The following is a 72089-nucleotide window of genomic DNA, read 5'->3' as shown; positions in this document are numbered from 1 at the left end:
AAAACATCAATTCTTAGACAGTTTGTTTAAGTTCCAATCCTGAAAATGATGGGCACCGGTTGTTGTAGTAATAGTGGTGTTGACAAACAATGGTGGTGGCGGTGTTTTGGTGGTAGGATGGTATGTGGTGGCGGCGGTGATGGTGGTGGTTGCATGGTGGTAAGGCAGTATAGGTGGTGGATAAGTAGTGGTGGTAGTGTTTGGATAGTGTGGTGGCAGTGATAATTGCAACGGTGGTAGTGGTGATAATGATAGTGGCATTTGCAAGGCTCTAAGTCTGTCTCATTAGATAGAAAAACTTTCTTTAAAAAGTGGAAAATATTTCTTCTCAACTCAAAATCATTTTTTGTTGACCACAAATAAGGAAATAAGGAAGTTAGAACAATCGTTTGACTTTGGCACATGAGGTGATGAGTTTTGGTTAGGTAAGACTTTTTCCAATGACTTATATGGGTTCCTATTGCTAAAAAGTTACCATGATGTTCAACTTTTCCCTATCTAATGACTATCTATTAACCAACAAGGCCAACTCATTTTGTAGCTCTCTAGCAGGTCAATATTTTGAATCTCCATATGGTGTGTGGGTATTATTCTCCGTATATTAATTGGGGTTTGTTTATCTCGCTTTTGGAGTTTCTGTGTACTAATTATGTGTTGTATTTGATTTTCATTATTATAATTATAATTCATTGGATTTTATTGTAATATCATGTATGAATAAATAAAATAAAGACTACCTATATGAATTGTTTATTTTACCATTGTTATACCTTGTGACAAATTTGACACAAAATTTAGAGAAAATATCATTTCGCCTGCCAAACTTTTACGCATTATTCACTTTGAACCCCGGGCTTCGATTAATATCAATTTTACACCCAAACTTTTGAAATTTTGATCAATTTAACCCCTGCCGTCACATTCCGTCTATAATTTGACGGAATGTGCTAACGTGGGGGGCAAATTGATTTTTAAGGTATAGTTTGGGAGGCCAATTGATTTTAATTTGGGGAACAAATTGATTTTTAAGGTATAGTTTAGGGGGTAAAATAAAATTTCAAATAAAATTTGGTGTCATGTCAGCACATTCCGTCCAATTGTAGAGAGAATTTGACAGTAGGGGCCAAATTGATCAAAATTTTGAAACTTTGAGTATAAAATTGATATTAATCGAAATTTTGGAGTCAGATTGAAAAACGCGTAAAAGTTTAGAGGGCAAAATGATATTTTCTCCAATCTAAACGTCTATACATCTCTCATGGTTGGACTTACATATAGTATTTCGATTTGGCATTTTATGAAAAAAATAAAAGAAAAATTTAGAGATGCTATAATAGAAATGTATTGAAGAAAATGTTTTCATTAACTTTTATTTTTGTTATACCAAATGCTAAAAAATGCAAACAATGTTTTATGAAAAGGAAAATATTTGAGGGCCACAATTTTTGTAGCCACAATGGCTCAAAACTGCCAAAACGACGTCGTTTTGTGTGCAAAACATGCCAAAACGACGTCGTTTTGATAGTTTTGAGCCATTGTGGCCACAAAAATTGTGACCCTCTAGCATTTTTGTTATGAAAAACGTTTTTTGCTTAAACAAAATAAGAAAGATGCAAACATATGGTTAGATTGCTTTTGACATCATCAACTAATGGAAACAAAAATTAGCCTTTTCTTTTATTAATAGTTAGTTTTACATGTCAAATAGTTGCATAATTGGTCCCTCATTGTTGATTTTAGAGGTTTAGGTCTTCTTTTTATTTTTCAAACATAAAATAGCATTAAAAAAAGGCATTTTACCATTAGAAATATGGCAAATGTATAATTGGGGAAGAGTTATCCCATTCTATAGTTTATCATGACTTCTTTTTTAGAGAATTTTTTTTTTTTGTGTGTGTGGGGGGGGGGGGGGGGTGTTGAAGAAATTAGAGGACAAGGTTGAATGATTAATTAATCTCAACAATTGAGCTTGATTAATTCTATGTTGGATAAGCAATTACGATGAAGCTTAAAGATTATATTGTTTGCTTCAACATAGTGCACGTCTTGAAAGAAGCACATTGATTCTGTTTTCTGTTTGTTTCAAGAATTTGTTATTTCCTACAGAAGTGACATCTTTTAGGAAGTGGATAAAAATGTGAATTATGACTATAATTTTTAATTTTTGAAACTTAAATTTCCAACAAAAGTAATACAATTTCTCATTCATTTTTTTTTTTTCTCACCATAAATCAAAGATACAAAATGGAGCATAACAAAAATTCACACATCAAACATAATGATAGAAAAATAAATAAAGATAAAAAATTAGAATGGCTCACTTTAATTAAATTTAATCATCCTTTTATATGCTCCTGATGTGGTTTGAGCGATTTGAGTTTCTTAATCCTCTTGGCTACCAGATGTCTACTCTGTTCCTGCTTAATCACTTGTCCCATTAAGCAAGCCGTGTGCCGCAAGAGAAGAACTACCATTAGACTGCACCACACAATGACTGCAACTACAATAGTATGGCCGAGTGATTTCCTGTAAATTTTTGCTGTGATCACAACAATAGAAATTGCATAAGCTATTGCCATTGATGTAATGGTCAACCACATGACCGCAACTAGAATCCACATAAAAGCCTTTCTCTTATAAGGCAATCCACTTATGAGTAACAAGATTGTGCTTAGAGATGTAACAAATCCTATCGTGCTAACACGGAGGAAATATGGGAACGAATCTAGATAATTACAAGCCATTATAGCTTCTCCAACTCTTTGTCTGTTTGAATTGTCTTGCCACCGTTTGGAGGGCTCACCCCAGCTTGAAAAGCTATTATTGCAATGAGCAATGCCGGTACCATTAATGTTTGCTTTTTCTTTGCCAGCCATTGACTCTGCGAGATCCTTGCTTCTAATAGCTCCAACGTTTCAGAGTTGATCTTCGATATTACCTAAATTTTTCATATCCTTTCTAATTTCTCTCAGAATGTCCAATGTCGTGTGTCAGCTAGCATTAGTTATGTTTGCATCTATGTTTTCATTGGCACTAAGCAAGTAACTCAAGACCTGCAAAGTAAAATAAACTAATGAACTTACTGAATTGACTCGCAGGTGAGGAAAGTGATTGTATGATATATCCTCAAGGGGCCATTTTTGCATGAGGGACAAACTGTACCAATTTCAACAATATATATATCTATATGACCATTGGTTCAATGGTTAAGACTTGGCCTAATAATCTTAAGGTTACGGATTTAAGTCTTAAGGCCACCACTTTGTGCATTCTGCCAAAGGTTAGGTGTGTACTTAAGCTTTCCCCTTCCAAACACACATTAATATGTGTACTAATTGGGCTTCTTTTTTCTTTTTCTTTTTTAACGTGTGCCTTTAGAACATATGTTAAGAAGTTTAAAAATTTGTAAATTCTGCATGAAAGTTCATACAATAAAGAATGCACAAATTTTTTTTTCAAGCCGGCTAACATGTGCGCCCTTGGGGCACATGTTAATAAGATCTATATATATAACCTATTTCCACCATTTTTCTGTGGAATGCGATGCCTCATTTTTTCGGATGATGTATGGGTTTTGTGCTGGTCAATCACAATAGCATAAGCCTATGAGACCAAATACCTTAAGACTTTATCTTTAGGAATGGCAACGGGGTAATGGGGTGGATATTAATTCCCCATCCCCATTCCCCTATAATAAATTTTCCCCATTCCTCATTCCCCATTCTCCATGGGTACCACCCTTCCCATTATTTAATGGGTATGGATTTTTCCCTACCCACTTTAATCCCCATTTTTATTTTTTATATTTAATGTTAACAACCATTTTTTTTTTTTTTTAAAGGTTCACAACAAAAACTAAATATACCTTCAATCTTTTTTCTTTCTTTTTTAATATATTTAATGTTAACAATTTTTTTATTTTTTTTTATTATTTATTTATTTATTTATTTATTTTTAAGGTTCACAACAAAAGTTAAATATACCTTCAATCTTTTTTTCTTTCTTTTTTAATATATTTAATGTTAACAACTTTCTTTTTTTTCTTTTTTTTTTATAAAGGTTTTAGCTAAATATACCTTCAATCTTTTTTCTTTCTTTTTTAATATATTTAATGTTAACAACTTATTTTTTTATTTATTTTTTATTTTTTTAAGGTTCACAACAAAAGCTAAATATACATTCAATCTTATTTTATTTTATTTGGTTCAACAACAAAATCAAATACACATTAATTAATTAATTAAAAAGTTTGTTTTATAATAATCAAATATATAATTTTGAGACAATCAAATAAGTTTTAGTAATTGAAAAAAAAAATGTGGAAGAACGTGGAAGATTAAAAAAAAATTACAACCATCTCTCTCTCTCTCACTCTCACTCTCACTCTCTCCCCTACATGTTATAAGAACCTGATTACAATGTTATAAGAGCTTGTTTGAAGAAATAAAACGTGAAAGAACCTGTTTGAAGAAAGTGTTATAAGACTCATATTAAATTGCATCAGGGCATAAACAAGGAATTGTTTGTTGATCTGTTAGCCACGAACATTTTAGACATTAAACCATCTTAGCAAATTTGAACCATTCATTTTAATTTTTCCAAAATCTAATTATATCTTTAACAAATCTGAACCACTCATTTTAAGATATCTATGCATTACCACACCCAATCCATCCTCCATCTTCTTCCTTTAGTCCCCCATGAATTTTGTTGTTTGTTACTTTTAAAAAACAAAAAATGATTTTTCAATTAAATTTTTACTAATTTCACAACACCATCACCACTATTCTCACTTTCACTGTCACACTACCATCACCATAGCCACTACCATCATCACTGCCGCCATCACCCCACCACTATGAAACAATCTCTACTTTCACCTTCGTTCCATCACCACCACCACCAAATAAAAAAAATATATATTTTTAATTTTTTTTATAAAAAATATTTTTTATTAAAAAATATTTTCTATCTAAATAAATGAAGCATAACATTGAGAAACAAGCTGATTTCAGTTAAATCTGTTCATAACTAAGAAAAATTCTTTTAATTTAAAAAAAAATTATTTAGTAAGACTTTGTATTTTCTTTTTGTTTTTCTAACAAATAAATCGTTGTACCCATCATTTCTAACCAATCACGACTCATGCTTGTTTTGATTCTCTACAATTTCCTTATTTTCAAATACATTCATATATATATATATATATGTGTGTGTGTGTGTGTGTGTTGTATAAATTATGTGATAACATAAAACAAATAGATTCATACTCGTTAATTAAAATTTCAGAACAAGCAATCATTCTGAAAATTACAATACACGACTAAATAAAATAACATAGAAAAGTAAACCAAAACCTACACTAGATAGTGTCCTTAATTTTTTTAAATAAATTTTAAAAATTCTAGATATGCATAAAATTTGACAAGAATAATGTGACAATGTTAATTAATGTGTATTTGATTTTATTGTTGAGTCAAATAAAATAAAATAAGATTGAATGTATATTTAGTTTTGGTTGTGAATCTTAAAAATTAAAAAAAAATGATTGTGAACCTTAAAAAAAAAAAAAAGATTGGAGGTATATTTAGCTTTGGTTGTGGATCTTAAAAAAAAAAATGATTGTGAACCTGAAAAAATAAATAAAAAAAAAAAGAAAAGAAAAAAGATTGAATGTATATTTAGTTTTGGTTGTGAATCTTAAAAAAAAAAAAAAAAAAAAAAAAAAAAAAAAAAAAAAACATATGGAGAAATTAGTGGGTACCCATCTCCAACCCATCCCCTGTGGATATTCAAAGAATATCACTTACCCTACCCAATGGATAAGAGAAAGAGGGAAAAACCCATGTATTTGGGTTGGGTCTCAATGGATACCCACAGGGTAGGTTATCCATTGTCATCCCTATTTATCTTTCACTTGTGCAGTCATGCTGCCGCTAAATGAAAGATGATTAAAAAAAAAAAAAAAAACACGTTAATTACTATTCAGAATATATTAAACAGTTTCAACTTTGGCCAGATGGTATTTTGTTTTAAATATAAATGATAATAATAATAATAATAACTTGTGTACAATCGTACCTCAACTTGATTATTTGCCACAGCTAGATGTAATATGGTGTTGCCTCTACCATCTTTAGCATTCACAAACTCCTTATTTTTTAAAGGTTTTCATCAGATCCTTAGGAGAATCTTACTGGTCGCACATCACACAAAAATGTACAATGGTCTCACCCTGGTCCATCATGACTTGAGCTGCATGGGGGCTGTAAGAGGAGCTAATTTAAGCCCACTAAATTATTTAGGCCCAATAGCCCAAGATTAGTGGGCCCGAATTCATCGCAAGTCCAAGGTTGGTAGGCTTGGATTTATCGCCGTCAAACGAGCTGAATGGCTCTAAGCCTCGAAAGGGTTCGAATCCACGAACCTAGAGACTTACTCAAGCCCAGACTCGAAAGGGTTCAGATCCACGAACCTAGAGACTTACTCGGGCCCGGACTCGAAAGGGTATTAAGCAAGCCTAGAGATCCGAGGCACTCGGACTCGAAAGGGTTCGGATCCACGAACCTAGAGGTCCGAAACATTTGGCTTCGAACGGATTCAGACACAATCTAGAAGTCGCTCCGTTAATGAGTCCCAGAACACTTGCGGGCTCGGAGCTTTCCGGGATCTACGTACCAGAACTATGGGCGTAATGGAGTCCGAACAAAGGACCCGATCCTGAGGACGGTGAGTGGAGAAAAATTCACTCTTCGGTTAAACTAGCCTATACCCGGGTCGAGGTGGCACGACCCCGGGGGGTCCATGAGACTCTGCAATATTTTGCGGCAGGACGTCCTCTGGGACTACCCCTGACCCTTTGGGATGATTGGGGATCATTGGTTAGGTGTGGCTAAGAAGAAAGGTTCGCCGAGGGATTGATCTCCTCTTCGGGGTTTTCTCATCCTCGGAGAAGTCACCTCCTCGGAGAGGTCACCTCCTCGGACAAAGTGGTTAGAGAGAATATCCCCCATGTGCCTTGCACATGGGCTCCATCCTACATCATGAGGTGCCTATAAATAGCACCCACCCATAGCTTTACAAGGGATGGATTTTGGAGATTTTTAACTCTTGGGAAAGAACTAATTTCCCTTCTCCATTATCGACCTTGAGAGTGAAAGTGGGAGATCAATGGGAGAGCCTTGCCATTATTCTATTCTCTAGCCATTTTGCCTTCTTCTTCACCCAATCTCTTATCTCCATCATCTCCTTTGTTGTTGTGTTCCTAAATTGAGATTATTGAAGAATCTAAGCCTCTCATCATATTCTAGAGAATTCGAAGTTGTTCTTCAAGGATCTTCGAAGATCTTCGAATTTTCCAACTCCTTTCTTGAACCCTCTCCTACATTTTGGCGACTCTGCTGGGGAGGCGGATTGGTTAATGGTCTCAACGAGATCTGGAATCCACACAACTCCAACAAGGATGGCGGGAGAAGATGAAGTTCACCAACAAGGATCCTCTAATGGTGGTGATGACAGAACCATTGTTCCAGATCAACCACTTTTGCTTGAAGCCATTCAAGGACTTCAGAATACTCAGCAAGAGATTCTTACCACTCTTCAGAATCTCACTCACACCATGTTGGTGATGAGTTCCAACTTTGCACCGGCACCAAACGGAAATCAAACTGGTGGTGGAGTTATTCCTGCCGGAGCGCAAAATCAAATCCAAGGAGAAGTAGGCCCCAATCAGCCTATGGCTCACGGCAACACGGCCACAGTAACACATGCTCAAACCACAGTAGGCGGCGGCAGTTTGCCCACGCCCGGGCTCCATGGCGTGCCAAGCCAAGATCCAATGGTGACTAGGGGAGTTTCTGGTATAATGAATGGCGCTCCAGCGACTGTTGGTGTCCAGGAGAACATAAGGAGCATGATGGCGCAAAAGGGAGCTCTGCCCGTACCTAACCTTGTTACGCCACCAGTAAATGTTACCCAAGCACCAAGCAGGCCTCCTTTGGTGCCAACAACAAATCTGCAAGCACAACCCGGTATAGCGGCGCCGTGCGGTGGACTCTACGGGCCTCAATTCAATATCCCATCACCAACTGGCTTGTCTATAGGCGCTGACGGCCAGTATCGTCAAATGTCCTCACCAATAATGAATTCGCAGCACCAGAATGGCCAAGTCGCCCCTAGCCCAGTCTTCGGGTCCACAGGCCAAGTCCCGGGAATACCACCATCAAACTCTCTCCCTCAACAGTTTCTCACTCTCGCCGATGTGCAGGCCATGTTCGATCTCGAACGGGGCAAGAGGACCTTACCCTCTTTGCCTGATCCAGACGTCAAGCCGCCTTACCCCATTGAGATGCTGAGCTATCCATACCCTGAGGGGTATACAGTGCCAAAGTTCATCAAGTTCGACGGCAAACAAGGAAATGCCCGAGAACATGTTGTGCGATTCATCGAGACTCTGGGTATTCACGGTTCAAACCACGTCCTCCGACTGAGAGAATTCTCTAAGTCCCTCACCGACCGAGCATATAGTTGGTATGTTAATTTGGCCCCAAACTCTGTCCGAAGTTGGGAGGAAATGGTTAACAAATTCCACTCCAAGTTCTTTCAAGTGGCGGAGAGGGTGACCACACTTACATTGTGTAAAGAGAAGCAACAAGAAAGTGAAGACATCCTTGACTACGTCAAAAGGTTTCAGGACAAGGCCGTAGATTGTCATGAAGCAGTCGAGGAGAGTTATCTGGTTCAAATCTGTCTAGAAGGGGCATTGAGCAGATACAAAATGTTTCTAGTTAATCACAAGCTACCCACCTTCTCGGCATTAATAGAAGCAGCTCGGAACATTAGCATTCCTCATGCTCAGGAGTCCGGATTTAAGGCCAGTTACAAGACTAGTTTCAAATCGTCTCGTGGACCTATTGTTGCTGCTGCCTCTGCCCCAGATACCTGAAATTCACAAGGAGGAGGTCATAGAGGCCAGAAGAGAAAGCAATATAATAGTGAAAAGGGAAATGTTTCTTATCCATGTGGAATCGAGGAAGTAAAAGCTCTAGTTAAGGAATGGGTGGCTGACGGAGAGCTAAAATTGCCTTATGTTGAAGAAATGCCATCAAAGAAGGACCGTGAGAGCCCTGAATTCTGTGTCTACCATCGTACATTGAAACATTCGACAGAGAAGTGTTGGACTCTCAGAAAAATCTTCAGAGATAAAGTCAAGGCAGACGAATTGAGGTTCAAAAAGCAAGGGACTCAAGACATCCGAGAACAACCATATCCTCAACACCGAGACAAGGGCAAGAGTGTTGCTATGATAGCTTATGAAGGCCCGATGATTGAGGCTATCGCCAACCTCGATGACGATGATTGTTATTTGGACGACATCCTCGAGCCAGAGGGTGAGCAAGTTTACTATGGAAGTGCTCTCGATCCAGAGGGCAGAACATTTATGACTCATGGCGAAGATCCCTTTGATCCAGAAGGAGGAGAAGAGTACTACGGAAGAGGAGGACACCATGTTTTTGTGGCATCTTATTTTGAAGAGACCGAGGAGATGGTTAACTACGAGCCTCCAAGAGTGGAAAAAGATCCGGATCACTATGCCAAAACCTTGCAAGACTGTGTAAAGTTCAAGCAGTTCTTTGACCAGCTTGGACTTTCCAGGGAGGCAAGAACAGAAATCACCAAGTCTATCATTAATATAGCCGAGGCACACCTTGAGGAATGCATGTCGACTGAGGGATCTATCCCGAGGAAGGCAAAAGAGCAATCTAGTGCCATTACTTTCTCCGAGGTTGATCGGAAGTATCATTTTTCTCACAATCGCCCGCTTTATGTGACTGCTTTTATTAACGGGGTTGAGTTCAAAAGGGCCTTTCTAGATAGTGGAGCCTCTATCAACATTATGACTCGCGCTACTCTAGAAAAGGCCGGAATCTCTGAAGAACGCATTGTGAAGCAGCCGATAGTCATCACTGGCTTCGGTGGAGAAATGAGAGTTACTATCGGATGCGTAACAGTTGATTTAGCTGTTGGAGAGATTCGCTCGGCCACCAAGTTCCATATTATCGATTCTGAGGCAAATTATCACATCATTCTAGGGAGGACCTGGATGCATAGATATGGGGCTGTACCATCGAGTTATCATCAGTGTGTTAAGGCTAAATGGGGAAAGAAGACGGTGACAATTCAGGCTACAGAAAGGCCTTTCGAGATCCATGAAGCTCATTATTCTGATGCCATCTACTTCACCGAACTGGCTGTCGAAGAAGTTCCCACCACCTCTAAGCCTCGAGGGGTCAAAATTCCTCGTTGGGAGGACATCAAAGATGACAAGGAGCTGATGGCAGAGTCGAGTAAGCGGGCAATGTCTAGACCAGAAAGTCCGCCTATTCCTCGGAAGGTGATGAAAGTTCGAGAAGGAGGCAAGATGGTGTACTATTTATGAAGGTGCGGGGAGTCGGTTTCTTCAGTCACCGACTCCGAGTCAAAAGAAGAGCCTCCTGACAATGATATAGTAATAAAGCCTGAAGTGGCTCCAGAATGTATGCAAGATGGGCCGAAGCCTCAGCCCGAACAACTTATTGAAATAGATCTGAGTGATGGACAAGATGCACCGAGGCCGGTATTCGTAAGTTCGAGCCTTAGCCCAGAGAAGCGGGAACAGTTGTTAAAGTTGATAAGCCGATACTCAGATGTGTTTGCTTGGTCATACAAGGAAATGCCCGGACTAGATCCTGACCTAGTCTCCCACTATCTTGATGTGTTCCCAAACTCCAAGCCAATTAAGCAAGCTGCTCGAAAATATCATCCAGATCTCGAAGAGAAGATTAAGGAAGAGATTGAAAAACTTCAACAGGCTGGTTTCATCCGGCCAATACAGTACCCCACGTGGTTAGCAAACATCGTGCCAGTAAAGAAGAAGAATGGCCAAATCAGAGTATGTGTAGACTTTCGAGATTTGAACAAATCTTGCCCGAAGGATGAATTCCCTCTTCCTCACATCGACACCCTCGTGGATACTACCTCGGGACACCAGATGTTCTCATTCATGGATGGATTCAGTGGATACAATCAGATTAAGATGGCTGAAGAGGACGCAGAAAAGACTGCTTTTAGAACACCTCTCGGAAACTTCTTCTATACAGTCATGCCTTTCGGACTCAAGAATGCCGGTGCAACTTACCAAAGGGCTATGACTGCAATCTTTCATGACATGATCCATCATGAGGTGGAAGATTATGTTGATGATCTAGTGGTGAAATCCAAGAAAGAGGAAGACCATCTTCGAGACCTTGAGAAGGTATTCAAGAGGTGCCAGAAATTCAAAATGAGGATGAATCCTCTCAAATGTGCTTTCGGGGTGACGGCCGAGAAGTTCCTCGGGTTTCTTGTACATAGGCATGGTATCGAGGCAGATGAAGACAAGGTCAAATCTATCAGAGCAATGCCTCCCCCGCATTCTCAGAAGGAGTTAAAGAAGTTCCTCGGGAAGGTGTCTTATATTCGGAGGTTTATCCCAGCACTGGCAGAGATCTCTGCGCCTTTTGGCTCTTTGTTAAAAGGAGATGCCAAGTTCGAGTGGAACCAAGAGCACCAAAAGGCCTTTGAGAGAATCAAGGCGGCCTTGACCTCGCCTCAGACCATGATAGCCCCGCAGCCCGGGGTGCCTCTAATGTTGTACCTAACTTCAACCCCCAAGTCCATAGGGGCATTATTGGTCCAAGATGTAGATGGAGTAGAACGCCCGGTGTATTACATCAGTCGGAAGATTCGAGGAGCAGAAGTCCGATATACTCCAGTAGAGAGACATTGTTTAGCTTTGGTATTCACTGCCCAAAAGCTCAGACATTACTTCCTAGCACATCAGATTCAGATTGTTACTAGAAGTGATCCAATCCGATACCTCCTCAGCAAGCCTGCTCTAACCGGGAAGGTGGCAAGATGGTTGTTAGCACTGGGTGAATTCGAGATCACATGTGTAGCCCCCAAGGCGATCAAAAGCCAAGCCTTAGCTGATCTCCTTGCCCAATTTCCAAGTGGTGACTATGAACCAGTGAATGAAGAATTAAGAGGAAAGGTGCACGCAGCTATGGCTTCCGAGGAAAGCTTCTGGACATTGAGCTTTGACGGAGCAGCAGCCGGAGGGAAGGGAGGAACCGGGATAGTCCTTACAAGCAAAAGTGGGGAAAAGTTATATTTGTCTTATAAACTGGATTTTCATTGTTCGAATAACGAAGCCGAGTATGAGGCTCTTATTTTAGGCTTGATAGCAGCTGAGAAGCACAGTATCAAGAAGATTCGGATCCGGGGGGACTCAAAGCTGATAGTGAAGCAAGTTTCAGGACAGTTCGTCTTAAAGGAGCCTGCTTTGGCCACATATCGAACAACAGTCCAAAGGCTTCTTGACAAATTTCAGAAGGTCGAAATAGAGCATGTGCCTCGCTCCGACAACAAGTTTTCAGATGCCCTCGCAACATTAGGGGCAGGAGTTGACATTCCAGAGGAAGAGGCAACGATTGTTATCAAGAAGAGAACAGAACCTTTAATAATACCCGAAGACAAAGACCTTCCGGAGGACTGGAGAGGAGAAGTCCTCGAGCAACTCAGAAGCAAAGTTGGAAAACTGACTATGGCCAAGCTTGCCCAATTCACAATGATTCAAGGTGAACTTTACTTCCGAGGAGGTACCGGATTCCTAGCCCGGTGTATTGGCCAACAAGAAGCAAGCTTCCGACTACAACAGATCCATGAAAAGTCTTGCGGGGATGGGGATATCAGTCTGTATAGAAGAATCCAAAGACAAGGTTATTATTGGCCCGAGATGGAGAAGGACTCAAATCAATTACAGAGGGAATGCCCCAAGTGTCAGTCATACATCCGGGAGGATGAGAGTTGCTTTGAAATTGATACCCCTGACTGGAGGCAAGTCTACATTGACTATCTCAAAGAGGGAACACTACCTGAGAGCCCGAGGGACATTGCACACCTCAAGAGGAGAGCGAGGCGATACTTTCTTGATCAGGACAAGCTGTATAGAAGAAGTATTGAGGGCACTCCCCTGAGATGTCTCTCCAAGGAGGAGTCAGATCTAGTCCTCGGAAGAGCCCACGAGATTGAACATCAATGAGGGGCTCGGCTGTTCGAGCAACTTATACACCTTGGGTATTACTGGCCGACCATGGAGTCAGATGCATCCCATCACGTGAAGAGGTGCCAGACTTGTCAGAAACACGGAAATTTGATCCATGCTCCAGCTGTAGACCTGCATAGTATCCGAACGCCATGGCCGTTCCATACCTGGGCTTTTGATCTGATAGGGCCCATCTCCACATCTTCTAAGGGGTACAAGTGGATTCTCGCAGCCACAGAATTGAGTACAAAGTGGGTCGAAGCAATTCCTCTGAAGAACGCTACGGGGCCTGCAGTTGCGAACTTCATCAAGGAGAATATCATTTGCCGATTTGGAGTACCAAACACCATCCTCTCGGATAACGGCACTCCCTTCATAAACAAATATGTGAAGAGCCTCCTAGAGACTTACCAAGTGAAGCATCACAAATCCACACCCTACTATCCAAAAGGGAACGGGCAGGCGGAAGCCACAAACAAGACACTGATAAGGATTCTGAGCAAGATGATGGATGAGTTTGGGGGGACTTGGTCCGAACAGTTGATAGTAGCCCTATGGGCGTATCGCACTTCAAAGAGAAAGCCAACTCAAGCAACTCCTTACTCCCTTGTGTATGGGTCCGAGGCAGTGTTACCTATAGAGTTGGAAACGCCATCTGCTCGAATGGCTCTCGCCTCGGGGATGGTATTGGAGCCTCGAACCACCAGATTGGAAGCGTTAGAGGAAAAGCATGACAGAGCTGCGAAAGTCATGGAAAGGTATCATGAGTCTATCGCCCGAGCCTATAACCAGACTGTGGTACCAAGGAAGTTTGAAGAAGGTGATCTAGTATGGAAGATTGTAGACCCAATCATGCGAGGACAATCTTTGCCCAAGTTTTCTCCAAAATGGGAAGGGCCCTACAAGGTGGTTCAGGCCAGCTCAAGTGGGTACTACAAGCTTGTAAGGGTTGAAGATGGCTTCCGAACTGGACCGCTCAATGCAAAGTTTATCAAGCATTACTACCCATAGTTGGACTCATCTATGTTGAAATTCATTTTCATTTTCTTACTTTGTCTAAAAGTCGTATTCCCCTTACGCTATGAAGAAGCTGGTTTTCTCTATGGTGTATGTTTTATCCCATCACTTGCAGTGAATCTATTATACTTTTGCCAAGAAAGTTGAAGAACTAATGAGAATATTTCAGCTTTTATAAACATGTGCATATGATTGTTCTTTCCATTGTATCATTCGAAATAAATATTTTATCAAGTAGAATGAGAAAACAATGCGAAAATATCCAAACAACAAAAATTTTGTCATTTCATTGCATTGTCCTAGATAAAACATTTTTATCGAAAGGGGCAAGAAAGTAATGATAAAAAAAAAAAAACTCAATCTTTCCTAAAGATACCCTCGAAAAAGCTGCCCGTCACGTCTACATCTGGAGGACAAACAGTAGAGTGTGCCTCTAAAGTCTCCAAGGCCCGAGCATAACCCGACTCAAGTTCACGAAGAGTTGCCTTTATCTCATCTATAGAGGTGCGATAAGAGGCAAGCACAGACATAAGTTCCAGCTGATGACTGGCGTTCGAAGCTATATCCAGGCGCTTCCGAAGCCATGATAAGTCCACTTGGTGACGCTCCATGTCAGAGATCCCCTGATACGCCGTCTCGACTACTTTCCCATTAAGGTCACACAACCGTTGCCTGTCCAAGCTAAATAAGATAGTGGCAAAAGACTCGAGAAGAGCAGTCTGAATGAGTGGACACTGGCAAGCAAATGAAGCAAAGGTCTCCGGGTAACTTGAATGCACAAGCTGTAGAACTGAAGCAAACTCAGGAGCTACCCAATAATGGAGAAATGATACTTTACCAGAAGCCGAAGGAGGAATTGGGGCCGGAAAGCTGCTAGTCTCAGGAATCTCCCCAATGTCTATCGGGTTAGATGAACCACCCGGAGGGGTAACTCCCGGCAGAGGTCCCGAGCCTGAGAATGCCGAACGATAAGGGGAAAGACCAAAAGCATCACTATCAATGTGGAAATCACTAAGATTCAGATCCAAAATATTCGAAGGCACTGGCGATGAAGAACCTCTAGCAGTCGTCTCAAAGACAGGTGTCCCCCCTTGAGAAGGAGAACCGTGAGGAGTTACAAAGAGAGTCGGAGAAGAGCCCGAGGCAGGTGAAGGCAGGACCCCGGTAGCAGCTAACACTGGAGCAGAGTCCGAGGCAGGTGAAGGCAGGACCCCGGTAGCAGCTAACACTGGAGCAGAGTCTGAGGTAGGTGAAGGCAAGACCCCGTTAGCAGCTAACACTGAAGAAAAGATAAGAAGGCCTTATTAGAGGTAGGGAACAGGAAAGTCATTTAAGTAAAGATTTCTCACAGATATAAGTAAATGACAAACTTCAGAAAGAAAGATTACCAGAGGGAGGATCAATATGCAAAGCAGGGGCAACTGAAGGACTCCTAGCATCAACAAAGTCACTTGGTCGTGTAGAGACCACCTGATCGATCTCAATGTCTGATGAAGCCTGAACAGTAGCAGTCATCCCTGAAGAAGGAAGGAGGGCCGGAGGATGAGAATCACCATAAGTGCCAGAGCGAGTCTCAGAGATCTCTAGCACATCCACCTCCACACCATTCCCAGAGGCGCACCTCATCTCTACATCGCTTCTAGAAGCATGGCCCGCGACATCAATTTCTGTGGCATCAGTCCCTCCAGCAATCTCAACATCAGAACGGTGAGCCCCAATAAACTCGTCACCAAGGTAGTGCTCCTCCTCAGCTACGGTAGGGCGATGACGACGCGTGCGTGGAATAAGGTCACAAAAATGATCGGAGGACTCAGCCTCATCATCATCGTCATCTATAACTGCTATACGAGGGGTGCACATCTTCACAAGTCTTGCAGACAAAGGGAGGGTGTCGTCCAAGTCTGAGTTCGGCCTGGGGGAGGCAGCATGGCCAGGAGCCACGGTACTGAGAACGTCAACAACCGCAGGATCCTGCACAACATGGGCAAATAAAAGTTTTCATTTTAGAAGGTATAGTCGCAAAAAGGAAAGTAGCTTCAAATCAAAAATTTCGGGTACCTCATGAAGCCTTTTGGAAAGGCGAGGAGCGGAAGGACTGGCATCAGAAGTCCTCTTGTGAGCCATCTTCTTAAGGCGGGTCGTCCGAGGACCAGAGGCCTTATTCAAAGGGACTGGCTCCGGAGAAGTAATTGCCAAGCTAGAAGCAGATGCCCGAGCAGAAGGGTCAGTTGGAGCAGATGAGGTGAAGAAACTCTCATACATGTGGTCAGATTTTCGGCTCTCGGGTAGCCGAAGAGAAGAATCCTTCTTATAAATCGGCGGAGGCAAACATACGGTCGGTCTGCTCTGGACAAATGCAATAAACGCATCGATATTCTTCTGCCAATACCGCCTGAAAGAGGGGGTGAAACCCCCTACTCGGCTCAAGCCTGGCATCGTCAAAGAGCCAGATATGGGAAGCACGGTGTGTACAAGCCCGCGACTGAAGCGCCCGTAGCTCGCTGAAAATGATAATAAAGGAGGTGCTGGCCCCGGGGCACATTGATCAAACCCGAATTGACATGCTACGCGGTCGGGCCTATAAACGGCACTATCAACGCCTTCCTCATGTCACACCGGTAATGAACTCGGACGGATCATAATTAGCATATCAACAAAGGGTGCAGGGATGTTCTTCGGCAAAGGAAAGGACACCGAGCGGGAGGAGCCATGATAGATAAGCGGTGTGGCCACACCCACAGGCGGGCATACATACGGCTGTGCCACAAAGCGTCGGGGATCATCCACCAGAGTATTCAAGGATAAGGTGGAAATGGTACGTGACCACCGTGTAATCAACGGCTGGCAAGACTTCGCTTTCTCAAATGTCCGAGACCCATCAGTATCGAGCACGGGGATGCCATCTTTATCCACTATCTCTCGAAGAACTTCCGCCTCAAATACAGTCGGAGCAGGGGCAAATTTTGGGAACCTCTCGAAGAAGAAACATAGCAGGAACTGGCTGTGAATAAAGGAGACAGGCTCATATCGACCCACGGAGCGAACCATATCTCGATGTAGTAGATCCAGCCGATAGTAGAGATTCCCAAGAAATAGTGGAGCCAAAGGGATCCGATCTCCTCTGAAAAGCCTGACTGCCAAGGGGAAGACGAAAGAATTGAGGGAATTCGGAGGTGTGCTCGGAAGAATGAAGAATGAAAGGAAGCAAGCCAGAAATCCCAAGAAATAGAGCCTAGAGCCATACATCGGACCGGCCTCATACTCCCGAGAGTCAGGGTCAGCATCTCTGGCCAAGGGCTGAAGATCTTTGAAGAAGTGGCGGATCCATGCAGTATAGGAGGCACGGTCCGTCCTTACTCGACTAGTCCTCCTCGCTGAACCATCAAAAACGGAACTCCACCGACCACAAGTTTGAAGATTTAGCTTCAGAGATTGGATCAAAGAATCATCTTCGGGGGGTGTCTGCTCAAGGTCGAAGGCATCAGGGCCGGTCACTTCCAGACGCAGCAACATGAACACATCCTCAAGGGTGGGCCCCATCTCGTGCTGGCCAAGTATAAAGGTGTGTGTCTCGGTGCTCCACCGAAGAGCCATGGCTTCCAGGCTAGCATTGTTGCGACGGATGGATAGGGATCGAGATATTTTCACTGGGATCAATAGGCGGGCCTCTTGAAGCCGCTGACAGAAGCTCTTGTCCGAGAGAACATCATCGACCCACTCCTGCCAACCAAAAGGAGGGTTTGAGAAGGCCTTGAACTGAGGATAACAGTATGGAAAGTCCCCCCGCTCAATCCGAAAGCGTAGCACCGAGGAAGGAGAAATGAGGGCCTCATGTCCAGAGTCAGTGTCCTCAGTGAGACATAATGGAGCCCCCTTCGGAGATAGAAGAGAAGTGGTGGAGGTAGCCGCCCGCCAGAAGGGGTCTTTCCGACCAAAATAAGGAGATTTCCTCCACTCAGATGCCGGAGGTACATCCCTCTCTTTCATGAGAGCCGGTTCTGATGACCCCGGAGCTACGGGTTTCTTTTGAGAAGACATATGGCTGAAATAAACAGGTATAAATAGTAAGAAGTTGACCGTATTAAAATTCAGAATATTGGAATTAAAGCAACACATTCGAATGAAATTTCGGCATCAACTATTCGTTTCTCTGAAAGTCCATATTCATAAGCCCAGGATTTTCTCTCTCCATGTCAAAAATGGAGCTCAAATACTAGTCAACAAGTTATATTCGGCCTTTCCTCGATGATAAAGTTCAACAAATTATGTTCAAGCCAAGCACCTCAATAAGGTTTCAAGTGCTAGTGCATGTTTCCATATGGCCAAAATCACGGTGTTTGAGCTAAAAAAAATATATCATTGGGATTGCCACAAAAATTGAGTCCATATTCAGATTCAGTTTTTTATTTATTTATTTTATTTTTATTTTCATCAGATTGCTTGAGCCCTCTACATTGCCACAAAAATATATTTATATATATTTAAATATATTGACATTCGGAAGAGGGGGCCGAATTTCATACTTACAAATTTGGGCAGTTAGAGAGGTGAAGTCTGAAGCCGATACTGGAAATTTAAGCTGAAATCAGAGAGGCTTTACAGACTGTAATCAACAAGACTGGGCTAGGCTTGGCAGGACCACACACGTTGCGTTGAGAGGGCGAACGTGTGTGGTGTGCGTTGGAACCGTCGAAGTCAACAGTGATCGGAACTGGAACCAGTGAGTATGCAAAAACCGAGATTCAAACTCCGAAAAAATAGCGCCGGGCTGTGAGACTAACGAGCTGGATGGTGTTAGGCAAAAAAACCACATATCGCGTTGAGTGGGCGACGTGTGGTTCGCGTTGAACAGCCGAAGACGAAGGCAAAGCATCGGGCATCCACTATTTATCTTCCGAGCATCTACAAGATCGACAAGACAATAATTAATTATTCAACATCAAACCTGTATGTATGTCAAAATTATTGTCAAAATTATCGGCACAGGTTCAAAATTCAATAGCATGGATTCAAGACAACAAAGCCAGATTTCTTCAATAAAATTAGCCTCTGGGATTTTGTTTCAGAGTATCAAATATTAGCCATTAATTAAGATGGCCATTTTCCATGGAATTCTGTTGCTCACAGTCCTATTATTCGTACCGATTGCTGTAGCAGCTACAGTTGGGCTCGGAGGAGGAGCAGAAGAACAAGATCTTGAGTGCTTACCAACAAGGTGCAGAGAGCATCACGGCCCTGAAATCCGATTCCCTTTCAGGCTCATAGGGAAACAGCCCGAGCACTGTGGGTATCATCTTGGCTTTGATCTTTCTTGCATTCGTCATTCCAAATACCCACTCCTCCAGCTTCCATTTTCTGTTAATGTTTTTGTTAACAATATTGACTACAAATCTCAGACCATGGATATATCTGACCCCAATCGCTGCCTCCCGCGACAGCTTCAAAACTTCAACTTATCTGCCTCTCCCTTCCCAGAATATCACGGCTGGTACTACGACCTTAGCTTCGTCAATTGTTCCCGGACACAGGATCTAATTTTCGATGGTGTGATTCGGATTGCTTGCCTTAGTGACCAGAGTCACCAAGTTTATGCCATTCAATCTCAGATGAAGCCGGCTTTATCTTGCACAAAGATGTATAGCATCACACAGCGCAGGCCGTAAATCAAGACAGGGCAGAGACGGCGCAAGCCGCATGCACGAGCAGTGGACGAGCGAGGCCGGAACCAGCAGTGATGTCGCAGCGTAAGTTGGTGACCACACACGACGCGTTGAAAGGGCGACGTGTGTGGTTGGCACCGGAGCAAGCAGCGGCGTCGGCGTCGGTGCTGGTCAGTTGAGGAAGGCAACGGCAGTAGGGCCACAGAAGAGGCTGGTGTTGGCTTGACGACGTTGTCACGACACCAATGATAGCCGAGGGTGTAGCCGCCGATGGTGTGCAAAATGACGATGAACAGATGAAGCCTTCTTGGAGAGGAAGAAAGGAGCTGGGTCTGTGCCTGTTGAAGAAGACGAGTTGGGTCTGTGCTTGTGGCGGCTGTGCAAAAGTTGGTGAGGCTTAGGGTTTTGGCACTTTCCTTAAATAAAAAAAAAAGAGCATTATCCGTGTGTGCCAAACAACAAAGGCACATGTGAGCCTAAAAAAAAAAAAAAAAAAAAAGTACAAAAAAATTAAATTTTTGCTTGTCAATTTTTTTTTATAAATTGAAGTGCGTCATCAACTTTATCCATAGGCTCTGTCGTGACAAAACATTTTTTTTTTTTTTTTTTTTTTTTTGGGGAACGTGATGCGAAACAGGGTCGAAGAAATGACAGTATGCATGTCTGAGAAATTTAAAATTTCTCATACACGCAAGGGGCAAATGTAAGAGGGGCTAATTTGAGCCCACTAAATTATTTAGGCCCAATAGCCCAAGATTAGTGGGCCCGAATTTATCGCGAGTCCAAGAATTGGTGGGCCTAGATTTATCGCCATCAAACGGATTGAATCGCTGTAAGCCTCGAAAGGGTTCGGATCCACAAACCTAGAGACTTACTCAGGCCCGGACTCGAAAGGGTATTAAGCAAGTCTAGAGATCCGAGGCACTCGGACTGGAAAGGGTTCGGATCCACGAACCTAGAGGTCCGAAACACTTGGCTTCGAACGGATTCAGACGCAATCTAGAAGTCGCTCCGTTAATGAGTCCCAGAACACTTGCGGGCTCGGAGCTTTCCGGGATCTACGCACCAGAACCATGGGCGTAATGGAGTTCGAACAAAGGACCCGATTCCGAGGACGGTGAGTGGAGATAAATTCACTCTTCGGTTAAACTAGCCTATACCCGGGTCGAGGTGGCACGACCACGGGGGGTCCATGAGACTCGGCAATATTTTGCGGCAGGACGTCCTCTGGGACTACCCCTGACCCTTTGGGATGATTGGGGATCATTGGTTAGGTGTGGCTAAGAAGAAGGGTTCGCCGAGGGATTGATCTCCTCTTCGGGGTTTTCTCATCCTCGGAGAAGTCACCTCCTCGGAGAGGTCACCTCCTCGGACAAGGTGGTTAGAGAGAATATCCCCCATGTGCCTTGCACATGGGCTCCATCCTACATCATGAGGTGCCTATAAATAGCACCCACCCATAGCTTTACAAGGGATGGATTTTGGAGATTTTTAACTCTTGGGAAAGAACTAATTTCCCTTCTCCATTATCAACCTTGAGAGTGAAAGTGGGAGATCCATGGGAGAGCCTTGCCATTATTCTATTCTCTAGCCATTTTGCCTTCTTCTTCACCCAATCTCTTATCTCCATCATATCCTTTGTTGCCGTGTTCCTAAGTTGAGATTATTGAAGAATCTAAGCCTCTCATCATATTCTAGAGAATTCGAAATTGTTCTTCAAGGATCTTCGAAGATCTTCGAATTTTCCAACTCCTTTCTTGAACCCTCTCCTACAGGGGCTGACTTCAACTAACAGTTTCAACACATCGACCTTGCCCTTCATGACTGCAAAATGGAGTGGGTTTCTACCATCTTTGTCACGAGTTAGGCACATGTCAAAATCTACTGGTATCAACTCTTGTACAACCTCGATGTGCCCCTTTGCTGATGCTAAGTGCAGGGTGAGCGTTGTGAAGCATCCAAAACTTCAGCAAGATCTGGATTTAGATGTAGAACTTCTATCACAAATTCTTCATACCCATGCAATGCAGCCACATGCAAAGGACTCCCACCGAAGCAGCCAAAGGTAACTCTATCAAGAACTATTGGATCTTCTCCAAGTAGTTTATGTAATAATGTGACACTACCTTGTATTGCTTGCTTTGCGGAGCCTCTGTTCCATTTTTTGTCTAGATTTAAGAATAGTTGTGACTAGAAATGTGTAGTAAACTAGTGTTCATAGAATGCACAAACACAAGAATATGTGAAACCACATATTTTTGTTGACTTACTATCTTCAAGTCTTTTTTTTTTTTTTTAATTTTATTTTGTGGTGGAATTGGCTCTCATGTTCAAAGAGTCGACTTGATATAAATATATTTCACTCATTTTTTATACTTTTGTGGAGTTAGATAACATGTGAAAAGTATGTGCTTTGATATAATATATGAATAGAACTATATAAATACAAATGGATAGCTGTCCCTTTACAGGACTACGGGTGTGGGGGTTTCAAGTCTCACTGGCGTTCGATTCCCCCAGTCCCCCCCTCCCCTTTGTGTAGAAATATTATTGTATTTGTTCATACCTTGTACCAATATATATATATATATATAAATTGTATAGGATAATTATATCACTTAGTTTAAAAGCATAACATCCATTATTATGATTATAATTTTAAGTGTACCATTTCTACATGATGTGAGCAAATTCTGTATAATTTTTGTTTGGTTGATTTAGCATTTTCCATCATATATTTGAGTTAATTTCTATAGAGCAAAGCTAGGGACCCAAAAAGACTTCTAAAAATTTTACGCTAGTTTTTTCCTTTCCATTCACTCGGATCTCTTCTATTTCATCGATTTTGTGGGGATCTTCCTTTTCTTCAGAAAAAAAGGGAAGGAGAAGGATCTTCTTCAGTGGATACTTATTTTTGGTAGTTTTTTTATTTTTATTTTTTTTTTTTTTGACACCTACATTTTGTTTCTATATTTTAGTTAGATACCACGTGGAAGGAGTTGGAACCTTGGTTTATGGCCAAATACTATTAAGAAATTTGAAAGGGTAGATACACTTTTTATTTATGAACATTACTATAATACTAGAATGTGTATTGAAATACATGAAAAAACTGTATAGATTTATATAAAGATGTATATATTTATGTGAAATATGTTTTTTATTTTTTATTTTTTATCTTTAACAAACGCCTATTGAGCAGTGGTTAACAAGATTTTTTTATAAATTTTGGTCATGATGGACCTTTTGTTTTAAAATGAATGGATCATAATAGTTTGACCAAAATTCCATATTCATATTCATTGTTAACAGCTCTTTTTCTTTTGCATTGCTCATATATTCATATTCATTGTCATAGAGAGCTAGAGAGAATGGAACAGAAGCTTCAAGAAGCAGCAATAAAAGGCAATGTTACATTATTACATCAAATACTCAGAGAAGATCCACTAGTGTTGATAGAGTGAACTTTGGTAGGTTTGGTTGGAGTCCTTTGCATGTGGCTGCATTGCGGTGGGCATGCAGACTTTGTGAGGGAAGTTTTGCATCGACATCCAGATCTTGCCGACGTTCTGGACTCTTCACAATGTTTGCCCCTTCACCTAGCATCAGTAAAGGGGCATGTTGAGGTTGTAAAAGCATTGATATCAGTAGATCTTGACATGTGCCTTGCTTGTGGCAATGATGGTAAAAGTGCATTACATCTTGCAGTCATGTAGGGCAAGGTCGATGTGTTGAAAGTGTGTTCAAGCCAATTCTGAAGCAACTGAAGTTGTGATGGACTGAGGTGAGATCATCTTATACTCATGAATGATGTGCAACTAGTTAGAGTGTTTAAAAGAATTGATGAATACCATTAAAAATAAAGGTAAATTACAAATACAGCTACTGAGATTTGCTTAAAATACAAATTGTGCTTTGTGGTTTGGAAAATTACAAATACCTTTCTGTCAGAATTTTTTATTTAACAGAATTAATTAAAAAAGTGAAATTTATAACTGTTCACCTATGCAATAATAAAATTATCTAAATTATTAATTGAAATAAAATTTTAACATTATTAAAAATTGTTAATTAACTTGATGATTTATTAATAAAAAGACCTATTTGTTATGAAATTAGAAATCTTATGGGCATAATGTAATTACTAGAACCACATAGGGGTAATTTGTAATTTAAGTAAATTTCAAGGGGGGTGTGTGTAATTTATCCTAAAAATAAAGAGTTTGTGAATGTTAAAGATGGAAGAGGCAACACCATATTACATCTAGTTTTGGCGATTAAACAAGTTGAGAAATGACTATAATCAAGTGTGGTTTTTTTTTTTTTTTAAACAAAAAATGATTTTCTCAAAGTTGCAACTAGTTAACATATTAGACCATCTCCAACGCTTCAGCAAACCTGATATCAAATTCAAAATTTGATGAAAAAGTCACTTTTTTGAGCTCCAACGGTTTCACCAAATCGATATCAAATCCAGAATTCAGCAAATCTTGTACCAAAATGAGAACAGGCGAAGCATTTTACCAAATCACTGTTCCTAACCGTTGGGAGAGACCAACCGGTCAACCAGCCGGTTGCCCGGCCGGTTGACCAACCGGTTGACCGCCTAAAGGTTCAAACGGTTCGAAGAAAAAGGTTCAAACAGTAAAAAAAAAAAAAAAAAATTTTGGCCTAACCGGTCGACCACTAAAAGGTTCAAAAAGTTCAAAAAAAAAAAAAATTTCGCTTAACCGGTCGACCAACCGGTTGCCCCTGGTACAAATTTGAAAAAAGTACACCGTTGGAGCGAGTGGTATCAAATTGGTAAAATGAGCCATTTTTTACTCAAATTTGGTGAAAAATCTGAGTAACCGTTGGAGATGCTCTTACGGGAAGTAATTAAAGTTTTTTTTTTTTTTTTTGGCAGGCGTAAAACTACTTGCTTACTAATGCTTAGTGCCGTTTTGGCAACGCAACAAAAAGCTGTGTTTTGTGCAACTTCCCAAAAACGCCAACCCATGCAAAAACGCCACTGATACCATTTGGGAAGACCCAAAAAAGCCACTTACAAATTTACCAAACTACTCTCTGGAACATTATAATTAATTAATTCAAAAAATTGTTGAGATGCAAAAAGTAAGGATATTTTGGTCACTTTAGAGTGATGTGACACTTTTAAAAAATATTAAATCAAAAAGTAAAAAAGTTAGTTTTTTATCAACTTCTCAAATCACTTCCAAAAAAGCCAAAAAACTTGATAAAAAGTTAAAAGTCAACTTTTTACCAACTTCTCAAAACACCTTAGTAATGCGACGCTAGATGTACACATAAAAAATGCTAGCAAGTACAAAACATTGGACATTCTAGCACAAATTAGAAAGGATGTGGAAAATCCAAATGATATTAAAACTCTGAAAAACCGGAGCCATGAGTGGCAAGGATGTTGGACAGTCTGAGTGGTTGGCAAAGAAAAAGTAGACAATAATATTGGTGGCAACACTCATTGCAACGATAGCTTTCCAAGTTGGGATGAGCCCTCCAAGTGGTGTTTGGCACAACTCAGAGGGACACAGAGCTGGAGAAGCTGTAATGGCTTATAATTATCCAGATTCATATCCATATTTCATTCGTGCTGGCACAGTAGGATTTGTTGCATCTCTAAGCACAATCCTGTTGCTCATAAGTGGATTGTCATTCAAGAGAAGGATTTTCATGTGGATTCTAGCCGCGATCATGTGGTTGACCATTACATCAATGGCAGTAACATATGCAATTTCTATTGTTGTGATCACACCAAAAATTGACAGAGAACCACTTAGTCATACAATTACAGTTGCAATAATTTTGTGGTGCGGTGTAATGGCAATTCTACTCTTACTACATACAGCTCATTTAGTGAAAAAGACAGTTGGCGAATGGAGTGGACATTGGTCACCAAGAGAATTCAAAAAATCAATTCACTTGAACTACACTAGGGTGGCTGAAAAAAATATTTAAGTTAGTTTAACTGATTCGTGTTAATATTTGATACTTATGTTGTTTTTATCTTTATATTTGATCTTTATGTATAATGTGTGCAAGTCTGTTATCTTTTGGATAATAAATTTATCTTCAGATGTAAAATTGAAAATTTTCTTAAATTTATCTCTGCTAATATCAAAAGTGCGGGGTTGACTATTTTTTTTTAAACCTCAAGGGGTGAGTGTAATTCACCCCTTAATATATAAAATTACATTCACTTCCTTGAAATTTGGAGAAAATATAGTTTGCCCACACTTTTGATATAATTTTATTGACTTCCTTTTTAATATGGCTAAAACGATTGAAATTAATGCTGATGATGGGTACACACTGAAATAAACAAAAATAAATATACATTTTAATTAAAAATAGATGACAAATTACTAACCAAATAAAATAGAGTTAGTTTGGCAAAAAGTTCCCAGAAAACTGTTTTCTGGAAGAAAAAAATTTGAATACAATGCTCTTTTTAAGAAGCACCAAACACTTGTTCTCTAATTTTTAAAAAAATTATTTTCACATAAATTTAAAATTTTCACCGATTAATATAGACTTCAAAAAAATGATACCAAACTGGACAAGACATTTTTAGCCCTTAGGTGTTTGGTTTTGTTTTTGGAAATTGTATTTGAGTTTTTTGTTCATATTTTTTTTGTCTTAGTGAAATTTTTAATATTTTCATAATTTTTTTAAAAACTTTTTCGATAAACGTATCTAAATACACTTAAATTTAGTGAAAATTGTATTTGTGAAGAAATTTTTAAACACAAATATTTTATGTTTTAAGTGGATCTAAATTAAGTAAATTTAAAGGGTAAAGAAAATAAATATGAAAAAATTTACTCAATACAAAGGGCAAAAAACTAAAACAATTCTTGAATTTCAAAACTAAAAATTAATTTTGGACACTTGTGGTTTTGTAAGTGGACTACTCTTCCCTCTTACCATGTTGCACTGAAATTCATCAGGTCAAAGATGCAGTTTGAGACTTGAGGAACTTTGGGGTTTATTTTGGCCCAAATTGTAATACATGTTTTTCATTGGGGCCTATTTTTGCGTGTACCACACTTATAAGGAAAGTAATGAGTTCAAGCCTTAAAAATGTGAATCAAATAATATTTGGGTAAACTACTTATTGTTTCTAACGGTTGGTACTATGGGTAATAAACTACCAATAGCTCCTAATATGGGAATAATATTTCAAGCCTTAACTAGATTTATTTACTAATAAGTCTTCTTTATTTTTTCATCTATTAATATTCCCATGGCACGTTATCACCGACAACTACTGGCTATCATCTTTGGCTGTCGGAGACCATCTTTGGCCACTGACTACCACTTTTAACCGTTGGCAACCACCTCTAGTCATCATTTAGAGCTGTCGGCAACCACCATCGACCTCCAACAATTACCTTTGACTATTTTTTTGGTCATTTTCCATCTCTAACGCGACACTACCACCACCACCTCCTCAAATCTGGTGGCAATGAGAAAAAAGAGAAGAACAAGGATGAAGAGAATGAAGTAGAGGAATAAGGAACCTTTCCCAGAAGTTCTCATTATTCTTCACATTCACAAATCAACACAAAGAATCAAAGACAGATTCAGTGATAAATTTATCGTTGAATATATCATCACCGTCACAAATCAATACAAGAATTAATGATGATTCGGTGATAAATTTATGACTGATATATTAAACCATGATTTGCAGCTAATTTGGTTTAAGAAAAATAATAAGGAATGGAGGAAGATAGAGATAAATGTTAACAGTGATAAATTTATCAATGATAAATAACTAGATCATTTAATTAATACTCTTTTATACTCTTACACTCATATACATATACATTCACTTGCATATATTTTCACAAATACATTAACACATTTACACACACAAAAAATGTAAGACTGATAAATTTGGTTTAACTAGAGAGAGAGACTTGATCTCACTAGAAAGAGCCTCGGTGACCATGTAATGGCTACATCTTGACAATGAAGATGGCTACAATACTATATCGACATTGTAAATGGCCAGATCTGATCAATGATGGTGTAGATTGGTGATGGTAGTGGTGGTTGGTGAATGGTAGTAGTGGATCAGTAACGGTGGTATGTAGATCGAAGGTTATATAATATAAATCAACAATGGCAAAGTGTAGATCAGTGGTGGTGGAGATAAAAAAATGATAGAAATTGTTGGTGAATGATGGCGGTGATCAAATAATGAGGTGATGGTGGTAGTAGTTTGTAGCAGGTGGACGGCCATGGCGACGGTGATGGTATAACGACGTTGGCGATAGACAGTGGTGGTTTGAAGCTCTTTAGAGAAATGGTGTAAAGAGAGAGAGAGAGAGAGAGAGAGAGAGAGAGAGAGGAGAAAAAGAAAAACTTCATGGAGAATTGATAGAAAGAAAGAGACTATTACAGAAAAAAGATAATAAATGAGAAGTAATAAATTAATGAGGGTAATATAGGTAAGAGAAAAGTTAAGGATCATGAAAAAAATTTCATGAAAATGATCATGACAGATTTATGATCCTTGGATTACCTTGATTAGTGTGTGGTGCTTTATTCTAAGTGTAATTCAAGGATCACAAAACTTTCATGATTAGTTTCATGAAAGGTTTTTTATGATACCTAGCATTGTTGTATAGGTAATAGAGGATTTATTGGTATATTTAAAAGGTCAATAGGACTAAATGATATTTAAGTCAACTTAATAGGACCGGCCCGTAATTATCCCTAAATATTTAGAGACTTATGGTCGGGTGATATGGATTGTATTAATATCCTACAAACCCTACTCCAAATTAATAGGCCATATTTTCGATTTTATCCTTACAACGCAACTCACTAACCCATCATTCTCAACCAACATTAATTCTCACAAAAAACTCACTCATTTGATGGAATTGAATTCTGTAGAGATGCAAATCTTTATAAAAATGAAAAAAAAATAATAATATTAAAATTGACAATGTAAATGATGGAATTTATCCAAAATTTCCATGACAAAGCGATGGATCATGATCAAAACAATATTTTTCATCAGTCCACCAAAATTCATGCTTTTCCGAGCACGGGCTGTTTCATTCAAATTAGTGTTTTTGCCTTGTTTGGACACATGAGAAATCTGACAATGATAAAACTAAATTAAAATTAAATGCACAATGAAAAATAAATATTTCTCAAATAAAGTGTATATAAAATTGGTTATTATAATTGAACTTTATATGTGAATAGAAAATGCATGCTGATGTGTCTTTTTTAGAAGAAGAAGAAAAAAAAAAAAAAAAAAAAAAAAAAAAAAAAAAAAAAAAAAAAAAAAAAAACCCGCTACTTATATATATATATATATGATATGGTTTTGGTTTCCACCAACACTCTTTCTCCTTCTCATAAATTACCAAGCAATTTCCTTTAAACGAAATCCACCATTGCCACAGCCACCTCCTATGAGAAACAAACATTTATTCAATCCAACAATCATTCATCAATATATTGAGAATACCATATACTGTTAGGTTTAGACACACCTAGAAATCAATCACGCATAGAAAAGACACAAGATATTTACGTGATTCGGCAATTGTCTACGTCTACGAAAAGATTTCACTATAGAATTTCCCGGAGGGAGATTACAAAACTCACACTCACTTTCTATAGATTTATACACACTCTCTCTAATTCTCTCTTGCTCTGTCTGTGTTGTGTTTCTTCCCTTCCTCATCACCTCAATTTATACACAAATGAGAGGGAACAAAGTCAATGAAGAGGAGTAATTGGGAGGGCTACCACCTGCCATCTCCCATTATACTTCTTGACTTGAAGCCAACCTCCAACTACTCCTCTATGTGGGCTGGAGCCAACAATTCTCCCCCTTCATGCCCATATGGATAACTGACTTCTTACTTGAAGTCCATCCCAATCAGATTCTTGCAAACTTCCAGTTTGAGTCTGGTGACAACCTTGGTCATCATTTCAGAAGGATTCTTGTCTGTGTGAATCTTCACCAGTTTCATCAGCTGCTTTTTCATCATTTCTCATATCTAATGATACCAGACATCAATGTGTTTTGTACGTGAATGGTACATGGAATTCTTGCTCAGATTAATTGCACTCTGACTATCACAATGTACCTTATACTCTTCCTACTGTAGACCCAATTCTTGGAGAAACCGCTTTAACCATAACATTTCCTTTCCAGCATCTGCGGCAACAATGTACTATGCCTCTGTTGTAGAAAAAGTTACACACTTTTGTAGCTTGGACTTCCATGAAACAGCTCCCCTTACAAAGGTGAATAAAAATCCTAATGTAGACTTTCTACCATCAAGATCACCCGTCATATCGGCATTTGTAAAACCCTCCAAAATTGGTTCAGCTCCCCCAAAACATAGACATATCTTTGAAGTTCCCTTCAAGTACCGAAGAATCCATTTGATTGCCTCCTAACGCTCCTTTCCTGGATTGGCGAGGAATCTGCTCACAACGCCAACTGCGTGACCTATATCTGGCCGAGTACACACCATTGCATACATCAAACTTCTTACTGCAGATGAGTAGGGAATTGCCTCCATCTCTTCTCTTTTATTGGTAGATGAGGGACGAGAACTCTTGCTCAGCTTGAAATGGTTAACCAGCGGAGTATTGACTAGCTTGGCATCTTTCATGTTGAACCTTTCAATCACTCGTTCAACATATTTTTCCTGTGACAGCCATATCTTCTTGGCTTTCCTATCACAAACAATCTTCATGCCCAAAATCTGCTATGCTAGGCCTAAATTCTTCATGCCAAAATACTGCGACAAGTCTTTTTTCAACTTGTTGATCATAGCAATATCCTGTCTGATGATCAGCATATCATCGACATATAACAGTAGGATGATGAAGTTTCCATTCGAAAACCTTCGAAAATATACACGCTAGTCTGCTACCGTTCTTGTGTACTCGTGATCCACCATGAATGAATCAAACTTCTTGTACCATTGTCTCGGCACCTACTTCAGGCCATAGAGACTCTTCTTCAGTTTGTAGACTAGATTTTCTTTTCTTTTAACTCCAAATCCTTCTAACTGCTCCATATAGATCTCTTCTTCTAAGTCACCATGGAGAAAGGCAATCTTGACATCCATTTGTTTTATCTCCAGATTCAAGCGAGCTGCTAATCCCAGAGCTACTCGAATGGAAGTCATCTTCACAACTGGAGAGAAGATCTCATCAAAATCAATTCCCTTCTTCTACCTAAAATCTTTGACCACTAAGCGAGCTTTATGCTACAATATTTTACCTTTGTCATCTTTCTTCAATTTGTACACCCATTTGTTTTTCAATGCCTTTCTGCCCTCTTGGAAATGGAACAAGCTCATAAGTGTGGTTCTTCTGCAAATAACTTATCTCTTCCTTCATGGCTTGTATCCAACAGTCTTTCTCTGTATGACTCTTTGTTTCCGAAAGACTCTCGGGCTCCCCCTCATCAGTAATGAGAATATACTTTGAAGCGGGATATTTGGTTAATGGTACGATAGCTCTTCCAAATCTCCGCAACTGAGGCCTAGTTGCCTTTGGTTAAGGGGGTTGCTTCCCCTACTCAACACCTTCTTCATCTAGGTCTTCATCTCTTTCATCCTGATCCTCAATTTCTGGCATAGGATCCTGCAACTCTGGCACTTCTTGTTGCACATCATCACATCTAGCATTTTGTGATAGCTCGGGAGATGGGAACAAGTTTGGAGTGATGACATCTTTAGACTTTGCAGACTTCTCAAAATCTGTTACTGTCTGGTCTTCTTGAAACATAACATCTCTGCTCCTGAACATTTTCTTATTCACTGGGTCCCACAACTTGTATCCAAATGTTGTATCTGAATAGCCCACAAATATACATGGAGTAGACTTGTCATCAAGCTTCTGTCTATTTTCCTTGGAGATGTGTACGAACGCCTTACACCTGAAGACTCTCAAGTGAGAATATGATATCTTTCTTGTGGACTAGACTTCCTCAGGTATCACAAAATTCAACGGGACTGAAGGCGACCTGTTGATGAGATAACAGGCTGTACGGGCGGCTTCAACCCAGAATGACTTTGGTAACTTTTCCATTCTAAGCATGCATCTGACTCTTTCAACAATAGTGTGGTTCATCCTTTCTGCTACACCATTGTGTTGTGGGGTACCGGGAACTGTTGTCTCGTGCCGGATACCTCTGTTAACACAATATGCTTCAAAAACGTTAGAAGTGTACTCGCCACCATCGTCTGTGCGAAGACACTTCAACTTCTTCCCAGTTTCTCTTTCTACCATTACATAGAACTCCTGAAAGTGCTGGAATACCTCATCCTTCGTTTTCAGGAAATACACCCACAACTTTCTTGATGCATCATCAATGAAGATCAAAAAATATTTGCGGCTGCCAAGTGACTCCACTTCGATTAGGCCATAAACATCCCAGTATACCATACTAAGCACTTCTATTTTCCTCTTGCTTGTTGAACTGAATGATACTCAATGTTGCTTGCCATAAAGGCAATAATCACACGGCTTCAAGGCACTCCCTTTGGATAAAGGTATCTTGGATTGCTTTGCTAACAGATGCAATTCTGGAACATACCTTACATGCCTAACATTTTTGAAAACCAGCTTGTGTCCGACATTAGTCTGAATACTAATGTCCCCAATGCCCACAAACTTCGAATAGCTAGAATTTTCCATTTGAACAATACCAAAATCTCCAACGTTGTACGAGCTGAAGAGTTCTTTGTGGGAAGTGGCGTGATAGGATGCAGCTGTGTCTATCACCCACTCTGTATAGCTGTGGTCAGCCACGTGAATGCAATCCTCCTCTTCACCAATTGCAAGAAATATTTCATCAGTTGTTGTGGCTGTCGTGTTCTCATCTCCCTTTGACTTACTGTTTTGGCCTTTATCTTTCCGACTTGGATAGTTCCTCTTTATGTGACCCTCCTGGCCACAGTGAAAACAAGTAAAGCTAGAGTTACCTTGACTTTTGTTGTCTCTAGATTTACTCATGTTGTTCTATCTTCCTCTACTCTTGCTTCTTCCTCTGCCTCTTCCTCTACCTCTGTCTCTACCTCTATCTTCTGTGACAAAAGCATGGGACTGATGACCTCTCATGTCTTTCCTCCTTGTCTTTTCATTGTACATGGCATCTGTGACCATGCTCATGGTCAGCTTCCCTTCTGGTGCAAAGTTATTGAGAGAAACCACCAACGTTTCCTAGCTATCTGGTAAAAAACTGAGCAGTAGAACAGCTTGCATTTCATCATCCAAGGGCATCTTGACGGTTGCAAGTTGATTCACCTGATTCTTGAATTCACTGGTGTGCTCGGCGACAGACACACTATTCTTCAACTTCAGATTTACAAGTCTTCTCATCACCAAGGCTTTGTTTTGGGTGGTCTTTGACTAGTACATTCCTTCTAACATTGTCCAAAGGACATATGCATCTGTCTCCTAGGCGACATGGTGAGACAAACTGTGGTCTATCCATTGTCTGATATAACTGACAGTCTTCCGGTTCATCTTTATCTAGTCTTCATCCTTCACTTCTTCTAGTTTAACCCCTTTTGAAGCAATAAGGTCAAACAGGTCTTTATAATATAGGATGTCTTCTATCCGCAGCTTCCAAATTGCATAATTAGAAGGATTCAACTTGATCATGGATCTTGAAGTTAATATGAATTCCTTCATTGTCTTCTTTACTTTTTACAGAAACTCTGATTCAAAAATTTGATCATGCGGATCGCTTTGGAACACTCTAAATAGTTGGAAATAGCTATTGGATCGTCAAAAATGTACTTCAAATGGCTCAGATCTAGCCAAAATAAGTTCGATAGTTTAGATCTGCGGATGTACCTTAGCCGCGTAGCACCGAATAGCCCTCTTCCTCTGGATTGGGTCGGGTCAACCCGACCGGTCAACAATCAACTGAGGCTAACGTGTCGTTGACGTGGCAATGATACGGCGCTGACGTGGCGATGAGGTGACTCTGACACGTGGCAGTGACGTCACTATCACGCACAAAACACTCTCTTTTTTCCTTCCGCCGCGCATCTGGCGCGTATCCGCGACTAAGGTAACGTGTCGGTACAGGTAATGGCGCGTGAAGCGTATGCCTGCAACTAGGCTTCACTCGCCTTTTTTAGATAGCGCGTGGAGCCTCGTCGGGAGCTTTGCTTTGCAATTCTAGACTTCTCTCATCAAAAGCTGTCTCCCAGTATGCTCAAAAGTGAATTTCGAGCAACTTGATTTTTGGCAATTTCGAAAAACACACCCGGTTTTTTTGAAAAATCGACAAATGAGGCTTTGATACCACTTGTTAGGTTTAGGCATACCCAGAAATCAATCACACAAAGAAAAGACATAAGATATTTACGTGGTTCGGCGATTGCCTACGTCCACGGAGAGATTTTACTATAGAATTTCCTGGAGGGAGATTTCACTATAGATTTATACGCACTCTCTCTGATTCTCTTTTGCTCTGTCTGTGTTGTGTTTCATCCCTTCCTCATCACCTCAATTTATACACAAACGAGAGGGAACAAAGTCAAGGAAGAGGAGTAATTGGGAGGACTGTCACCTACCATCTCCCCTCCTACTTCTTGACTTGGAGCCAACCTCCAACTACTCCTCCATGTTGGCTGGAGCCAACATATACAACCAAAACATATCAGTTTGATTTACTCCAAGTATGGGTGTTTGGTAACCACTTAAAAAAACCAAACTTTTTTTTTCTGAATTTTTTTCGTCTTTAGTGATATTTTTATATCAAAACTTTTTAACTTTTCAATCCGTCTTGTATAGGTGAGTCTAAAAAATTTAAATAAATAAATAATCTAAAAATGTCAACTATTTTTGGAATTTTTTTTTTATAGAAATAAACTAAATTCATTAGGGACGTTTTTGTGTTTCTTAAAAATTTATAGAAAAATTAAAAGAAATTACGATTATTCTGATAAGAAATTTGGTATCATATAGAAATATATTTATTTGTTATTAACAAAGTAAGGAAGATCAGTATAATTTCATAAACCTCATGAGAAATTCTTGTAATTGTCGATTGTGCAAAGGAAGTGTGTATAACTAGTTGAAAGGAAATTAATACATTACTTAAAATTTTCATGTCACATCATTTTTTGTATAATTTTTTCAAGTTGTATGACATTACTTTAGTTCATCAGACCCTTAACTTTACATTGCGAAACTTGCATAGGATTTTTCAAGTACAAAATGCTATTTTTCTTCAATGTTATGTTCAGTACGATGCTATGATTCAATATGTTAATATTTTAATGGGTCTTACTACTCTTATTTGTTGCTAATATCGTGTTAACACATAATATAAAATAAAAATAATATGATAGAAAAATGTTAACTTTTTGAGGTTTTGACCATTATTGACAACCCTACTTAGTTTGGAGTTTTGTGCTGGCAAATAAATAAATGTCTACCAAACAAATATGCTTTGGTCAATAACCAATGAATTTACAACTCCAGTTAAACAGAATAAAATAAAAGTTTGTCTACTTTGGCGACTATTTATTTTTATTTTTATTTATTTGTTTGTTTGTTTGATAAAGCATAAAGAAAAACAATATATAAACATAAGGGGAGGACTAAGTGAGGGAATGGAAATCCAGTGAGAGATGGAATCCCAATTTCTGGTAAAGAGACAAGGAGATGAAACTATCCCTTTTTCTTTGTATATCAACTATTTTAGTCATATGTTCTGTGAAGTTTCTTTGCAAATATAAATATATATATATATATATATATATATAAAGAAAAGCAAAGAAAGAGAGAAACTAAAAGATAGTACTAATATTCCTCAGGTCAACAAAAATTATAGTATGTGCTTCCCTATATTTTCTAGTGTTTGTGTGACCATAAACACCAGACTTGCTAGTCACAGCTCTTATTCTTGTGCATTGTGCATAATTATCATTATCACAAGAGAGCTAGAGAGAATGGATCAGAGGCTCCACGATGCAGCAATCCAAGGCGATGTCATAATATTACATCAAATAGTCAAAGAAGATCCACTAGTTCTTCATAGAGTTAACTCTGGTTGGTTCGGTGGGAGTCCTTTGCATGTGGCTGCATTGCACGGACATGCAGACTTCGTGACCGAGGTTCTGCATCTGAATCCAGAACTTACTGAAGTTCTAGACTCTTCACAACGCTCAGCCCTTCACTTAGCATCAGCTAAAGGACACGTTAAGATTGCACAAACGTTGATATCTGCAAATCCAGACACATGCTTAGCTCGTGACAAAGATGGTAGAAACTCTCTTCATCTTGCCGTCATGAAGGGTAAGGTTGATGTATTGAAAGTGTTGGTACAAGCCTGCCCACATGCCGCTCAAGTTACCATGGACCGAGGTGAAACCATCTTACATCTATGTGTGATGCACGATCAATTAGATTCTCTCAAGCAATTAGTGAATACTATTAAAAGTAAAGAATTTGCGGAAGCTAAAGATGGTAGAGGCAATACCATATTACATCTAGCTGTGGCGAATAAACAAATTGAGGTATGACCATTATTAAGATATTTTTTCATTGAGTGTTGCTAAATGCCCCAACCATAGTCTTTGGACCCTCCACCTTTTTGGACCTATACTACCAAAATCGACTCCCATAATTATTTCTTTAAACACCCACCATAATTCCAATCCTTCTTTGGATCCTACCCCTGTCATCCCCTACCTCTGGCTACACTTTGCCACCTACCCACCCCTTCCCTCTACTCCACCCCTGACCTCCCGCAACCTATTTTCCAGCCATCCATACCTCTCCTATCAACCCCCACCTCCGAAGCTGGGGGATAAAGAGTGGGGGTGGGGTTAGGGTTACGATTAAGGTTTGGGATGGAAATAAAATTGATATTTTATGAATGGATAAAATTGTAATCATAAAAAATATGAAGAGGTGAGGGTCCAAAGAAAAATGACAAGCGCATATAACAACATTCTTATTTTTGTTTTCTTTTGTACATAATACCAAAATGGCCCCGCAAGGATACATAGTGATAGTGATACTATAATTTTGCCAACCGGATAATCAATTAAGTTATAAGTTTCTTTCATTTTTCAGGTCTTAAAATACTTGCTTACTAATGCGACGGTAGATGTAAATTTAGCCAATGCTAGCGGGTACACAGCATTGGACATTTTTGCACAAATTAGAAAGGATATGAAAATTTCTGATAATATCATAGATAGTATTGAAGATGAACTCCAAAAAGCTGGAGCCATAAGAGGCAAGGATCTCACATGGGTTCAGTGGCTGCCAAAGAAAAAGGAAACATTAATGGTGGTGGCATCACTCATTGCAACAATAGCTTTTCAAGCGGGGGTAACCCCTCCGGGCGGTGTTTGGCAAGATAATTCAAATGGACATATAGCTGGGGAAGCTGTAATGGCTTATAATTTTCCAGAATTATTCCCGCATTTCCTCCGTGCTAACACGATGGGATTTGTTACATCTCTGAGCACAATCATGCTGCTCACAAGTGGATTGCCATTTAAGAGAAAGATTTTCGTGTGCATTCTTGTTGTGCTCATGTGGCTGACAATTACATCAATGGCAGGAGCATATGCAATTTCTATTATTGTGATCGCACCAAAAATTTACAAGACATCACTCGGTCATACTACTGTAATTGCACTCACCGTGTGGTACAGTCTAATGACAATTCTTCTCTTAGCGCAGATGGTTCGTTTAATAGGAAAGGCGTTTGAGGAGGAACATAGTAGACATCTAGTTGCCAAGAGAATTCAAAAATTCAGCACGGTCAAATCACTCCTAAGGCATCTAAATGGATCTTCGAATTCAGTTCAATTGAGCCATACTAATGTTTGATCTTTATGTTTCTTTTATATATCTTTATGTTTAATGCGTGAATTTTCGTTATGCTCTATTTGAATGTTAGATTTGTAGAGGGTAGTAAAAATAAATGGTAAGGAATTACCTTTTTGAAGATTTTAAAAATATCGGATGCAACTTTAGTTCTAATTAAAAGATGTCTCATTGTTAAATAAACATATTTTAAACTAAATTGATACATTTCAATACACTTTTTACCTATCTTTCGATAGTAATAACAATTCTTAGCATGAGAAGTGGGGAAGGGGTGGTTCCTCAAGGAGATGGCACTGGCAATGGTGTTTTGGTTTCTCCGGCTTCACCATTCATGACTTCCTTTTCCATATTCAAGAGATTCAGAATATCAAAGACAAAAAGAAGAAACCTCCTATTCTTTGACCTCTTGATCTCCATTGTGTTGTGGCTACTTTACGTTAGTTGCTTTCGTGTATTAGTTTGGCATATCGCCTTCTATTTTCCTTGTGTTTGTAAAGGGGTTGTGCCTGCTTTGCTTGCTTATAGGTGTCAACTTATTTTTGATGTATGTTGCAAGCATTGACGCATTCTCCCCCCTTTCTTTCCTGCTATTGACGTATCTCTCTTTACCTTCTTGTATTCAATTGATATATCAATATATCCCATTTTGCCGATAAAAAAAAAAAATGATGTTGATATGATGGAAATTGCTGAGCAATTTATGAGAAGGAGGATTAGTGATGATGGAACCAAAAACAAGGCGTATGGGATGCGTGTGGTGGTACATATAATTAGGATGATCGCGGATTGATTTTGGACAGTTCGGTTTTTTGTTTGAACCTGCCTGTATGTCTGTAGTTTGGAAAAAATTGAACCTATAACCGCCCGCAGTGCGGATTGCGGTTTATGCAAATAGGGTTCGGGAATAAATAGAAAGGACTTTCGTTGTGTTTTTTTGCATTTAGAAGATAAGTAGAACAGTATTAAACAATAAAAAAGGAAAAGAAAAGACAGAATACTAGGGTAGGAACTATATTATAAAGAAATGTTCATTTGCACCAGCATCAACAATAAAAAAAAGAGTAGATTTCTTCTCACCCAAGATCTCGGGCTCAACTTTGTCAAATTGAATATTCTGCCTAGAAATTAAATTTGCACCAACATCAACGATTAAAAGCACGTAAATTCTAGGTTTTTTTAAATTTAAAAAAAAAAAAAAAAAAAAAGTTTAGTGCGGGCGGGTGCTCGCGGGTGCTCGCGAGTGCAAGTGAAACCCGCAATCCGCAATGAAAGAATAATTTAAACCGCACCCGACCCTGCTCTATACTCGAAATCGCTCATTTGTATGTAGTTCGGATCGGGTTGGGTGGTTTCTACGGTTCAGATAACTCTATGCACAACCCTACATATAACAATAGAGTAAAATAAGAGCAAATAATAAATAAATAAAAAGTTTAACGAAAAAGTATCTAACACATATTTCATATCTTTATTTAAATATCAAGTGTTTGACCTGAGTATTAGATTTATTTTGAAGTGTTTGTGTGAACAAACACAATATTGAAGAAAATATATAAAGTTTTATAATTTTGACATAATTATATAGATTTCTTTTTAATTAAAACTAAAGAACTGAGACTAACATAGATGGTATAAAGAAAAAAGAACAAAGAACATAAAATATACATTTTAATTTAAAAAACATAGCAACACCATTTTTTTCATTTATATGACTATCAAATTACTAATGAGAATGAGATTAAAGTATTATATGAATTAAAATATAATTATGTAAAAATAATATAGCTTACTGTATTATTTTCAAACCATAAGAACTTACCTTTCACTTAGTTTTTTTTCATAATTTTTTACCAAATTAATTTTTCAAAAAATATATAATTTAAAAATTCTAAAAACTCAATCAAACATAATTTTGAAAAATTATTCCAATTGTTTTTTTCTATCGGATAAATTACAAATATACCCCTTAAGATTTACTTAAAATATGAATTGTATTCTATGATTCTAAAAATTACATCTCGCCTCTTCAAAATTTTAATTACATAATAAATGACCATTTTATTAATAAATCATTAGCAGGGTGTTTGAAAAGGGATTATTTTAATTAATTTTTTAGTTTTTTATGAAAATATATACAGAAAAGTAAAAAAAGCGATATAATTAGATGTTTTGACTTTTTAATTATTTTAGCCAAAAAGCACCATCCCAAATAGTGCCTAAGAGCATACACAATAGTGTGGCTAAAACATGGTGTGTTATATGATAAAAAGTGATAAAAATTAGGTCCAAAAATATGTGTTAAGGTGTGTTAAGAGTTTGTTAATTTTAGAGAGTGAATGGTGGTATAATGGATATGTTAAAGTATGTGTTAAGTGATGTATAAATATATTAAATTAATAAAATAATAATATTAATAACTTATTTTCTCTGGCCTCTCTTCTCTCTCTCTTCTTCTCCAGTGTCATTTCGACTACTAACAACCAGTGGATCCCACACTCCATTTCTCTCTATCTCTCTCTCCTCTCTTGCTCCTGTGAAGGGTGGCCAAAATGTTTGCTAACTGAGGCTAGCATGTTAACATCTGACGGTGTTAACGAAGGAGTTAACATTTCCACTGCAGTGTCAAACAATAATTTTGACTGGTCAAAAATTAACCTCTGACACTAACTTGTGTTTTAGTGAGTCCACTGTGGATGCCCTAAGTCAATTAATAATTTTTAGTGATATTAAAAATATATTCTAATTAATAATTATGATAAATTTATTATTGCATAGGATAGTAGTTGGAAATTTAATTTTTTTATTAATTCTATTAATAAAAAATTCTGACAATAAGTACTTATAATTTTTATAATTACATGAAACAATTTGTATTTTAAATAAATCACAATAAATTTATTTATAATTTACTTTTTATTATTTTAGCTTTTTGGTAGCCAATAGGCAGAAGGGCAAGAAGAGGAGGAAGAATTGGTAGTTTGAAACGTCAACGCTTTCGCAGGCTTGATGGGTTCACGGAGAGCTAACGGAGTCTTTTCGCTCTTTAATTATAGACAGATGGCAGCCCTTGAAGAGTGGGACAGGGTGTTGGGACACAAATTTGGGACAGAAGATCCCACCCCGTTCGTTCTGGGAAGTTTCTTTGCATATGTTATCCAATTTCCCCCCCAAAAAAACAAAAGATGGAAGATAGTGGGTGCTTTCCTATATTCTAATGTTTGTGTCCATAAATAATTGGAAATACTATGATATATGCACCTTATAAAGTCATAATTAAAAAAAAAAATTGTCATAATCAAATATAATATGAGATATAATTAAAAAATTTATGAGTCATAACTAAAATAATATTATAATTAAAGAAAAAATTGGTCATAACTAAATAAGAAAATAGTATAACCAAAGGTGCATATGATGTATCCCTTTTAAATGTGTATATAAATAAGGGTGCAAGGAGTATCAATTTTTATAATCACATGAAACAATCTGTATTTTAAGTAAATCACAAGAAATTTATATATAATTTATTTTTTAATTATTTTAACTTTTGGTCCCTGGTAGGCATACACGGTAAATTTAACCGTGTTATGTATCATTATATATGTTCTGCGAAGTTTCTTTGCATATGTTATCTAATTTCCCCAACACCCCCCCCCCCCCCCCCCGGGGTGCTTTCCCATATTCTACTGTTTGGGTCTATAAATAATACAGACTTGCTTCACATTTCTATTCACAGCTTTTTTGTTTTGCCATTCACAGCTCTTTTTCTTTTGCATTGCTTATTAATTTATTCATATTCATTGTCATAGAGAGCTAGAGAGAATGGAACAGAGGCTTCACGAAGCAGCAATGAAAGGCAATGTCACATTATTACATCAAATACTCAAAGATGATCCACTAGTTCTCGATAGAGTGAACTTTGGTGGGTTCGGTTGGAGTCCTTTGCATGTAGCTGCATTGCGCGGGCATGCAGAATTTGTGAGGGAAGTTCTGGGTCGAAATCCAGATCTTGCTGACATTCTGGACTCTTCACAACGCTCACCCCTTCACCTAGCATCGGTAAAGGGGCACGTTGAGGTTGTAAAAGTGTTGATTTCGGTAGATCCTGACATGTGCCTTACTCGTGACAAAGATGGTAAAAATCCATTACATCTTGCAGTCATGAAAGGCAAGGTTGATGTGTTGAAATTGTTAGTTCAAGCCAATTCCCAAGCAGCTGAGGTCGTGATGGACCGAGGTGAGACCATCTTACATTTATGTATGATGCGCAACCAGTTACATTGTCTGAAAGAACTTATGAATACCATTAAAAATAAAGAGTTTGTGAATGCTAAAGATGAAAAAGGCAACACCATATTGCATCTAGCTGTGGCGAATGCACATATCGAGGTATGACCATGATCATTTTTTTTTTTTTTCTTAACCAAAAAAATGATTTAGCCAAAGTTGCAACTAACTAATATATTATGGGAAGTAATTAAAGTTTTTTTTTTTTTTTTTTGTGTGTGGGCAGGCCTTGGACTACTTGCTTACTAATGCAAAACTAGATGTAAACATAAAAAATGCTAGCAAGTACACAGCATTGGACATTCTAGAACAAATTAGAAAGGATGTGGAAAATTCAGATGATATTAAAAATAAACTCCGAAAAGCCGGCGCCATGAGCGGCAAGGATGTTGGACAGTCTGAGTGGTTGGCAAAGAAAAAGGAGACAATAATGTTGGTGGCAACGCTGATTGCAACGATAGCTTTCCAAGCTGGGATGAGTCCTCCAGGTGGTGTTTGGCAAGACAATTCAGACGGACACAGAGCTGGAGAAGCTGTAATGGCTTATAATTATCCAAATTCATACCCATATTTCATTCGTGCTAGCACAGTAGGATTTGTTGCATCCCTAAGCACAATCTTGTTGCTCATAAGTGGGTTGCCATTCAAGAGAAGGATTTTCATGTGGATCCTAGTCGCGATCATGTGGTTGACCATTACATCAATGGCAGTAACATATGCAATTTCTATTGTTGTGATCACACCAAAAATTGACAGAGAACCACTCAGTCATACAATTGCAGTTGCAATTATCGTGTGGTGCAGTTTAATGGCAATTCTATTCTTATTGCACACAGTTCGATTAGTGAAAAAGATAGTTGGCGAGGAATGGAGCAGACATCTAGTCACCAAGAGAATTCAGAATATCAACTCGCTTGAACTATATCAGGGTGTCTAAAAAAATATTTAAGTTGGTTTAATCGAGTCGTGCTAATATTTCATCCTTATGTTGTTTTTAACTTTATATTTGATCTTTATGTTTTATGTGTGCAATTCTATTATCTTCTTTTGGATATTAAATTTATCTTGAGATGTAATTTATTATCTTCTGATAATATTAGAAGTGTGGGGTTGACTATTTTTTAACAAACTTCAAGGAGGTGAGTGTAATTTACACCTTAAATATAAAATTGCATTCACTTCCTTAAAATTTGAGAAAAATATAGTTTGTTCACATTTTTTATATAATTATATTGATTTTCTTTTTCGTATGGTTAAAACGATTAAAATTAATGCTCATGATGGGTACACACTAAAATAAATAAATATATATATATATATATTAATTGAAAAAAGATGGCAATATTTTTTTTTATTCTTTTCCATTCATACTACTAACCAAATAAAATAGAGTTAGTTTGGCAGAAAGTCTCCGAAAACTGTTTTCTGGAAGGAAAAAATTGAATACAATGCTCTTTTTAAGAAACTCCAAACACTTGTTTTTTAATTTTTTTTTTTTTTTAAATTATTTTCACATAAATTTAAAACAACAATGATTGAGACTCCTTTTTTTGGAGACTCCACAACTCCCTTTAGATTTTAACCATTGATAGTGTGTACCACACATATATCAATGGTTGAGATCCAAAAAAGATTGAAGAAGTCTCTAAAAAAAGAGAATCTCAAGCATTTTTCACTGTTTAATATAAACTTAAAAAAAATGATACCAAACTGGACAAAATATTTTTAGCCCTTGGGTGTTTGGTTTAGTTTTTGGAAATTGTATTTGAGTTTTTTGGTCTTCAATTTTTTTTTTTTTTTTTTTTTTTTGTCTTAGTGAAATTTTTAATATTTTAATATTTTTTAAAAAAACTTTTTCAATAAACCTATCCAAATACACTTAAATTTAGTGAAAATTGTATTTGTGAAGAAATTTTTAAACACAAATATTTTGTGTTTTAAATGCATCTAAATGATATAAATTTAAAAAGTAAAGAAAATAACTATGAAAAAACTTTACTCAATACAGAGCCTAAAAAGCTAAAACAATTTTTGAATTTCAAAACTAAAAATTAATTTTGGACCCTTGTGGTTTTGTAAGTGGACTACTCTTCCCTCTTACCATGTTGCACCGAAATTCATCTGGTCAACGATGCAGTTTGAGACTTGAGAAACTTTGCGCTTTATTTTGGCTCAAATTGTAATACATTAGTGGGTGGCACACACGATGTGTGTGCAATTTAAATAAGTAAGAATAAAAAATAATAATAATAAAATTAATATTATAATGTGTACTTAGCTTAAGTGGTATGAGTCGTCGTACTTAAACCCATGGTCATAGGTTCAAGCCTTGCTTATCTCTTTGTTTAACTTTTTTTTTAAAAATAAAAAATATTTTTTAAAAAATAAAAAATACTGCCACATGACATGGCATGAGGAGAGTAAAGTTTCAGGATACCATATTATGTGTTCACTTTATAATAGTATAGATGTTTCTCATGGGGGCCTATATTTGCGTTAAAAACAGTTATAAGGAAAGTAATAAGTTCAAGCCTTAAAAATGTGAATCAAACATCTTTTTAATTAAAATTATGGATATTTTTTCATAAATTTCTTTTCACCTATTTATATTCTATTTAATTCACATTATTTTTTTATATTTGAATAAGTCCTATGGGTAACATATTTACAAAATTACCTCTATTAATATTCACATTTACAGTGTAAATATTCTGCGATGTGAATGTCCACACTGTCAATGTGAATATTCACATTATAAAATATGAATGCTTACATCACTAAATTGCTAATCGATCAAAAAATATTTGTAAGGGTAGAAATGTTCATAAAATACTTTAAATATGAGAACTAGGATTTGGTAGATCAAATGTTCAAATAATAGAACTTATTAAAATACAAGAATATCTTATGAATTAATCGGAATACAAATACTAGAAAAATGATTTTCTAATAAATCTCTCTTCAAACTAAAAGATTGGAACTAACGTAGATGGTGTGAAAATAAAATAAAATAAAATAAAATAAAATATGCATCTTAATTTAAAAAACATAACAACATCATTTATTTTTTTTCCATTTATATGACTACCAAATTACTAATAAGAATGAGATTAAGTATTGTGTGAATTAAAATACAATTACATAAAAATAATAGAGCTTACTGTATTGTTTCTAGACCACAAGAACTTACCTTTCACTTAGTTTTTTTTCATAATTTTTTACCAAATTAATTTTTGAAAAAAAAAATTAAAGATAAAAACATAATTTTGAAAAACTAATCCAATCGTTTTTATCTTTTATTTTTTATCAGATAAATTACAAAAACACTCCCTTAATGTTTATTTAAAATATGAATTGTGTTATGTGATTCTGAAAATTACATACTATCTCTCTAAAATTTTAATTACATAACAAATGATCATTTTATTAATAAATCATTAACAAAGTGTTTGGAAGGTGACTATTTTAATTAGTTTTTTTTAACTTTTTATGAAAAGACATGTAAAAAAATAGAAATAATACGATTAGGTGTTTTGACTTTTTAGCTACTTTAGCTAAAAAGCACCATCCCAAATGACGCCAAAATCAATTAATAATTTTTAATGATGTCATAAATATATTTTAATTAATAATTCTGATAATTTTATTGTTGCATAGGATAGTAGTTGGAAATTTAATTTTTTCTGTTAATTTTGTTAAATAAAAAATTTTGACAAGAAATACTTATAATTTTTATAATCACATGAGACAATATGTATTTTAAGCAAATCATAATAAATGTATTCATAATTTACCCTTTTTTATTTTTTTTTATTTTAGCTTTTGGTAGCCGGTGGGCATACAAATCCGGATCCTCGGCCGCCCTACCCGGCGGCCCTACCCGGCAGCCCCCCAAAACGACGTCGTTTTGGGGGTTTTTGAATTTTTTTTTTTTTTTCTTTTCTTCTTCTTCGTTCTGGCCGAACCAGAGCAGAGGGGAGGGGAGGGGAGGGGAAGAAGAGAGAGAGGAAGGGGAGGGGAGGGTCGCCGTCGCAGGTCGTCCGATCGTCGCCTTGCCTCGCCTCCGCCGTCGTAGGTAGGGGTGTGCGCGATGCGGGTCGGTGCGGTTTGAGAGAAAAATAGAAACCGTATGGCGGGTGGCAGATTGATAAAAGTGTCACTAGAATTTGCCATTTTTCTTATCAAAAACCGACGGTTCAGTTGGCAAATAATGGCGGATTTGCCTTGGCGGTTCGGGCGGATTGGCGGTTTATAAAAAATATAATTCAAATTACAAAACTTAAATCAAAGAGTAAAAAAATGACGAGAGATATCGTGATGTTAAGTATCTTGCGAAGCTTTCTTCTGATGCAGCAAGTGTAGCAACAACATGATAATATCAACGACTATGCCATCAATTCATTACAAGCATATGTGAAGCTACAATGATCAAATACAATACATAAAATTCCCCTCGAGCAGTAATGTAATACTATATTCTAAGGTATAAGACAACAAGCAAACTTAAGTAAAAAAGAATTTTTAGAATCCTATAAAACATGATTTAATAGCAGTGCGGGTCGGTGCGGTTTGGAAGAAAAATAGAAACCGGCGGATTGATAAAAGTGTCACTAGAATTTGCCATTTTTCTTATCAAAAACCGGCGGTTCGATTAACAAATAATAACGAATTTGCCTTGGCGGTGCGGTTCGGTGCGGTTTTGGCAGTTTCGGCGGTTTCGGCGGTATTATGCACACCCCTAGTCGCAGGTCGTCCAGCCGTCCGATCGTCGCCTCGCCTCCGCCTCCGCCTCCGGCCCGCCTCTGCCTCCTCCTCCTCCTCCCCCGGTGATTATGGCCCCCTCCAGTCCGGCCCACCGGCGGCTCCCCTCCCATCCCCCTCTCTCTCTTCTTCCCCTCCCCTCCCCTCCCCTCCCCTCGCCTCTGGTTCGGCCAGAACGAGGAAGAAGAAAGAAAAAAAAAAATCAAAAAAACCCCCAAAACGACGTCGTTTTGGGGGGCTGCTGGGACGGCCGCCGAGAAGGGCGGCCGAGAATCCGGACTCGTGGGCATACACGGTAAACTTAACCATGTGATGTATCATCCCTCCTTCACGTTTGTTGTTCCGTGAACTTTCTTTGCATATGTTATCTAATTTCCCCCTTAAAAAAAAGATAAAAACGAAAGATAGTAGGTGCTTTCCCATAGCATAATGTTTCAGACCCCCACGGCGGTTGATCCACAGGACCCAGTGGAGTCTGATAGCCAGAAAAATAAAAAATAAAAAATAAATAAAAAAATTTCTCTTCTTCCAATAATCAACCCTCACGTGTATGTGGAGAGTGGTGTGGAGAGTGGTGGCGTTGGAAAAATTGGGGGACTCAATCACGTTTCTTTCCCATATTCTAATGTTATACAGAATTTCATACCAAAATTTTGTGGTAATGACCTTTTACAAATATAATTCGGAAGATGTTACAATATGCACCATAAAAAAGATACATATGGTATGTCTTTTATTATTTTTTCACCAAATTTCATAATTTAAACCCAAAATGTCATAAGTTTTTCACTACAAAAGTCATAACTTTTTTTCACTGAAAAATGTCATAACAAAATCTCAAAGAGTCATAACAAAAATCACAAAATGTCATAACATTATCATTCCTAACCTTAGGGTGCATATCATAAATTTGTTATTTATAACTTTACTACAAAATGTCATAACACATCACAAACAATCATAACGTTCATCATAAAAAATCATAACTTTTTTACAATATGCACCATTTAAAAGGGTGCACATTGTAAATTTCTCCATATAATTTATCCCTGTAAAAAATAACGTTGATCGGACATCAATAGTTACTTGATCAGATCAGATTTTTGTCAATAATTTATTTTAAAAATTATAATTACTGTTAACAAAAATCTAATCTAATCAAGTAGCTATTGATATTCGATCAACGTGATTTTTTTACAGGAATAAAGTACTCAACTGGCTCACCGTCAGCACCATTGTCGTTAGTACGGTGAGTCGAGTGAATTAATTTTGTTTAAACTTAAGTTTGATAATTAATGACTTTAAAATTATGTTCAAGTTGGTTTAGATATTAAATCAATTTCGAATAAACTTCTTACAAGCTAAACACAAGTCGAGTTCAAGTAATTTAATTTTTTATTTATATAAGTTTATCGAGCTGAATAGTAAATTATTTAAATTTAACTTAAAAACTTAATGAATATAAAATTATATTAAAATTTAATTTATTTACATAATAAATTATTTTCAAATAAAATTTTAATAAATAGAACACGAGTCAAGTTCAAATAATTTAGTTCATTTAATAACTCTATTACAAAGCGCCATTAAATTGCTACGGCCGTATTATATGTATTAATTAATGTACCAACTAATATTATGACATTATTATTGATTCCACCCATTATACAAACAACTTTGCTACAGACCCCCACTGGGGGTCGACCCCCAGTGAGGTGGCAGCCCCTCATCCGTCCAAATCACAAAAAAAAAAAAAAAAAAAAAAACAATTTTTTTTTTGACCAATGGAAAGGCTCCATTCATGACCCCCAGTGACCCCCACTGGGGGGTGTGAGGCATTTTTGTTATACAAATTACAAATTTTTAAAATTTTTAAAATTATATTATATCATCTGTTAATATATTAGTTGATTTATTAATTAATACATATCGTACCACTCAAATTGCCGTGCAATTTCCATGAAACCAAAACACCATGGCTAGTCCGTGCCAGTAAATTGGTAAGTAACTTCCACGAACCCAAAACACTATTGCCGGTGCATCCCCATTACCATTATTCAAATTGCTATGCAAGTTCCATGAAACCAAAACACTTTGCTAGTCCCAATGCTAGTGCCAGTAAAGTGGTAATTTCCACGAAACCAAAACACCATTGCCAGTGCCATCCCCTTGAGGGACCACCGTTTCCCGCCTGCCACCTCGTAAGCCGCCCTTCGATAAATTTGCATATATTCCATCGAAAAAGTATTAGGATCTGTTAAAAAATTAATTAATTAATTCTTTTGTTTGTACTATTTTTTTTTAAAAAAAAATTATCATTTCTTTTTCGCTTTTTAAGTAAATCTAATATAAAAGAAATCTATAAAATAAATTTAAAATTTTTTAATTAACAATTTTTATATCATAATTATATGTCAATTAATAATTCTAGTAATTTTATTGTTTATAGGATAGTAGTTATGAATTTTATTTTTTCTGTTAATTTTGTTGGATAAAAAATTTGAACAATGATAGGGATACAAAAAATTTTACCAAAATTTGTATGGGACTTACACTCAAGTGGGACTCAAACTCATGTGAGTATGGTAAAAAAATTGGGGTGTCTTGCATTTTTGAAATTTTTTTGACAAAGAGAGAGTTGTAATTTATAGAACCACAAATAGTAATTCATATTTTAAATAAAATTTAAAGGGTATATTTGTAATTTAATTTTTTTATGTTTTATTTTAGCTTTCGGTAGACGGAGGGCATACACAGAAAAATTTACCGTGTTATGTAGCATCCTTCCTTCATATATGTTGTTCTGTGAAGTTTCTTTGCATATGTTATCCAACTTCCTCCCCAAAAAAAAACAAAAAAACATGGAAGATGGTAGGTGCTTTCCTATATTCAGTGTTTGTGTGTCTATAAATAAAAGACATGCTACACATTTCTATTCACAGCTCTTATTCTTCTGCATTGCTCATAAATACAAATTCATTGTCACAGAGAGAGCCAGAGAGAATGGAACAGACGCTTCACCAAGCAGCAATAGACGGCAATGTCACATTATTACATCAAATACTTAAAAAAGATCCACTAGTTCTTTATAGACTGAACTCTGGTTGGTTCGGTTGGAGTCCTCTGCATGTGGCTGCATTACGCGGGCATGCAAACTTCGTGACAGAAGTTCTGAGTCTAAATCCAGATCTTGCTGAAGTTCTGGACTCTTCACAACGCTTGCCCCTTCACCTTGCTTCGGCAAAAGGGCATGTTAACGTTGTACAAGCGTTGACATCGGTAGATCCTGACATGTGCTTAGCTCGTGACAAAGATGGTAAAAACCCACTTCATCTTGCAGTCATGAAGGGCAAGGTCGATGTGTTGAAAGCGTTAGTTCAAGCCAATTCCCAAGCAGCTGAGGTCGTGATGAACCGAGGTGAGACCATCTTACATTTATGTGTGATGCGCGGCCAATTAGATTGTCTGAAAGAACTTTTGAATACCATTAAAAATAAAGAGTTTGTGAATGCTAAAGATGAAAGAGGCAACACCATATTGCATCTAGCTGTGGCAAATAAACAAATCAAGGTATGACCATAATCAAGATTTTTTTTTTTTTTCATTAACCAAAAAAATGATTTGGCCAAAGTTGCATCTAACTAATATATTAAATTTTTTTTTTTTTTGGGCAGGCCTTAGACTACTTGCTTACCAATGCGACACTGGATGTAAACATAAAAAATGCTAGCGAGTACACAGCATTGGACATTCTAGCACAAATTAGAAAGGATTTGAAAAACCCAAATGATATTGAAAATAAACTCCGAAAAGCTGGAGCCATGAGCGGCAACGATGTCGGACAATCTGAGTGGCTAGCTAAGAAAAAGGAAACAATAATGTTGGTGGCAACGCTCATTGCAACAATAGCTTTCCAAGCTGGGTTGAGCCCTCCAGGTGGTGTTTGGCAAGACACTTCAGATAGACACAGAGTTGGAGAAGCTGTAATGGCTTATAATTATCCAGATTCATACCCATATTTCATTCGTGCTTGCACGATAGGATTTGTTGCGTCCCTAAGCACAATCTTGTTGCTCATAAGTGGATTGCCATTCAAGAGAAAAATTTTCATGTGGATTCTAGTTGCAGTCATGTGGTTGACAGTTACATCAATGGCAGTAACATATGCAATTTCTATTGTTGTGGTCACACCAAAAAATGATAGAAAACCGCTCAGTCATACTATTACAGTTGCAATCATCGTGTGGTGTAGTCTAATGGCAATTCTATTCTTACTGCACACGGGTCGCTTAGTGAAAAAGGCAATTGGCGAGGAATGGAGTAAACATCTGGTCATCAAGAGAATTCAGAAAATCAAGTCAATTGAACTACACCACCGTGTTTGAAAAAATATTTAAATTAGTTTAAAGAAAAATGATTTTGAGCACTAAAGGAGCATAAAATTGTCTTTTTCCTCTTTGTGTTTTGTCTTTTTTCTCTTCTCTTTTTATTTTAATTTTTTTTTTTTTTGCATGCCACCTCACTAGAGCTGCTTTTAGTAGTCTTCTTTTAGTGGTCTGTATCATAGTTGTAGTTTAAATGAGTTGTGCTAACTTTTAATCCTTGTATTGTTTTTATCTTTTTATTTGATTTTCATGTTTAATATGTGCAATTCTATTATTTTCTATTTGAATATTAAATTTATCTTGAGATGTAAAAATGAATAGAAATATCATTATTGATCAATTCTATCGTTATGAACAATTTCTTTTTTAAAATAAAAAGCAACTATGCACACATTTTAAAGAGTCTATACTATAGAATTCACGATTAAATTAAAATTTAACAAAATGATTGACAATCATAACATTTATACAGAATTTCATACCAAAATTAAGACTTTCTAAAAATATAATTCACATTAATAAACATCTATTTATAAAATAATGTGATCAACATTAATAAACATCCAAGACTATCTTTTCACATTAATAAACATCTATTTAATAGAATTTCATGATTCTATTTACACCCTTGAAATATCTTTTCACACTAGTACAATTCTGAAGGTGTGTTAAAAAAATGAGTGTAAAAAGAAATTGGACTACACACCGACTTCTTCCAATAGCATCTCTACCTTCATCACTCACTGCTACCATCAAGCCACAATATTGTCCACTGCCACCATCAATGATCAACATCATCCCAAATTATATCAAAATCAATGTGTCCAGAGAGGTATTTTAATGAACAAATTAAACCCAATAATAGCTTGAGTGATCGTAGTTTTGCCTTTTGAGGAGTGTTTTTTTTTTAAATTTTTGTTCATGTTGTTTAAGGAGTTGAAATGTTATAATCCTTGGTTATGCCCTTCAAAACTAATCTCACAACTGAAATGAATGAGGGGAACTTGATGATTTGGAACCACCAGAGGTGGTGGCTCAGTAGAGAAAGCAACTCATCTCCACAGGCTTGACCCAGGGTCGAATCCTGGGGGGAGTGTGGAAGTGTTCTCTTTGAGACCCCCTCTTTGTACTCCGGTTCGAACTCTCGGCGGTCTGTGGCGTATAGTTGAGCTCCCCTGGTGTCCCGGTAGTGGGTCCCTCACATGGTGGGGGTTAATTCCTGACTGGCAACCGGTTACCCCGGGTCAGGGCCCACGAGGCCGTGATGACACCTCAGAGCCCTTTTTCTTGTTCAAAAAAAAAAAAAAAATTGATGATTTGGACACCATGTGTTTGGTTTGAGTTTTCTGGATTAAGTTTTTTAAAAATTGAGTTTTTTGATTTTTGTGTTTTTTTATTTTTAGTGAATATTTTTAAAATTTTAAAAAAAAAAATTTACGTTTTTAGATACACCTTACTTAGATGTGTCTAAAAAGTAAAAAAATTGGGAAAAAATATTTTAAAAAATTAAGAAATACATAAAAATACAAAAAATGTACTAAATTCTTGTATTTTTTTTTTGTATTTTTGATATTTAATGAATTTTTTAAAGATTTTTTTACAATTTTTTTACTTTTTAGGTGTATTTATGTTAGGTGTATTTAAAAAGTAAAAAATTTGCATAAAATATTTAGAAAATTCAGTAAAAACAAAAAAACACAAAAAATAAGAATGCAAAATTTTCTGAAAACTGTTTTTAAAAAATGGGAACCAAGCAGAGTGATAATTTTTATTACAGATTACAACTCTATTTTTTCGTATTGTATTTAGACTCTTTTCATATGAATGCCTGTGTCACCCAAAACAGGGTAAAACAGAGCATTACACCAACACTAATAGCAAACTAAAATTTGACACCTAAACTAACTAATAGTCACTTAGGCTAACTAACATAGCTTGCCATTTAATCATCTTCATTTAACATTTGTTTATCAGCTTTGTTTTGGCTTGTATTATGAAGCCATCAAATTTTTTTCTTTGATTTTAAACAAGAAATTAACTTCCTCTTGAGCTATGAGTAAAAAATCTTTCCTTGGTTCATGGCTCATAATGTGCTACCAATGCTAATCTCAGTTGCCCATGATTGTTGCCATCTGATTTACTTAGCCAACCGAGAGGTTCGATTTAGGAGTTGGTGGTGACCCGACCTTCACGAATAGTGGAGGTGGTTTTGTCCTTCAATGTAGACTTGAGAAATAGAACTTGAAGAAGGGAATAAAAGCCATAATGTTTTGAATGTAGTTAAAACAAAGAGTTTAAGTTGAGATGAAATCAACCACCATTGCTTGTAAAATATAGATTTTCTAATCAAATTTAGAATTACATATTTGATTTCATTTCTGGATTAGATTAAATTTGAAGAATTTTCATTTCAAAACTGTTAAAACTACTCCACTCTACCTACTCCACTACACCTACTCTCCACCCACATCTCCTATATAAAGGAGACCAACCATGTACATAATATATATCAATCATAATACATACAATTTATTCTCTCTCTATCAATTTATCTTACATGGTATCAGAGCAAGGTTAAGAAGCTAGTAATTCTGCTTCACCGGCGGGGGGCAGCCTCGCCTTGGCCGCCCGCCGGACCTCTACAGATGCCTTCACTCTCTCTCTCTCTCTCTCTCTCTCTCTCTCTCTCTCTATAGTTCTCTCCGCTTCTCTCTCTTCTCAGCAATGGCGACTATGACAGTTCCAGACAACCTAAGCCGAGAACAGTACGTTTACATGGCGAAACTGGCCGAACAAGCCGAGCGCTACGAAGAGATGGTGATGTTCATGGAGAAGCTTGTCGTCGGATCCACTCCCGCCGGCGAGCTCACCGTCGAGGAGCGCAACCTCCTCTCCGTCGCCTACAAGAACGTCATCGGCTCTCTCCATGCTGCCTGGCGTATTGTCTCCTCGATCGAGCAGAAAGAGGAGTCTCGCAAGAACGATGACCATGTCGTTTTGGTCAAGGACTACAGATCCAAGGTCGAGTCCGAGCTCTCTCTCGTCTGCGCTGGTATTCTCAACTTGCTCGACTCTAATCTCGTTCCTTCCGCCACCGCCACCGAGTCCAAGGTGTTTTATCTGAAGATGAAAGGCGATTACCATAGGTATCTTGCTGAGTTCAAGGTTGGTGATGAGCGTAAGGAGGCTGCTGAGGACACTATGAACGCTTACAAGGCTGCTCAGGATGTTGCTTTGACTGATCTGGCTCCAACACATCCCATAAGACTGGGGCTAGCCCTCAATTTCTCAGTGTTCTATTACGAGATTCTCAATTCATCTGATAAAGCTTGTAACATGGCAAAACAGGCATTTGAGGAAGCAATAGCTGAACTTGATACTTTAGGTGAAGAATCATACAAGGACAGCACTCTCATCATGCAACTGCTAAGGGACAATCTGACTCTTTGGACTTCAGACATGCAGGACCAGATAGATGAATCCTAAACATCTTTCAAGCTGATGAGTTGTGATATTCTCCTGGAGGAGGGATAGGCAAATTGTCTGAAAGGCTGTCTAGCTCCCACTATGTCAACTTTTGCACAAACACATACCTCTTTTTCTTTTTCTTCTTAAGCAACTGAGTCAATCTTCACCTTTTGCACCCCACCCACGTTGCTCCACTTTCTTTATTTTATTTTATCTCTCTTTTTCCATTATCTTATTATTATTATTTTTATTTCAAAAAAAAAAAATCCATTCACAACCAACTCGGTTTTCATTCCACAAACTTGTCATTTTTTTCATGCCGGGATCAACCCCTCTCACAATTTTACACCACAACCGAAAAAAAAAAACACAAAAAAAAAACAAACAAACAAACAAACAAAAAAATCTCATCCCAAACACCGGCCTTTCTTTTTTGCCTATTCCACTATTCTCTTCTTCTTACTTTTATCTTGGGTGTCCCGTGACAGCCCGGTCTCAGTACTTCCTAATCCACTGAGCACGTTCACTCCCCCCTACTCCTCCACTGCAGCATATGGCGGACCTCCAAATCAGAACATAACGGTGGCCTTCCGCTTCAGCTCCTTGTTTTCCGCTTTTAGCACACATATCTCTGCTCGCGCATCCTTATACATGCGCTGGAGCAGAGTCAGTTGGGCGTTTAACTGCTGCACCTCATTTGTCCTACTCTGAAGCCGGTGCGACAAGTTTGTGACCGCAGTCATGGTCTCCACACATGACTTCAATGTATACTGATTGGCCTCAATATCTGATTGCACTGCCATTTTTTGCTCCACAGACCGCATAAGAAAGTTCAACGGAGCAAAACCAGAGGCGCTTGGTTGAGGTTCAAGGGCAACCGCACCGGTTATTTCTCTTGTGGACTCGTTGAGGTCGGGAAAGAGAGTGAGCAGACCACGGGAAGAAGAGGCCATATTCTGGGTAGCTGAACGGGAAGAAGAGGCCATGTTTTGGGTTGCTGAGTGTTTCAGAGAACCAACGCTTTCAAACTGGTAATGTCAGAAAGGGTTGGTTACAGAGTGTTTCAGAATGAAAATGTTCAGAGGTTTCAGACTGGTTTGGTTTACACAGCCTCCGCATTGGTTTATATAGACAATGACGACGCGGACGACACGACACTCTGTCGATCACGTGCCTCGCCGCATGTCCGGCACAACTTTTGACGACTCGCCGCTCTATGATTTCTGTCGGGCACGGCTTTTGATGAAGTGGGCACGCCTTTTGAGGGCGCGACTTTTGAGGGCTCGATATATATCTACATGTATATCTTTTGGGCAGCCTATATACACAATCATATAGTATCTTCTACATCAGTCCGGCATGACCCCATAAACTGTCCCGACATTGATTCCGGTTAGCTTTTACAACGGTCCGGCATGACCCCATAAACTGTCCCGACATTGATTCCAATTAGCTTTTACAACGGTCTGACATGACCCCGTAAACTGTCCCGACATTGATTCCGGTTAGCTTTTACAACGGTCCGGCATGACCCCGTAAACTGTCCCGCCATTGATTCCGGTTAGCATCTACATCGGTCCGGCATGACCTCGTAAACTATCCAGACATTATCTGCTACAACGGTCTGACACAACCATACAGTGTCCTCTACAACGATCTGACATGCCCGCACAGTGTCTTCACCAACGGTCCAACAGGACCATATAGTGTCTCCTATCCTCTTTTATTTTATGTATTAGTCTATTTTTTTATTTTGTTACTCTTTCCAAACTCAAGTTGATTTGTGTCTATCCTCCTTGAGTTTGAGGGGGGTTGTTAAAACTACTCCACTCCACCTACTCCACCTACTCTACACCTACTCTCCACCCACATCTCCTATATAAAGGAGACCAACCATGTACATAATATATATCAATCATAATACATACAATTTATTCTCTCTCTATCAATTTATCTTACAAAAACTTGTAAAACCCACTTCTTAGTTAACTAAGACCCCTGTATTGGATTTCATTTTATCTCTTTTTATATTTATGCCTTGTTTGGCATATACTAAAAAAGTCAAAAAGTCAATATCCTATTTAAATCACATCACTTTATTTAAGTCACATCACCTCCCTACCACATCGCTTTAAACCCAACCCATATTTCATAAAAAATTAAAAAATGTACTTATTTAGAATATCTCAAACAACCCCTTAGTTTCATTTTTGTTGGGTTTTATTTTGTGTGTAAATGGGGACTGGTGGTGATGTTTTAGAGATTTTATGTAATTTATTTAATAGATAGTGGTATTATCAAATGAAAGAATCAGTTTTGAGCTTGTGTTAGGAAGAGAAAAAAGCGTAGGAAGTGATAATCTATTGTGGACCTCACATTCTACATACGTGTAAGATGTAGATTATATATATAAATATATATATTTTTTTATTTTTAAAGATGTGGATTATAATTTTTTTTTTCTTTTTTTGTGTTGAAGATGTAGATTATACCATTAAAGCAAAACTTCTATACAAATATATATATATTTTGAAAAGATGTTGTTTCAATGCACAACAGGGACACAGCAGTGATCCCAAATCGCTGTTGTAGATGGATTTTGTGTTTGTTACTATAATAACTAAATTATCCCTCAAATAAAATTACACCATTCTGTTGGAAATGGTAGGAAAATTCTGGGTAAAATCAGAATTTTTCCTCAAGTTTGGTCTAATTTTTAGGTGGACCCCGAGTGTCGATTTACTCGGGTCAAAGTGGTAACGCGTTCTATGCCGTGTTGTGATTCACGTAGTATATTTGGTTGCTCAAAACCATTACCGAGTGAATGGAAAATTGAAGCCAAAGTATGCTCCATGGAAATGGAGTTTTGGTGGAAATTCCTTAAGGTTATAAATTGGCTTGTCCCACATTGATTTGGTGGGGAGTTTTGAAAGGGTTTATAAGGCTTAGGGTGAGATACTTGGGGTGTGCCCCAAGGGGTACCCAAGTGTTTTAGAGGGAGAGGTTATGGGCAAAATGGGCTAGACACATTGGACCCAAAATCACCACACGCGCGCCGGGCGGGCGGGCTGGGCCTAGGCGCTGGTGTGCTTCTAATCTTTTTGGGCCAAAAACATTTGAATTTAATTTTATTTTTTGGTAAAATAAAATTCAGAATTCAAATTAAACTGTTTTGGAATTTCTGTACATCCAAACAGAGCCCTTCCCGTTTTCAAACAGAAATAAACTAGTTTGGAATTAATGCACACCCAAACAGGGCCCTTCCTGTTATTGCTATCTGTTTGAATAGTTAACAGATTCAAATCTGTTTGAATTCAAAACCCAACAGGTATCATACCTGTTCAATTCAAAACCAAGAGCCACATACCTGTTCAATTCAAAACCAAGAGCCACCTTCACATCTATAAATAGGACCACCCTCATTTGGATTTTGTAACTCTAATTTTCGTCCTTCATAATTCTGCGAACTTCCTCTTCATTTTGCTGCATTATTTTCTTGTCAGAGAGAGTATAAACACTTTGTGTGTTCGTTAGACAAACAATTTGTAGTGCTGCTATTGTTTGTAGTAGATCATTTTATCCTGGGAGATAGACGTCCAAATTCTGAAAGCACCGTGGAGAGGACGAATCTGTCTTAAGGACACAGTGTTAAACACTGGACTTGATCAGAAAAGTTATTCAAATAAATTAATCAAGTAAGTTGTTTAATTTTATTCTGTTTTATTTGTTTATTTAATCAGATTTTATTTTTGTTTTTGTAACAAAATAAAATCTGCAGTTTTATTTATTTATTTATTATTTCAAGTTTGATTTTTTGTAATCAAACAAATTCTCTCTTTTTTCTTTATTTCTTTTAATTCTAATTGTTGTTGTATACACAATAGAATTAATTCTTTTAAATACAGTGAAGATTGTCCAACACATTCAAGTTGAAAAGTAAAATTTTTGAAAATAATAAATGAAAATACCCCATTGCAATCACCACATCCAATCTCATACCATAACCCCATCACAATCCTTCTTATAAATTGCAAAGCAATTTCCATGAAACCAAAACACCATTGTTGGTTAGGGTTGAAAATGAGTAGAGTCGAACCAGTTAATAAGTTGTTCAAACTTAATTTGATAATTTGACGGATTTAAAATTATGTTTAAATTTGTTTATATAACAAGTCGATCTCAAACGAGTTTTGAATAAGTCAAATATAAGTCTAGCTCGAGTAGCATGATATTTTATTGTATATATAAATTTATCGAGTCGAATAATAAGTTGTTCAAATTTGACTAGAAAAATTAGCAGCTTTAAAAGTATACTCAAACTTGACTTATTTATATAATGAGTTGATCTCTAATAAATTTTTAACGAGCCGAACACGAATCGAACTCAAGGCACTTGATTCACTTAACAGCTCTATTGCCTTTCCAAAAAATTGCTAAGCAATTTCCATGAAACCAAAACACCTGCCATTAAATTGCTAAGCAATTTCCATGAAACCAGAACACCATTGCCAGCGCCATCCCCTTGGGGACCACCCCATCCCGGCTGCCACCTATTAAGCTAAACGACAACCACCCAAAATTTTTTTAAAAAAAATTAAAAATTGTATGTTAAGATACAAATCAAACAAACCCCTTGTTTTTATCAGAAATTTTTTGAAAAAATTACATGATAGTGGTATACTGTCCGAAAATAATTACAAATTCATAAAAATAAAATAAAAAAATAAAATAAATTATGATTTTAATAATTAAAGTTTATAAAATTTACCATAAATTTGTAATTTTTTTTTGAAAAAAAAAAAGACATCTGGTTTGTTATTTTCTCAATTTTTTTTGTTATTATTATTTTTTAAAAACAATTATATATGTATATATATATATGTTTTTCACTTTTTAGGTTCCTCTAGTATAAAAGACTCTCAAAAATAGTTAATTTTTTTGGCAAGAATTCAAAAAATACTCACTAAAAACAAAAAAAAAAATCAACTACTTTTACTTTTTGTTTTTCATGAACATTCTTCAATCTTTTTTTATTTATTTATTTTTCTAACCGGTCTAATTCAGTAATATCTAAAAACAAATCAATATAAAAGCCAAAAAAAAAAAAAAGTCGACCCAAAAGGCATTGACAAACTAATTCACTTGAAGATAACAGTGTCACCAAACCAGAGAAACAAAGCAAATTTATTAAGAAAGTTATTATTGTGTTTCTTAATGATTTAAAGAAAAAATTAAAAGAAATTATTTGTTATCCTGAGAGGAGAGAGTTTAAATCTGAACTTAGTGAAATTGAGAGGATTCCGTTTCGATAATCTAAACAATTCCTTTTGAAGTATTCTTCATATATATCATTCATGAAAAAAATTAGATTGATTCAATAACTGTAACATATTTATTTTATCATATTTGTCTTTAAAAAAATAGACAACAAGTATCATCTTTTTTTAAATAGATTATCCATTTTTTAAAATAAATAAATATAATAAAATGAAATTGTTATGATTATTGGATTAACTTAATTTTTTCATGAATGACATATATGGAAAATCTCACGAAATAAATGATTCGGATAATTGAAATGAGACTCTTGTTAGGCCTCACAAGCCTCTCAAATTCTCTTATATTTAGATTTAAACTTGAAAAAAATCCAACTTATAAGAATAAATGTACATATATATATATATGATTCTCAAAATTATATATCTATATAGATAAGAAGCTCTTTCTTGTTTATGGTTTGTCTTTCTTTTTATTATTTTACCCTTTTATTTGGTATAATTTAATAATGGTGACCTATATGCTGGCTTTCTCATTTTTCCATTTTCTTTAGTAATATTAACCAATATTGGTGGTACTAATTTGAGGTAATTTTTTTCATAATTACACAAATATTCTTGGTCAATGATGAAATATAAATCTTTTGTTTTTTAGAAAATTACAATATACCCATAAGATTTATTTAAAATATGAATTGGTCTTATAATACTTTGACATTGAAAAAAGGATGCTCTAAGGTGTTATCACGGCATCCGTGGACACAAGCCCAGGGATAACCGGTTGCCAACCTGATTTGACCCAACCCATAAGAAGAGACCCACCACCTAAGCATCAATGGAGCTCAACTACACGTCACAAATGAGTTTAGAAATTACAACTATCGTTTATTATAAATTTCAATTTAACATAATAATCAGGAAAAAAAAACTAACTACTCTCCTATTCAACAATAAATTATCAACATTGTTCATTGAAAAATATTTCTCATATCATTAAAAACGGTTAATTGATTTAATACTTTATTTATTAAAAAAATGGTTAACTAAAAGATATTTTTCATATCATTAAAATTAATGATATGAAATTAATCATATTTATTTATTAATAAAATTAATAAATTTCATTTATTATACTAGTATAATTTATTTATTAATAAAATGAATCATTTGTTAGAAGATTTGTTAGATGCATATGGATCTAAAAAGAAAGGGGAAAATATATATATATATATATATATATGAAAACAAATTCATTAAAGCAAACAAAAATTCGTCTAAAATAATTTTTTAAAAAAACCAAATTATACTTTTAAAATTTAAATTTATCATGATAATAACATGTGACTTGCACAATGATTTTATACCTAATATACATTTATTTATGGTTGTCAAAGGTAAAAGAGGTTGTAGCGACGTGGTCGTGCCAATTTCCATAAAACCAAAACACCATTGCCGGTTATTACTGGAAATGGGTCGTGTCGAATTAATTTTGTCTAAACTTAGTTTGATAATTTATGATTTTAAAATTATGTTTAAACTTGTTTTCATACTAAATCGATTTTGAATAAATTTCTAACGAGTTGAATACAAGTCGAATTTGAGTAATTTAATTTTCTTATTGTATATATATAAGTTCTCTGAACTAAATAATTAATTTAAAAACTTAACGAGTTTAAAATTATATTAAAATTTAATTAATTTATATAATAAGTAATTTTTAAATAAAATTTTAATAAATCAAACATAAGTTGAGTTGAAATAATTTATCTCATTAAGGGGTTGTTTGGGGTATCCTAAATAAGTGCACTTTTTGTCTTTTTGGACTAAAAAATTGAGGTTGAAAATATGGATATTTGGGTTAACTTTTTGACTTTTTATGAAAAAATGTGTAATAAAAATTGTAAAAATTGATTTGTAGGAAAAAAATTCGAATTGAAAATTGTGCAGCCGTAATTGTTGACTTTTGATAAATAATATTAATTTTTTAACTTTTTGAGTAACGTTTTAACTTTTTAACTTTTTTATAAATTCTCAAACTTGGCCTAAATAACCCTATTACAAAGTGCCATCAAATTGCTATGCACGTTCCATGAAACCAAAACACCATTGCTAGTCTGTGCCAGTAAATTGGTAAGTAACTTCCACGAAACCAAAACTCCATTGCCTGTGCCATCCCCTTGGCCTTGAGGGACCACCCACCCCTTCCCGACTGCCACCTCGTAAGCCGCCCTTCGATAAACTAGCATTTATTCCATCCAACAAGTATTAGGATCTGTTAAAAATTTAATTAATTAATTCTTTTGTTTTTACTATTTTTTTTTTTTAAATATCATTTCTTTTTCACTTTTTAAGTACGTCTAATGTTAAACCTACTCCACTAAACCTAACCCACTACACCAGTAGCACCTCACCTACTCCACTAAACCTAACCCACTACACCACTACCACCTCCACTTCACCTACTCCACCACTCCACCTCCACTTCACATCTCCTATATAATGTACATACAATACAATCAACATATATCAATCAATAATAACATCAATATATACACAATTTATTCTCTTACTCTATCAATTTATCTTACATGGTATCAGAGTTAGGTTAAGAACTTAGTAATTCTGCTTCACCGGCGGGCGGCAACCTCGCCTTGGCCGCCCGCCGGACCTCTACACATACCTTGACTCCGCCGCCACTAAACCCAATTCAACATTCACCTTCAAGATCAGAGCATCATCATCATCACCATCACCAAAAACAACTTTCATCTTCCTCTCGAAACCTCACTCTCTCTCTCTCTCTCACTCGCTACTGTGAAACAAAAACAAAACAGCAGGAGCTTCATCTTCTTTAATGGCGGCGCGAAACGCACTTCTAAAATACCTGAGAGTTAACGTTTGGTCTGTACCTCAAAGCCCTAATTTTAGCCCATTGTCTCTGTCATTGAGTAATCTGGTGCGACGCCACTTCTCGGAGGAGGTGAGGGGCTCTTTCCTCGACAAATCGGAGGTGGCTGATCGAGTCATCTCCATCATCAAGAACTTCCAGCAGGTTGATCCTTCTAAGGTTACACCAAATGCCCATTTCTAGCATGATCTGGGGTTGGATAGTTTAGACCGAAGCACCGACTCGGATCCAACCCAGCAAACCCTTATCCTTCACCAACGGCGTACTCAAGCTTGCCGGGCCCACCGCCAGAAAACAACCCATCAATGGCTCCCACGGCCGGCACGACAGTTGCGAATTCCAGTGGGAGGAAGCGATTCAGAACAAAATTCACGCAGGATCAGAAGGAGAGGATGCACGAATTGGCAGAGAGAGTTGGGTGGAAGATGCAGAAGAGGGACGAAGAGTTGATCAACGAGTTCTGCAGTGACGTTGGGGTCGACAGAGGTGTGTTCAAAGTCTGGATGCACCACAATAAAAACACTTTTGGGCAGCACTAACATATACCACTTGTTTGACGAAGGGAATGAGTGGAGTTTGTTGAGGTGGACACCACAATAAAAACACTTTTATTTATTTTATAATTTGTCACCTTTCCCACCATTTCGTCTGATGAAAGGAGGAGACAGCACATGGACACACACAACAGCACATAGTCCGAACCCATTTTCTTTTCTTCTTTTCCTTCTTTATTTATTTCTTTCTTTTCATTCCTTTTTTTTTTTTTACATCTATACCCCTATCCATCATCACCCTCTTTCTTTATTTATTTCTTTTAATCACTTTTGCACCCCACTCACTGACTCCCTCACCACAAAAATAGCATACCTTTATTTATTTATCTTCTCTTTCTTGTGTTCCATTTTTCACACACAAAAAAAAAAACAAAAAAAAAAAACAAAACCAAAAATACAGCTTTGCACAACAACTTTGTTTTATTTATCTTAGGGATCCACCCCGATCACAATTTTACACACAACACAAAAAAAAAAAAAAAAAAAACAAACAAACAAACAAACAAACAAACCACAACACAACACCACAAGCTTTGTTTTCTTTTCTGCAGACGGCCACCCACCGACCTCACTTCTTCGTCTATTCCGCCGGTCTTTTCTTTTTGCCTCTGTCTTGCGCGGCCCTTGACGGTGCTGCCTCCGTGCTTCCTCGACCACCAAGCCAGTTGCCTCCTCCCTGCTCCTCCACTCCTGCATCTGGTGGACCTCCAAATCGGAACATCACGGTGGCCTTCCGCTTCAGCTCCTTGTTTTCTGCCTTTAGCACACTTATCTCTGCTCGCGCATCCTTATACATGCACTGGAGCAGAGCCAGTTGGGCATTTAACTGCTGCACCTCATTTGTCCTACTCTGCAGCCGGTGCGACAGGTTTGTGACCGCCATCATGGTCTCCACACATGACTTCAGAGTATACTAATTGGCCTCAATATCAGTTTGCACCGCCATTTTTTGCTCCACAGACCGCATCAGAAAGTTCAACGGAGCAAAACCGGAAGTGTTTAGTTGAGGTTCACTGGCCACCGCACCCGTTATCTCTCTTGTTGACTCTTTGAGGTCGGGAAAGAGAGTCAGCAGACCACGGGATGACGAAGCCATTTTCTGGGCAACTGAGTGTTACAGAGTCTCTCTCTCAGAAACGGAAGAGTTTTTCAGAGGATTTCGCAGGTTTTTTGCCTCTGCCTCGGCCTCAGGCTCCGTCTTGGTTAAATAGCCGAGGCAGCCACGCGCATCGCGCGCCTCTTGACGCCAGACAAACTGGGCACGCCTTTTGATGAATTGGGCACGCCTTTTGAAAGATTGGGCACACCTTTTGAAGGCACGACTTTTGAGGGCTCGATGCATATATACATGTATATCTTTTGGGCAGCCTATCTACACACTCATACAGTGTCTTCTACCACGGTCAACTTTCTCACTCCCTTTGTTTCAACCTCAAATAGGTTTCTATCTTCACACCTATTTGAGTTTGAGGGGGGGTTATACATATATCATGTATCATGGTGAGCATGGTTACACACCATGGGAACCACCCAAGCCACCCCATGGCGCACTCCCTAAGTCGCCCCCTTGGTGCACCACCACAAGCTTGTACATCGGTCCGACATGACCCCGTAAACTGTCCCGACATTGATCCCGGTCAGCTGTCAGCTTTTACAACGGTCCGACATGACCCCATAAACTGTCTTCTACATCGGTCTGACACGACCACACAGTGTCTGCTACAATCAGTCCGGCATGACCTCGTAAACTGTCCTGCTACATCGGTCCGGCATGACCTCGTAAACTGTCCTGCTACATCGGTCCGGCATGACCTCGTAAACTGTCCTGCTACAACGGTCCGACATGACCCCGTAAACTATCCCGACATTGATTCCGGTCAGCTTCTACAACGGTCCGACATGACCCCATAAACTGTCTTCTACATCGGTCTGACACGACCACACAGTGTCTGCTACAACGGTCCGACATGACCCCGTAAACTGTCTGACACGACCATACCGTGTCTCCTACAACGGTCTGACACGACCATACCGTGTCTCCTATCCTGTTTTGTTTTTATTTATCAATTTACTTTCCTGTTTTGTTACTCTCTCCAAACTCAAGTTGGTTTGTGTCTAACCTCCTTGAGTTTGAGGGGGGCTGTTAAACCTACTCCACTAAACCTAACCCACTACACCACTACCACCTCACCTACTCCACTAAACCTAACCCACTACACCACTACCACCTCCACTTCACATCTCCTATATAATGTACATACAATACAATCAACATATATCAATCAATAATAACATCAATATATACACAATTTATTCTCTTACTCTATCAATTTATCTTACATCTAATATAAAATAATCTAAAAAATTAATTAAAAAATTTTTAACTAACAATTTTTATATCATAAATATATGTCAATTAATAATTCTAATAATATTATTATTTATATGATAGTAGTTATGAATTTTTATTTTTTTTTTTTTGTTAATATTGTTCGATAAAAACTTTGAAGAATGCAAAAGATACAAAAAAAAAAAAAAAAAAAAAAAAAAAATTTACCAAAATTTGTATAAGACTTACACTCAAGTGGGACCCAAACTCATGTGAGTAAGATAAAAAAAAAATGGAGGTGTCTTGCATTCTTTGAAAAAAAATTTGACAAAGAGATAGTTGTAATTTACAAAACTACAAGTAGTAATTCATATTTTAAATAAATTCAAAACGTATATTTGTAATTTACTTTCTTTTTTTTATTATTTTAGCTTTTGGTAGCCCACTACAACATATAAGGGTTTTAGAGATCAAATGTTTTGATTTATTTTTATTATGAATGATCTGATTTTGTTTGATAGAATGAGAAAAAAATTTTACTCTAGTACTGTGTGCTCTGTTTTTTATTTCTAGAATGAGGATGAAATTTTACTCTGCTATTATGTGTTCGATTTTTGTTGATAATACTAGAGTAAAATTTTACTCTGGTGTTATGTGTTCTATTTTTGTTTGATAAAATGAGAGTAAAATTTGATAGAATGAGAGTAAAATTTTACTATGATATTATGTATTTTGTTTTTTTTTTAATAAAATGAGAATAAAGTTTTACCCTGATTTTATATGTTCTATTTTCGTTTGATAGAATGATAGTAAAATTTTACTCTAATATTGTGTGCTTTTGTGTTTCAAATGATGAAACAGAGTAAAGGGAGAGAAACGGTTCAATTGTTTTATATTTGCCCATTTATATGGAAGCGTAATTCAGTCTTTTGATTATCTTTTTTTAATTTGAGAGAATTTTGAGACTATTATTTTATTCCGTGGGTTTCACAAAAAAAAGAGCTAATAAAAGGGGCTTTTCACCAAAGAGTAAGGTTAGAGTTATCAAATTTTCTACCAAATAAATAATCAAATATCTTACATGGGTGTGGGGTCCATAATTTTGTAGACCCCACACCCATGTAAGACATTTGGTCATTTATTTGGTAGAAAATTTGGGACCTATAGCATTTTCCTTCATGAAAAATCCCTTATGTCAGGCGCCTCCTATTTTTCTAAAAGAATATAAAAAATTAAATATTGAGGTAGTGAAAGAGACATGAACCTAAGATTATTGGTCTAGTAAGTAACACTTTCACTCAATGAGCAACAGACAATACATGTTTTAATTTAAAATTAAAATTTATATTTTATAAATTTAATAACACACTGATCGGGACCCACTAATTTATATAATGAGTTAATCTCAAACAAATTAAACACAAATTGAACTTGTCACTTGGTTCAGTTCAAAAAATTGCTAAGCAATTTCCATGAAACCAAAACACCATGGCCAGTGCCATTCCCTCGAGGGACCACCCCTTCCCGGCTGCCACCTCCCTAGAAAACTAGCATTTACATCAATCGAACAAGCATTGGGATCCGCTAAAAAAATCTTATTTTTTTCAGAAATTTTTTGAAAAAATTACATGATAGTGGTGTACTGTCTGAAAATAATTACAAATTTATGAAAAATGTTATAATTTTAATCATTAAAGTTTATAAAATTTATCATAAACTTTTAAAAAAAATTTAAAAAGACAGCTGGTTTTTTATTTCCTCAATTTTTTTTGTTTTTAATTGTTTTATAAAAAAAATTATTTTTTATTTTATAAAAAAAATTATTTTTTATTTTTTGAGGTTCCTCTAATATAGAAGAATCTCAAAAGTAGTTAATTTTTGTTTTACAAGAATTCAAAAAAACTCATTAAAAACAAAAAATCAACTATTTTTTACTTTTTGTTTTTAATGAACATTCTTCAATCTTTTAAAAAAAAAAAGAAAAATTCTAACTAGTGTAATTGAGTAAAATCTAAAAGTGTAAAAAAAAATTAATCTTTTTAAACAAATCAGTATAAATGCTAAAAAAAAGTCGACGCAAAAGGCATTGACAAACTAATTCACTTGAAGATAACAGTGTCACGCCCAAACCAGAGAAACAAAACAAATTTATTAAGAATGTTATTGTGTTTCTTAATAATTTAAAAAAAATTAAAAGAAATTATTTGTTATCATGAGAGGAGAGAGTTTAAATCTGAACTTAGTGAAATTGAGGGTTTTGTTTCAATAATCTGAACCATTCTTTTAGTAGTGTTCTTTGTATGTATCATCTATGAAAAAAATTAAATTGATCTGATAATTGTAACTTTTTTTTTAATCGTATTTATCTCTGAAAAAATAGACAACAAGCGTCCTTTTCAAAATAGATTATCCATTTTAAAAATAAAAAAACAAATACAATCAAATGAAAATATGATTATTAGATTAACTTAATTTTTTTATAAATAATATATACAAAAAATCCCACAAAATGAATTATTCGAATAATTGAAATGGACTCTTGTTGAGTCCCACAAATCTCTCAAATTCTCTCAGATTTAGATTTAATCTTGAAAAAAAATCCAACTTATAAAAATAAATGTACATATATCTATGATTCTCAAAAGTGTATATCTATATATATAAGATGCTCTTTCCTGCTTATGTTTTGTCTTTCTTTTTCATAATTTTTTCCCTTTATTTTGTATAATTTAATAATGGTGACATATATATTGACTTTCTCATTTTATCCTTTTCTTTGGTAATATTAACCAATATTTGTGGTACTATTTTGAGTGAAGATTTTTTTGTAATTACGCAAACATTTTTGGTCAATTATGAAATATAAATCTTTTATTTTTAGCAAATTACAAACACACTCATAAGGTTTGTTTAAAATATGAATTGGTTCTATAATATTAAAAATTACAATTATCATTTGTTATAATTTTAATTTAACACAATAATCAGGAAAAAAAATAACTACTCTCCTATACAATAATAAATTATCAAATTTGTTCATTTAAAAATATTTCTCACATCATTAAAACCTTTTAATTGACTTAATGCTTTATTTATTAACAAAATGGTTTTTATATCATTAAAAATTGTTAATGGACTTAATGATTTATTTATTAATACGAGTATGATTTATTTATTAACAAAATGGATCATTTATTAAAAGATTTGTTACATGCATATGAATTTACAAAGAAAGGGTGGAAAAAAAAATAAAAAAATAAAAAATAATAAGAGAAAAAAATATGAAAACAAATTCATTAAAATAAACGAAAATTCATCTAAAATAGATTTTGAAAAAATCAAATCAAACAGAATAATTTGTTAGAAGATTTAGATTTTTGAAATCTAAATTTACCACAATAATATACAGATCTAAAAAATATTTTAAAAAATCAAACTAAATAAAATAATTTGTTAAAAGATTTATACTTTTAAAATTTAAATTTATCATAATAATAACCCGTGCCTTAGATGAACATTTTTTACCTAGTGTGTATATATATATATATTGAGCTGTGATTGAGCTGTGATTGAGGCCTCGAAATTGAGCTTCGAAATTGCCTCAAATGCAATTTTTTTTTTTTTCTGGGCTAATACATTACAAAAATAAATAAATAAAAATAATAATAATAATAACAAGCAAAGCATCAACCCAAAAAAAAAAAAAAAAAAAAAAAAAGGAAATTCGAGCCAAATTTGAGCCAAAAATTTGAGGCCTCAATCTTTTTCCGGTTGTCATCGCCGACCTGGTTATGGTGGCTGTGGCCGCTGAAGCTAAATTTAAAAAATTATAAAATTTTAAATTATTAAAATATAATGCCACTTCAGCCATCATTTAATATATATATGGATAGAGTCAAAAAGAGAGTCAGTGTAATTTCTTATTTCATAAACTATTTGAGAGATTCCTATAATTATTATTAGAGAGTCTAAAGGGATCAGTGTAATTTTAAAAAACATTAGAGAGGTTTTGTAATTATCAAATAGTTTAAATAAATAATAAACGTCTACCAAGTATATCATCATAATAATATCGCATTATTAAACGTTTATGATTTTTGTCCATTATTAAAAATGATTTGAATTCTTTTAAATTTGTCATTTCAATTTGAGAGTGTCAATTGGGAGAGCGTTTAGGATTAGTGAGTCCATTTTGTAAATTGCAACCGATCTAGATAATTCAAACTGTTCACTTTTAAAGACTCGTTGAGTAGAATCATTATAAAAAAATTAACAACTATATGTTTAAATCACATTTGTATTATAAAAAATGAATAATTATTCTTAAATTTATATTTTTCACCTATTTGTTTGGAACAAATGTGATTCCAAAATATATTTACCGATATCCAATCATCTTAAACTTTTGCATGAATTTTTTATTCAACGAATTTTAAAAAATGAATAATTAGAATCACCGAGATAGGCCACAACATGAATCCACCAAACCCAAACACTCTCAAATTGAATATAACTTGAGAACATCCAAACCCAATTAAAAATGGAAAAATTAGTCTAGGGTCCCTCTCCCACTTTTCATAATGGAAGAGATCCACAAAATTATTTTTTGATGTCTAAGGTCCCTAAACATATCCCCTCTTTGTCTCTCCTTCCGTGCCCGATCTAAACGAAGAGCTACCATCGGAAGCTATGGACAAACAACTCTCTCTCCCTTTGCACCGAGACAGCACCACAGCGAAGCATAGCCCAACACCAACCTCAACACCACACGCAACCATAGCAGTAAACTTCTGATCAACTCTCTCTCACTCTTGGCGTCGCCGACACCGCTGCATTTTCACTCTTCACAACACCACTCCCTTCAGATACACCGTTTCCCGCCTCTCCTGGCTCCTCCGAGTCTCCACCTCCGATCGCGATCGCCGTCGCCGCCGTCGAAGAAGAAGACGATGACTGGCTTTATGTTCTTCATTAATAGTACAGTACTTATGAAGGGGGTAATTATATACTTTGACTTAAGATGTGAGTGGGTTTCATAGGCCATTGGTGTTATGTTATCCACTAAAGTGGTTTGATTCCTTTAATCTCCTTGCAATATCTCCCATTAAATTTGGAAATTTTCTTGTCAGTTTTCCTGTGGACGGAGGTCAAACAGTGAATAAGTAAATCTCATGTGCAGTACTTGTGGTTTGTTTCTTCATTTTTCTTCAATTTCCTTGATTACACTAGTAAAAGATCCTTGGGGCTTCTGTGGGCAATTAGAATAAAAATGCTAATTTAGTTTGAAAACGGTTTCACAGACAAAATTCACAAGAAGTACCACCGGAAGCATTTGGGCTAACGAGTTGAAAACTAGTTAAATAATTAAGATTTACCTGGTATATTATTTGGAGCATATATCTAATAAAAATATTATGTTGCATTCTTCCAATGGATGGGTCTGTGTCTGTAGTGTGTTTGTTAGTGTAAGAATTTAGAAATAAAAAATCCAAATATAAGAGAAAGATCAGCGGCTTCCCATGAGGACATAGCTTTGTAGATATCCAGAGAAATTCCTTATCATTTTCCCTGCCTTCAACAACAACAACAACCATCTAGCTTTGAATTTCTCTGGTACAAATCAGAGAAATTCTCTTCAAACTAAAAAAATTCTCTCTGGTTTACTTAAAATTTTCTTTGATTTGTTTACCATTTTCTCTGCCTTCAACAACAACAACCATTTGAATAAATCAACCCCAACTATTAATTAAACAACAGATTTAAGAACATAAACCTTGCAATGGTTTGGACCAAAGAATTTATCTGGATTGTTCAAATTTCTCTGGTATGTCTTTGGTTTGTTTAAATTTCTCTGATTGTTCAAATTTCTCTGGTAAGTCTTTGGGTTGTTCAAATTTCTCTGGTAGGTCTTTGGATTGTTCAAATTTCTCTGGAAGCTTTATTATTGCCTCATGCTATCTCTAGTTAATCATTTGTCATGTTGTGTATTTGTGTTGATGCTATCAAAATGCTCTTGCTTATATGGCTTTCATGGTGCTACTATAACTACTTATTTGATGTAGGAAGAAGAAGAAGAAGATGATGATGATGATGATGATGATGATGATAAAGGCTATCAAAGAATTTCTCTTGAGGAAGAATTTGAATTTGAACTCAGAGAAATTGGTCTAAGGTTTGTCAAAATGATTTCATAAAATGATGTTGTGATCTAGAGAAAATTGGTTAAAATGAATCCAGAGAAATTTGAATTTTCTCTGGTTTGAACTGAAATTTCTCTGGGTTGGTCCAGAGAAATTCTCTGACTTGGATTGAAAATTTCTCTGGATTGGTCCCTGGTATTAAGATTTTTCAACATAGAGTTTGTCATTTATCTTATTTCCATCGTCAACCTCTATGTCATGTTGCATCTCCAAACCACCCTCTGATGTTGAATCA

General features: G+C 36.7%; 5 protein-coding genes across 6 annotated transcripts; 4 read left to right on the top strand and 1 right to left on the bottom strand.

Moving 5' to 3' along the window:
* Window positions 1–15179: 15179 nt before the first annotated feature.
* On the bottom strand, window positions 15180–19585 carry LOC145802139 (uncharacterized). 2 transcript variants are annotated; one of them, XM_082894794.1, is made up of 2 exons: window positions 18668–19585; window positions 15180–18182 (listed from the first exon to the last, which is right to left on the bottom strand). In XM_082894794.1, the coding sequence occupies exon 2, from the start codon at window positions 18176–18178 to the stop codon at window positions 16751–16753; it is 1428 nt and encodes a 475-aa protein (XP_082750920.1). In that variant the 5' UTR covers window positions 18179–18182; window positions 18668–19585; the 3' UTR covers window positions 15180–16750. The 2 variants fall into 2 exon arrangements, with proteins under 2 accessions (XP_082750920.1, XP_082750921.1); XM_082894795.1 differs by having other exon boundaries at window positions 15195–18182.
* Window positions 19586–35789: 16204 nt separating this feature from the next.
* Window positions 35790–37686, top strand: LOC114265439 (uncharacterized). The gene is made up of 2 exons (XM_028206259.2): window positions 35790–36356; window positions 36919–37686. Exons 1-2 carry the CDS (start codon window positions 35790–35792, stop codon window positions 37684–37686), a joined length of 1335 nt encoding a protein of 444 aa, XP_028062060.2.
* Window positions 37687–41351: 3665 nt separating this feature from the next.
* On the top strand, window positions 41352–43102 carry LOC114263498 (uncharacterized). The gene is made up of 2 exons (XM_028204050.2): window positions 41352–42075; window positions 42200–43102. Exons 1-2 carry the CDS (start codon window positions 41509–41511, stop codon window positions 42908–42910), a joined length of 1278 nt encoding a protein of 425 aa, XP_028059851.2. The 5' UTR covers window positions 41352–41508; the 3' UTR covers window positions 42911–43102.
* A 6565-nt stretch (window positions 43103–49667) lies between these two features.
* LOC114265409 (uncharacterized) lies at window positions 49668–51459 on the top strand. The gene is made up of 2 exons (XM_028206231.2): window positions 49668–50304; window positions 50409–51459. Exons 1-2 carry the CDS (start codon window positions 49738–49740, stop codon window positions 51117–51119), a joined length of 1278 nt encoding a protein of 425 aa, XP_028062032.1. The 5' UTR covers window positions 49668–49737; the 3' UTR covers window positions 51120–51459.
* Window positions 51460–53774: 2315 nt separating this feature from the next.
* Window positions 53775–54644, top strand: LOC114265410 (14-3-3-like protein G-BOX factor 14 kappa). The gene has a single exon (XM_028206233.2). The coding sequence runs from the start codon at window positions 53844–53846 to the stop codon at window positions 54603–54605; it is 762 nt and encodes a 253-aa protein (XP_028062034.2). The 5' UTR covers window positions 53775–53843; the 3' UTR covers window positions 54606–54644.
* The last annotated feature ends 17445 nt before the right edge of the window (window positions 54645–72089 follow it).

The sequence above is a fragment of the Camellia sinensis genome, chromosome 11, assembly GCF_055761805.1.
Source record: "Camellia sinensis isolate YWXY chromosome 11, ASM5576180v1, whole genome shotgun sequence".
In the NCBI taxonomy this organism is placed as follows: domain Eukaryota; kingdom Viridiplantae; phylum Streptophyta; class Magnoliopsida; order Ericales; family Theaceae; genus Camellia; species Camellia sinensis.
Note: the sequence above shows the minus strand (reverse complement) of the source record. Positions and strands in the feature narration are given on the sequence as shown.

Excerpts from the sequence above, each read along its gene's own strand:
- LOC114263498 (XM_028204050.2), top strand. The coding sequence starts at position 41,509 with ATGGAACAGAGGCTTCACGAAGCAGCAATGAAAGGCAATGTCACATTA. Across the intron at positions 42,076-42,199 it reads TGGCGAATGCACATATCGAG|GCCTTGGACTACTTGCTTAC; the intron begins GTATGACCATGA and ends GTGTGTGGGCAG.
- LOC114265410 (XM_028206233.2), top strand. The coding sequence starts at position 53,844 with ATGGCGACTATGACAGTTCCAGACAACCTAAGCCGAGAACAGTACGTT.
- LOC114265439 (XM_028206259.2), top strand. The coding sequence starts at position 35,790 with ATGGATCAGAGGCTCCACGATGCAGCAATCCAAGGCGATGTCATAATA. Across the intron at positions 36,357-36,918 it reads TGGCGAATAAACAAATTGAG|GTCTTAAAATACTTGCTTAC; the intron begins GTATGACCATTA and ends TTCATTTTTCAG.
- LOC114265409 (XM_028206231.2), top strand. The coding sequence starts at position 49,738 with ATGGAACAGACGCTTCACCAAGCAGCAATAGACGGCAATGTCACATTA. Across the intron at positions 50,305-50,408 it reads TGGCAAATAAACAAATCAAG|GCCTTAGACTACTTGCTTAC; the intron begins GTATGACCATAA and ends TTTTTTGGGCAG.
- LOC145802139 (XM_082894794.1), bottom strand. The coding sequence starts at position 18,178 with ATGTCTTCTCAAAAGAAACCCGTAGCTCCGGGGTCATCAGAACCGGCT.